Source organism: Setaria viridis, chromosome 8, assembly GCF_005286985.2.
Source record: "Setaria viridis chromosome 8, Setaria_viridis_v4.0, whole genome shotgun sequence".
Classification (NCBI taxonomy): domain Eukaryota; kingdom Viridiplantae; phylum Streptophyta; class Magnoliopsida; order Poales; family Poaceae; genus Setaria; species Setaria viridis.
The window spans coordinates 10,419,219-10,490,544 of record NC_048270.2 but is presented as its reverse complement, the minus strand read 5'-3'; the positions used below and the strand labels follow the sequence as shown (position 1 = coordinate 10,490,544).

General features: G+C 45.8%; 3 protein-coding genes, 2 long non-coding RNA genes and 2 pseudogenes across 5 annotated transcripts; 4 read left to right on the top strand and 3 right to left on the bottom strand.

Annotated features, from left to right (window-relative positions):
* Nucleotides 1-8,692: 8,692 nt before the first annotated feature.
* On the top strand, nucleotides 8,693-9,870 carry LOC117866475 (uncharacterized). Its single transcript, XR_004642898.2, has 2 exons — nucleotides 8,693-8,828; nucleotides 9,204-9,870. It is a non-coding gene; the product is annotated as an uncharacterized lncRNA (long non-coding RNA).
* Nucleotides 9,871-15,440: 5,570 nt separating this feature from the next.
* LOC140220170 (uncharacterized) lies at nucleotides 15,441-16,231 on the bottom strand. Its single transcript, XR_011896287.1, has 2 exons — nucleotides 15,931-16,231; nucleotides 15,441-15,852 (listed from the first exon to the last, which is right to left on the bottom strand). It is a non-coding gene; the product is annotated as an uncharacterized lncRNA (long non-coding RNA).
* Nucleotides 16,232-19,841: 3,610 nt separating this feature from the next.
* LOC117866758 (GDSL esterase/lipase At1g28570) lies at nucleotides 19,842-22,513 on the bottom strand. The gene is made up of 5 exons (XM_034751041.2): nucleotides 22,168-22,513; nucleotides 21,862-22,083; nucleotides 21,634-21,785; nucleotides 21,191-21,464; nucleotides 19,842-21,088 (listed from the first exon to the last, which is right to left on the bottom strand). Exons 1-5 carry the CDS (start codon nucleotides 22,415-22,417, stop codon nucleotides 20,874-20,876), a joined length of 1,113 nt encoding a protein of 370 aa, XP_034606932.1. The 5' UTR covers nucleotides 22,418-22,513; the 3' UTR covers nucleotides 19,842-20,873.
* Nucleotides 22,514-35,968: 13,455 nt separating this feature from the next.
* Nucleotides 35,969-37,300, top strand: LOC117834289 (uncharacterized; annotated as a pseudogene).
* Nucleotides 37,301-48,819: 11,519 nt separating this feature from the next.
* LOC117833536 (large ribosomal subunit protein eL20) lies at nucleotides 48,820-50,346 on the bottom strand. Its single transcript, XM_034713086.2, has 4 exons — nucleotides 50,222-50,346; nucleotides 49,986-50,101; nucleotides 49,834-49,897; nucleotides 48,820-49,382 (listed from the first exon to the last, which is right to left on the bottom strand). The coding sequence occupies exons 1-4, from the start codon at nucleotides 50,234-50,236 to the stop codon at nucleotides 49,041-49,043; spliced, it is 537 nt and encodes a 178-aa protein (XP_034568977.1). The 5' UTR covers nucleotides 50,237-50,346; the 3' UTR covers nucleotides 48,820-49,040.
* Nucleotides 50,347-51,693: 1,347 nt separating this feature from the next.
* LOC140223676 (norbelladine synthase-like) lies at nucleotides 51,694-52,547 on the top strand. Its single transcript, XM_072295767.1, has 2 exons — nucleotides 51,694-51,965; nucleotides 52,049-52,547. Exons 1-2 carry the CDS (start codon nucleotides 51,758-51,760, stop codon nucleotides 52,339-52,341), a joined length of 501 nt encoding a protein of 166 aa, XP_072151868.1. The 5' UTR covers nucleotides 51,694-51,757; the 3' UTR covers nucleotides 52,342-52,547.
* A 931-nt stretch (nucleotides 52,548-53,478) lies between these two features.
* On the top strand, nucleotides 53,479-54,461 carry LOC117866508 (norbelladine synthase-like; annotated as a pseudogene).
* The last annotated feature ends 16,865 nt before the right edge of the window (nucleotides 54,462-71,326 follow it).

The window sequence follows — 71,326 nt, the reverse complement described above, 5'->3', positions numbered from 1 at the left end:
ACATGCCATGATGTTTTGATTGAAGTCTGCGACGTCAATCATTCGGGCGTGGAAGACCATACCAAGCAGCATCCGGAATATCACGAGAAGACAGTGCGCGATAGAGGACAAGGCAAAAAGAATAAACAGCAACTCTACTGTACCCAGGACAATTATTAAGGAGCGGAGAGCCGTCCAAGTGTCCAGGCAACAGAAGAGGAGAATAGTTGAAGGCACCAGAAGCCTTAAGCACGAAGCAACTCCAGAAGTCTCTGCCGCGACTATAAAAGGAGGTACCGGGTGAAGCATTGAAGGCACCGCATAACCACACTACGGCATCAACCAGATCACCACCAGAGAATCACGAAGACACACTCCTGTGGGGATACGAGGTAGGCTACGCTAGCGCAAATCAAAATTTCTACCCTTATTGTTGTTTGTAAGGAATACTGTAAAAACCTTAATCCTAATATCATATCATCATTTAGCATGGATAAGTCCCTTATTGTGATCTCATCCATTATATATTTTGTATTATTTATTTGTATCTCAATATTATAAGCTAACTGGTTATGAAGCTTTTTTATTCCTGACATATCAGTAGATATTTCTACTTTATCTTGATCTATTGTATGTACTATCTCTGGGCATCTTGCAAAATATTTATCATGTATAATATTTTTTGTACAACCAGTATCTACTAATGCTAATATTTTATAAGTGATGGTAGGTGTTAATTTTACTTTTACAGGTATCCTTATTCCTACAATTTCTTTAAATGGTAATCTAACTATGTATTTGCTGCCAAAATTAATTATAGCATCTTTTAATTGTATAGCCTTATCATTATTTTTATCAACTATGGCTTGATCTTTAAACTCAGTGTTGCCACTAACATTTCCTTCAATCTTATTATTATTAAATTCTATTTTACTTAGATCTTCCAACTCAGCTTCTAAGATATTTACTCAATTTTCTAAATTTCTAACTCTACTTGCTAGTATTTTATCTTCTGCTATTATTTCTATTTCTCGTCTCCATTTCTGATTAGCATTCCTTAAACATGAAGCACATGCTTGTTTTAAACATACACTACAAGTAAATCTATTATCTTGACTAGGATAATATATGCAAAAAGCACACTTGATATTATAATCACCTCTTCCTTTTATCCAATCATGCTCACAATCTCCTGGATCCATTAATTCAGTTCTAGCTTCTTTCAAATCACTTGTTTCTTCGTCTTTTATTTCTAGCGCATCCATAGCATTTTCTATATTATGTATTTCCTCTTCACCAAGAGAGTTTATAAAATCATTGTGACTCTGCACATTATTTTCTTCTTCTTCTTCATAGCTTTCTAAAGGATAACTTTCATTAACCTTCGTTTGGGCTTCTTTATCAATAGTGGAATCTTTCATGATATCATTTTGCGGAACTTCTTTTGCTTTATGGCTTTTAAGGTCTACTGACTTCACCTTAGCTTTTTGCTCTTTTATTAATTGAGAGTTGATTTTTTCGTCATAAAGATCTTTATCCTTTTTTAACTTATATAACATCCTAATAAAATAAACTTCTTTCTCTCTAATAGCAGGCCATTCACTCAACATAGAGGTATTATATTCATGAGGTATTTTATTTAACTTTTGTTCATAGTGATGAATCTTGCTAACTAAACTTTCCATTAAAAGCAAGAACACTTACTTAAGGTTGTAACAGCTAATTCAAATATCTTGACTAGATATAGAAAAACCCTCAAAAACACAAATTTTAACAACCTCGGCTCTGATACCAGTCTGGGAAATCACGATCGAGGGCGAGGGAACGAGCGACTCCGAAAAATTTCGGATTTCAAATTTCGAGTTACTATTCACAGCACTATTCAAATTCGGCGAACACTATTCAAATTCGCGGCACTATTTAAATTCAGCTCACTATTCAAATTCGGGAATATGAATAGTGCTCGAGCACTCACCGGTAGTGGATGGAGCACCTATGGGTGGTGGCACTATTCAGCCACTATTCACTCACTATTGCGCACTATTGAGCTACTATTCGAGGCACCACACTACGACATCAACCAGATCACAACCAGAGCATCACCAAGAATCACGAAGACACACTCCACCACCGAAGACCTCCACTCATACTCCACTCATGAAGACATCCACCACCACTCTCAGAGAGAGAAAGAATTAGCCACCATACTTTAGAATCTACCGCTGTATTACTCCACCTCTGTACTACCACTACTAGAATAAAGGGAGGTCGTTGGAGGTCGTCCCTCGGTTTGTAAGGTAATCAAGGTTTGTGCTAAGTGCTTGGGGTTTCCCGAAAGGGAAAGCCGCATGTAAGCTTGTCATGTGGAAATGGATTAAGCTGTCCTGGTAGCATCCCTGCCTTCCTTTAAGCTCGATCGTATGGGGCGATGTCTCTACGCTAGGGACCCTAGAGGAGAAACCTTTGCGTGTGTCGTTCTCATGTTAGCCTGTGTAGCGGCGTTTGAGGAGAACCCTGTGTGCGCAGAGAAGTGTTCCCTTCGGGTGGAACTGCCTGGGGAGACGGTAGAGCCTGAGTCCTGTGTGAGCGTGGCTGGGGACGGTGAGGCTGCAGGCCGGGCTGGCCTGGTTCTGAAGCGAGCCAGCGAGGCATGCGGTGAGTACCGAGTAGGACTGTCACAAGCATAGCAGCACGACTGGCTGAATCTTCGGTCTCGCCAACCTGCAAAGATCCTGAGAATAGGCTTAATTAAGGAATATACCTAATCACGCACCCGCGCGTGCTCGTACCCCTGAATGCGACCCCGAATAGTAGCTCCATAGTGCGCAATAGTGAGTGAATAGTGGCTGAATAGTGCCGCCACCCATAGGTGCTCCATCCACTCCTGGTGAGTGCTCGGGCACTATTCATATTCCCGAATTTGAATAGTGAGCTGAATTTAAATAGTGCCGCGAATTTGAATAGTGTTCGCCGAATTTGAATAGTACTGTGAATAGTAACTCGAAATTTGAAATCCGAAATTTTTCGGAGTCGCTCGTTCCCTCGCCCTTGATCATATTATCCCCTCGTCCAATACAACCAAGGAACCGGATATTGAAGAAGAAGAATAAGAAATACAGCTCGCATAAAAGAATATTTTATCACACAAGGGAATAGGTCTCCAGTGTTGTTAAGGTGTTAACAACAATTCGGCCGGGGCAGAATAATACTACATGCCATGATGTTCTGATTGAAGTTTGCGACGTCAATCATTCGGGCGTGGAAGACCATACCAAGCAGCATCCGGAATATCACGAGAAGACAGTACGCGATAGAGGACAAGGCAAAAAGAATAAACAGCAACTCTGCTGTATCCAGGACAATTATTGAGGAGCGGAGAGCCATCCAAGTGTCCAGGCAACAGAAGAGGAGAATAGTTGAAGGCACCAGAAGCCTTAAGCACGAAGCAACTCCAGAAGCCTCTGCCGCCACTATAAAAGGAGGTACCGGGTGAAGCATTGGAGGCACCACACTACGACATCAACCAGATCACAACCAGAGCATCACCAAGAATCACGAAGACACACTCCACCACCGAAGACCTCCACTCATACTCCACTCATGAAGACATCCACCACCACTCTCTGAGAGAGAAAGAATTAGCCACCATACTTTAGAATCTACCGCTATATTACTCCACCTCTATACTACCACCACTAGAATAAAGGGAGGCCGTTGGAGCTCGTCCCTCGGTTTGTAAGGTAATCAAGGTTTGTGCTAAGTGCTTGGGATTTCCCGAAAGGGAAAGCCGCATGTAAGCTTGTCCCGTGGAAATGGATTAAGCTGTCCTGGTAGCATCCCTGCCTTCCTTTAAGCTCGATCGTATGGGGCGATGTCTCTACGCTAGGGACCCTAGAGGAGAAACCTCTACGTGTGTCGTTCTCGTGTTAGCCCGTGTAGCGGCGTTTGAGGAGAACCCTGTGTGCGCAGAGAAGTGTTCCCTTCTGGTGGAACTGCCTGGGGAGACGGTAGAGCCTGAGTCCTGTGTGAGCGTGGCTGGGGACGGTGAGGGTGCAGACCGGGCTGGCCTGGTTCTGAAGCGAGCTAGCGAGGCATGCGGTGAGTACCGAGTAGGACTGTCACAAGCATAGCAGCACGACCGGCTGAATCTTCAGGTTCACCAACCCGCAAAGATCCTTAGAATAGGCTTAATTAAGGAATATACCTAATCACGCACCCGCACGTGCTCGTATCCCTGAAAGCGACCCCGAATAGTAGTTCAATAGTGCGCAATAGTGAGTGAATAGTGGCTGAATAGTGCCGCCACCCATAGGTGCTCCACCCACTCCCGGTGAGTGCTTGGGCACTATTCATATTCAAATTCGCGGCACTATTTAAATTCAGCTCACTATTCAAATTCGGGAATATGAATAGTGCCCGAGCACTCACCGGGAGTGGATGGAGCACCTATGGGTGGCGGCACTATTCAGCCACTATTCACTCACTATTACGCACTATTGAGCTACTATTCGAGGTCGCATTCAGGGGATACGAGCACGCGCGGGTGCGTTATTAGGTATATGTTGGGATACGAGGTAGGCTACATTAGCGTAAATCAAAATTTCTACCGCGTATAACCAGGAAGAACTGCCGTATAAGGATCACGGGATTACCACTCGACGCACTACTGGTGCGGAAGATGTAGATATGCGTCGATGCAATGAAGACGATCACGTAGTCGTACGTAGTCGATCAACGTAGTCGTACGTAGTCGATCACGTCCAGCAGCTCCTCAGCAACTCGTCCACGTGCAGCAAGATCGCCTCCGGTACCGCGGCTCGTCGTCGGCTCGTCGTGGCTCGTCGGCGGCTCGTCGATGGCTCGTCCAAGTGCTGCAGGCGCACACCTCCAAGGTATCCACACGTGCAGGGAGGAAGCGTCGCAAGCCGGACTGCTAGATCCGCGAGTTGCAACAGGCGAGGGCGTGGGAGGCGCGGCAGGTGTGTTTCGCCAAAAGGTGTAAACCCTAGGGCGCCCCCACCCCTCTATTTATAGAGGTTCCTGATGGGCCTCTGGATCCGAGGCCCATTAGTACTCCTAAACCTAATCCAACTCGGATCAGATCCGAATTGGGCTTCCAGCCCCTTAAGTGTGTGACCCTATGGGTTCGGATACGTATAGACATGGCCCGAGTACTCCTACTCGGCCCAATAGTCGGTAGCGGCCTCTAGCAAGACGTGCCAACTCCTATACGCACACGAAGATCATATCAGACGAACCATCATAACATAATATACATGCTATTCCCTTTGCCTCACGATATTTGGTCTAGCTTCAAGCCGACCGCTCTTTCTCGATCCTGTGATTCGGAATCCCTTTGTAGGTTAACTCTTAACCGTACGTAGCATGGCCATGCATTTTCGGATCCGATCACTCGAGGGGCCCAGAGATATCACTCTCAATCAGAGAGGGGCAAATCCCATCTTGAGTGACCATGTCTCATAGCATGCTTCTTGACAAACCCGAAAGATACCTTTATAACTACCCTATTACGGCGTAGCGTTTGATAGCCCCTAAGTAGGTCGATCCACATCTAGAATACATGCGACAATCTCAGGTCTAAGGACAAAGCGTATATGTTGTTTAAAGAGAGAACTACTTCTCGTGTTGGGTCAGTCCTAACACATGTCTCCACATGTGTCCACATTATTAGTTCAACATCTCCATGTCCATGACTTGTGAAACATAGTCATCAACTAATACATGTGCTAGTCTAATATTCATGTGTGTCCTCACATGAACTCCGACTAGGGAAAACATTAGAATAACCATACTAGTAAAGAGTTTCACATACAATTCACATAATTGCAAATCAATTCAAGTAGCCTTTAATGGATATTCAATGAACACAATATACAAATCATGGATACAAATGGAATATCATCATCTCTATGATTGCCTCTAGGGCATACCTCCAACAGTATATTCCTTAATTAAGTCTATTCTCAGGATCTTTGCGGGTTGCCGATACCGAAGATTCAGCCAGACGTGCTGCTATGCTTGTGACAGTCCTACTCAGTACTCACCGCATGCCTCGCTGGCTCGCTTCAGAACCAGGCCAGCCCGGCCTGCAGCCTCACCGTCCCCAGCCACGCTCACACAGGACTCAGGCTCTACCGTCTCCCCAGGCAGTTCCACCTGAAGGGAACACTTCTCTGCGCACACAGGGTTCTCCTCAAACGCCGCTACACGGGCTAACACGAGAACGACACACGGAGAGGTTTCTCCTCTAGGGTCCCTAGCGTAGAGACATCGCCCCATACGATCGAGCTTAAAGGAAGGTAGGGATGCTACCAGGAAAGCTTAATCCATTTCCACGGGACAAGCTTACATGCGGCTTTCCCTTTCGGGAAACCCCAAGCACTTAGCACAAACCTTGATTACCTTACAAACCGAGGGACGAGCTCCAACGGCCTCCGTTTATTCTAGTGGTGGTAGTACAGAGGTGGAGTAATACAGCGGTAGATTCTAAAGTATCGTGGCTAATTCTTTCTCTCTCAGAGAGTGGTGGTGGATGTCTTCATGAGTGGAGTATGAGTGGAGGTCTTCGGTGGTGGAGTGTGTCTTCGTGATTCTTGGTGATGCTCTGGTTGTGATCTGGTTGATGTCGTAGTGTGGCGTCGTGCTGCGGTGGTGGTCGGTGCAGCGGCGTTTGAGGAGAACCCTGTGTGCGCAGAGAAGTGTTCCCTTCGGGTGGAACTGCCTGGGAAGACAGTAGAGCCTAAGTCCTGTGTGAGCGTGGTTGGGGACGGTGAGGGTGCAGACCGGGCTGGCCTGGTTCTGAAGCGAGCCAGCGAGGCATGCGGTGAGTACCGAGTAGGACTGTCACAAGCATAGCAGCACGACCGGCTGAATCTTCGGTCTCGCCAACCCGCAAAGATCCTGAGAATAGGGTTAATTAAGGAATATACCTAATCACGCACCTGCGCGTGCTCGTATCCCCTGAAAGCGACCCGGAATAGTAGCTCAATAGTGCGCAATAGTGAGTGAATAGTGGCTGAATAGTGCCGCCACCCATAGGTGCTCCACCCACTCCCGGTGAGTGCTCGGGCACTATTCATATTCCCGAATTTGAATAGTGAGCTGAATTTAAATAGTGCCGCGAATTTGAATAGTGTTCGCCGAATTTGAATAGTGCTGTGAATAGTACCTCGAAATTTGAAATCCGAAATTTTTCGGAGTCGCTCGTTCCCTCGCCCTCGATCGAGATTAATTGAGCGGGGAGCCGTCCAAGTGTCCAGGCAACAGAAGAGGAGAATAGTTGAAGGCACCAGAAGCCTTAAGCTCGAAGCAACTCCAGAAGCCTCTGCCGCGACTATAAAAGGAGGTATCGGGTGAAGCATTGGATGAACACACTACGACATCAACCAGATCACAACCAGAGCATCACCAAGAATCACGAAGACACACTCCACTCATACTCCACTCATGAAGACATCCACCACCACTCTCTGAGAGAGAAAGAATTAGCCACCATATTTAGAATCTACCGCTGTATTACTCCACCTCTGTACTACCACCACTAGAATAAAGGGAGGCCGTTGGAGGTCGTCCCTCGGTTTGTAAGGTAATCAAGGTTTGTGCTAAGTGCTTGGGGTTTCCCGAAAGGGAAAGCCGCATGTAAGCTTGTCCCGTGGAAATGGATTAAGCTGTCCTGGTAGCATCCCTGCCTTCCTTTAAGCTCGATCGTATGGGGCGATGTCTCTACACTAGGGACCCTAGAGGAGAAACCTCTGCGTGTGTCGTTCTCGTGTTAGCCCGTGTAGCGGCGTTTGAGGAGAACCCTGTGTGCGTAGAGAAGTGTTCCCTTCGGGTGGAACTGCCTGGGGAGACGGTAGAGCCTGAGTCCTGTGTGAGCGTGGCTGGGGACGGTGAGGGTACAGACCGGGCTGGCCTGGTTCTGAAGCGAGCCAGCGAGGCATGCGGTGAGTACCGAGTAGGACTGTCACAAGCATAGCAGCACGACCGGCTGAATCTTCAGTCTCACCAACCCGCAAAGATCCTGAGAATAGACTTAATTAAGGAATATACCTAATCACGCACCCGCGCGTGCTCGTATCCCCTGAATGCGACCCTGATTAGTAGCTCAATAGTGCGTAATAGTGAGTGAATAGTGGCTGAATAGTGCCGCCACCCATAGGTGCTCCATCCACTCCCGGTGAGTGCTCGGGCACTATTCATATTCCCGAATTTGAATAGTGAGCTGAATTTAAATAGTGCCGCTCAAACAGGACTCAGGCTCTACCGTCTCCCCAGGCAGTTCCACCCGAAGGAAACACTTCTCTGCGCACACAGGGTTCTCTGCAAACGCCGCTACCAGGGCTAACACGAGAACGACACGGGCAGAGGTTTCTCCTCTAGGGTCCCTAGCGTAGAGACATCGCCCCATACGAACGAGCTTAAAGGAAGGCAGGGATGCTGCCAGGACAGCTTAATCCATTTCCACGGGACAAGCTTACATGCGGCTTTCCCTTTCGGGAAACCCCAAGCACTTAGCACAAACCTTGATTACCTTACAAACCGAGGGACGAGCTCCAACAGCCTCCCTTTATTCTAGTAGTGGTAGTACAGAGGTTGAGTAATACAGCGGTAGATTCTAAAGTATGGTGGCTAATTCTTTCTCTCAGAGAGTGGTGGTGGATGTCTTCATGAGTGGAGTATGAGTGGGGGTCTTCGGTGGTGGAGTGTGTCTTCGTGATTCTTGGTGATGCTCTGGTTGTGATCTGGTTGATGTCGTAGTGTGGTGCCGTGCTGCGGTGGTGGTGCAGTCCGGGCTGGCCTGGTTCTGAAGCGAGCCAGCGAGGCATGCGGTGAGTACCGAGTAGGACTGTCACAAGCATAGCAGCACGACCGGCTGAATCTTCGGTCTCGCCAACCCGCAAAGATCCTGAGAATAGGCTTAATCAAGGAATATACCTAATCACGCACCTGCGCGTGCTCGTATCCCCTGAAAGCGACCCGGAATAGTAGCTCAATAGTGCGCAATAGTGAGTGAATAGTGGCTGAATAGTGCCGCCACCCATAGGTGCTCCACCCACTCCCGGTGAGTGCTCGGGCACTATTCATATTCCGAATTTGAATAGTGAGCTGAATTTAAATAGTACCGCGAATTTGAATAGTGTTCACCGAATTTGAATAGTGCTGTGAATAGTAACTCGAAATTTGAATTCCAAAATTTTTCGCAGTCGCTCGTTCCCTCGCCCTCGATCGTATTATCCCCTCGTCCCAGACTGGCATGCCATGATGTTCTGATTGAACTCTGCGACGTCAATCATTTGGGCGTGGAAGACCATACCAAGCAGCATCCGGAATATCACGAGAAGACAGTACGCGATAGAGCACAAGGCAAAAAGAATAAATAGCAACTCTGCTGTATCCAGGACAATTATTGTGGAGCGGAGCGCCATCCAAGTGTCCAGGCAACAGAAGAGGAGAATAGTTGAAGGCACCAGAAGCCTTAAGCACGAAGCAACTCCAGAAGCCTCTGCCGCGACTATAAAAGGAGGTACCGGGTGAAGCATTGGAGGCACCACACTACGGCATCAACCAGATCACCACCAGAGCATCACGAAGACACACTCCACCACCGAAGACCTCCACTCATACTCCACTCATGAAGACATCCACCACCACTCTCTGAGAGAATAGGAATTAGCCACCATACTTTAGAATCACCCACTACCGCTGTATTACTCCACCTCTGTACTACCACCACTAGAATAAAGGGAGGCCGTTGGAGCTCATCCCTCGGTTTGTAAGGTAATCAAGGTTTGTGCTAAGTGCTTGGGGTTTCCCGAAAGGGAAAGCCGCATGTAAGCTTGTCCCGTGGAAATGGATTAAGCTGTCCTGGTAGCATCCCTGCCTTCCTTTAAGCTCGATCGTATGGGGCGATGTCTCTACGCTAGGGACCCTAGAGGAGAAACCTCTGCGTGTGTCGTTCTCTTGTTAGCCCATGTAGCGGCGTTTGAGGAGAACCCTGTGTGCGCAGAGAAGTGTTCCCTTCGGGTGGAACTGCCTGGGGAGACGGTAGAGCCTGAGTCCTGTGTGAGCGTGGCTGGGGACGGTGAGGGTGCACACCGGGCTGGCCTGGTTCTGAAGCGAGCCAGCGAGGCATGCGGTGAGTACCGAGTAGGACTGTCACAAGCATAGAAGCACGACCGGCTGAATCTTTGGTCTCGCCAACCCGCAAAGATCCTGAGAATAGGTCTAATTAAGGGATATACCTAATCACGCACCCGCGCGTGCTCGTATCCCTGAAAGCGACCCCGAATAGTAGCTCAATAGTGCGCAATAGTGAGTGAATAGTGGCTGAATAGTGCCGCCACCCATAGGTGCTCCACTCACTCCCGGTGAGTGCTCGGGCACTATTCATATTCCCGAATTTGAATAGTGAGCTGAATTTAAATAGTGCCGCGAATTTGAATAGTGTTCGCCAAATTTGAATAGTGCTGTGAATAGTAACTTGAAATTTGAATTCCGAAATTTTTCGGAGTCGCTCGTTCCCTCGCCCTTGATCGTATTATCCCCTCGTCCAATACTGGTCGAGGGCGAGGGAACGAGCAACTCCGAAAAATTTCGGAATTCAAATTTCGAGTTACTATTCACAACACTATTCAAATTCGGCGAAGACTATTCAAAATCGCGGCACTATTTGAATTCAGCTCACTATCCAAATTCGAGAATATGAATAGTGCCCGAGCACTCACCGGGAGTGGGTGGAGCACCTATGGGTGGCGGCACTATTCAGCCACTATTCACTCACTATTGCGCACTATTGAGCTACTATTCGGGGTCGCTTTCAGGGATACGAGCACGCGCGGGTGCGTGATTAGGTATATTCCTTAATTAAGCCTATTCTCAGGATCTTTGTGGGTTGGCGAGACCGAAGATTCAGCCGGTCGTGCTGCTATGCTTGTGACAGTCCTACTCGGTACTCACCGCATGCCTCGTTGGCTCGCTTCAGAACCAGGCCAGCCCGGTCTGCACCCTCACCACCACCGCAGCACGGCACCACACTACGACATCAACCAGATCACAACCAGAGCATCACCAAGAATCACGAAGACACACTCCACCACCGAAGACCTCCACTCATACTCCACTCATGAAGACATCCACCACCACTCTCTGAGAGAGAAAGAATTAGCCACCATACTTTAGAATCTACCGCTGTATTACTCCACCTCTGTACTACCACCACTAGAATAAAGGGAGGCCGTTGGAGCTCGTCCCTCGGTTTGTAAGGTAATCAAGGATTGTGCTAAGTGCTTGGGGTTTCCCGAAAGGGAAAGCCGCATGTAAGCTTGTCCCGTGGAAATTGATTAAGCTGTCCTGGTAGCATCCCTGCCTTCCTTTAAGCTCGATCGTATGGGGTGATGTCTCTACGCTAGGGACCCTGGAGGAGAAACCTCTGCGTGTGTCGTTCTCGTGTTAGCCCGTGTAGCGGCGTTTGAGGAGAACCCTGTGTGCGCAGAGAAGTGTTCCCTTCGGGTGGAACTGCCTGGGGAGACGGTAGAGCCTGAGTCCTGTGTGAGCGTGGCTGGGGACGGTGAGGGTGCAGACCGGGCTGGCCTGGTTCTGAAGCGAGCCAGCGAGGCATGCGGTGAGTACCAAGTAGGACTGTCACAAGCATGGCAGCACGACCAGCTGAATCTTCAGTCTCGCCAACCTGCAAAGATCGTGAGAATAGGCTTAATTAAGGAATATACCTAATCACGCACCCGCGCGTGCTCGTATCCCCTGAAAGCGACCCCGAATAGTAGCTCAATAGTGCGCAATAGTGAGTGAATAGTGGCTGAATAGTGCCGCCACCCATAGGTGCTCCACCCACTCCCGGTGAGTGCTCGGGCACTATTCATATTCCCGAATTTGAATAGTGAGCTGAATTTAAATAGTGCCGCGAATTTGAATAGTGTTCGTCGAATTTGAATAGTGCTGTGAATAGTAACTCGAAATTTGAAATCCGAAATTTTTCGGAGTCGCTCGTTCCCTCGCCCTCGATCGAGATTAACTGGTACCAGTATGGGACGAGGGGATAATACGATCAAGGGTGAGGGAACGAGCGACTCCGAAAAATTTCGGAATTCAAATTTCGAGTTACTATTCATAGCACTATTCAAATTCGATGAACACTATTCAAATTCGCGGCACTATTTAAATTCAGCTCACTATTCAAATTCGGGAATATGAATAGTGCCCGAGCACTCACCGGGAGTGGGTGGAGCACCTATGGGTGGCGGCACTATTCAGCCACTATTCACTCACTATTGCGCACTATTGAGCTACTATTCGGGGTCGCTTTCAGGGATACGAGCACGCGCGGGTACGTGATTAGGTATATTCCTTAATTAAGCCTATTCTCAGGATCTTTGCGGGTTGGCGAGACCGAAGATTCAGCCGGTCGTGCTGCTATGCTTGTGACAGTCCTACTCGATACTCACCGCATGCCTCGCTGGCTCGCTTCAGAACCAGGCCAGCCCGGACTGCACCCTCACCGTCCGCAGCCACGCTCACACAGGACTCAGGCTCTACCGTCTCCCCAGGCAGTTCCACCCGAAGGGAACACTTCTCTGCGCACACAGGGTTCTCCTCAAACGCCGCTACTAGGGCTAACACGAGAATGACACACGCAGAGGTTTCTCCTCTAGGGTCCCTAGCGTAGAGACATCGCCCCATAAGAACGAGCTTAAAGGAGGGCAGGGATGCTACCAGGACAGCTTAATCCATTTCCACGGGGACAAGCTTATATGCGGCTTTCCCTTTCGGGAAACCCCAAGCACTTAGCACAAACCTTGATTACCTTACAAACCGAGGGACGAGCTCCAACAGCCTCCCTTTATTCTAGTGGTGGTAGTACAGAGATGGAGTAATACAACGGTAGATTCTAAAATATGGTGGCTAATTCTATCTCTCTCAGAGAGTGGTGGTGGATGTCTTCATGAGTGGAGTGTGGGTGGAGGTCTTCGGTGGTGGAGTGTGTCTTCGTGATTCTTGGTGATGCTCTGGTTGTGGTCTGGTTGATGTCGTAGTGTGTTGCATCCAATGCTTTACCCGGTACCTCCTTTTATAGTCGCGGCAGAGGCTTCTGGAGTTGCTTCGAGCTTAAGGCTTCTGGTGCCTTCAACTATTCTCCTCTTCTGTTGCCTGGACACTTGGACGGCTCCCCGCTCCTCAATAATTGTCCTGGGTACAGTAGAGTTGCTGTTTATTCTTTTTGCCTTGTCCTCTATCGCGCACTGTCTCGTCGTGATATTCTGGATGCTGCTTGGTATGGTCTTCCACGCCCGAATGATTGACATCGCAGACTTCAATCAAAACATCATGGCATGTAGTATTATTCAAGCGGCGCTGTGGCGCGCGAAAGGGCGGAGGAGTGCCGTGGCGGCGCCGTGGCGGCGGAGGGGCGGAGGAGGACCAGGGCGGTGGACGGAGCCGGGCCGGCAGGGCGGCGCTGTGGCGGCGTAGGGGCGGAGGAGTGCCGGGGCGGCACCGTGGCAGCGTAGGGGCGGAGGAGGACTGGGGCGGCGCCTTGGCGGCGGATGGAGCCGGGGCCAGCGGGGTAGCGCTGGAGCGGCAGCGAAGGAGGGCCAGGCGGTCGGGTGCGGATAAGGTCGGGAGGGAGGAACGGATGGATAAGGAGAGAGGAAGGAAAAAGAAAAGAAGGGGAGAAGGAAAGAGAAAGAAAAAAGGAAAGAAAAAAAATGAGGAGAGAAAAAGAAAAAGAGAAGAGAAAAATATAAGGGTATTTTGGACATTTCATACCTTATTTCCAATCTAAAAAGCTAGGAGAAGCCGTTTTGCCAAACGTTTACCTTCAAAATAAGCCAGAGCCAGAAAAAGCTGCTTTTCCAGATAAGCTAGAGCCAAAGTTGTTTTTTCACGAGCCAAAGCCGTGCCAAACGGGCCCTTACAATTATTAATTGGAGGCTCCTTTTGAAGCCTCCAGATGAAGCCACCTAGGATTCCTATGTTGACGCTCTAGAAAAAGAGAGAAATCCTAGAAATTCTCACAAAAAAGTAAAACATCCGACCATCAATTGACAGATTCAAATCATCATAGCCATTGGATCTATTATGTTTTCTAAAAAATTACCCACCTATGCCATTATGAAAATAGCCTAAAGTAACCTCCTAAATCTATATATAAATTACCCACCTCTGCCATTATATAAAATAAACTAAAGTAACCCCCTAATCTTCATCAAAATTACCCACTTATTCCATTATAAACAATATTTAAAATAACTTCCTAATTTGCAACTGAATTGCCTACCACTATTATTTTTAAAAACTTAAAGTAATCCCTTAAATTTGCATCTATATTACCCACATATGCTATTATTAAAAATAACATGAGGTAACCCTATGTTTGAATCAAATAACCTTAATTAAAAATATACAACAATATATGATTCTAAATCGTCTATATCTTACACTATTGGTATACGATATAATAATTAAGGTCTATACGCATGATGGGTGATGTGTGTCACCATTTATAAGGATATAAAGTTATGGGAATATACATTTCTATGCTAAAATTATATTTAGCATTATGTATAGTTCTATTAAATTTATGAGCACTCAAACTTAGGGTTCACTAAACAAATTCAAGCCCATACATGCGGTCCAAAGTGGAAAGTTAAAGAATATAAATGTGAATGAAAATATTATAGAGTAATTACTAACTGAAATCTATCACAATTGGATGAAGATATTAAGTATAATATCTACATAAGTATTGTGTTCGAATATTTAACAAACGAGAGGTAGCTTATGGTAATAGTTTTGTAGTAATGTAGTCTCATTTTTTTCCATTGGAGACTCCGCATTAGTTCCCATGAGACAAGCAAGAAAAAAGAGAGATTCTCATAAAAATTAAAAACATCAAACACCAATCCTGTAAACTCTAATAATCATAGCCATTGATTTATTATATTTTCTAAAAAGTTATCCACCACTGTCATTATGTAAATATTCAAAAAATGAGCTCTAAACCTATATCTAAATTACCGAGCTCAGCTATTATAACACATAATCTAAAGTAACCCCATAATCTTTATCCAATTTACTAATACACATCATTATAAAGCATAACTTAAAATGTCATTCTAAAATTTTATCTATGTTACCCACGTATGTCGTTATTAAAAATAACCTAAAGTAAATACCTAAACCTTAATCTAATTATCTTCATGTGCATCATATAAATGTCAAAAAGTAAACTAATATATAATTCTAAATTACCTATTTATGTCATTGTTAATATAAAAATACAACATTAAAGTATATACACATGATGAGTGCCACCATTAGACCATGTATACATGTATGTGCGGAATCGATGAAAAATATTGATTTGTATGCTAAACATAACGTATATAGAATTGGAGGTGCGATACAAAATGGAAAAAGTATGAATATGAATGAAAAAGTGCATAGAATAATTATTAATTAAAAATCAATCACAACTAGACAAAGATAGATACATATCTATATAAGTATTATGTTGAAGTATTGGAAAAATAAGAGAGCAGTAGGTAAACAATTTTAATTATTAGCTAAGAGTTTAATTTCTAAATAATTTTCAAATCCAATAGCATATAAAAACATTAGCCCGTGCGGGAGCACGGGTTGATGGACTAGTTTAGCTAATTTGGTTTCGATTGCTCTTATCTATAGTCCAAATCAGATGGATTTGAACCTTGTTGTTAGCGGCTTGCCCGCTCGCTTTGCTCACTCAAGAGGCTCTTGAGTTCTTGCATCTCCTTTGATATTGCCAGGTCCTTCCACAACTCCTTCACCTTACGCGTGGCTTTGCGCACAAAGTTGGCCCTGGAACCTCCATGGTGGTGATTGAGCATCAAACGGTCGATGCAATATATCCTCGATATCGTAGGATAGCTCACGCACCTTGTTCCTCCAATCTTTGGACGGTCCATCGATCTGGTCGTCATCCTTGTCTGCGAGCTTCTGCAGCACGGCGTCCATGGCGCTCAGCTCGTCTTTCAGGAAACGAATCTTGCGCTCAACGTCTTTGGCCAGGTGGTAGTTCTCAGCGAGCCTGGCGGTCAGCTTGCCGATGACGGAGCGCATCACGAACGTGGCGGCGCTCGCCATCATTTCAGCCATCTCGACTCGCAAGAAATCCCTATAGTTGGAATGCTACCTTGCTTTCGTGGTGATTTGACATTGAGAGAGGAAGGGCGCTTCAGTTTCCAGGCTAATTATTTCTTGCAGATGATGATTACATTTATGCACTATCAACGACCCGAGAGCATCTTCCGCGAACTTTCGTTCGACTTTCATTAATCCACCAGCCATTTTTTCATTTCCGGCAATCTCAACTCGTCCACAACCACTGCCATTTTTAATAACAAAATATTTATTCCAGTAAACGAAGCAAGACAACGTGACCAGTTGCCAGTGGGCATGGAACAAGAAACAACGTGCGCGTGTTTCCAACTGCCAGGTAGGGCTGTAGCATACTAACTCTTGTATAGTTTAGCATTCTAGTTGAGGCTTTGACTGAGGTTTTTAACAAAATATTCACTCCATTATCTTTCGAGTTTTGCTAGATCTTGTTTCAAAATTGAAATTTATTTTTGATAATTCTATTTGAGTTGCCATTTCAGGTGTAACACGGATGGTGATTTGGTACAGTGAAGAAAAAGGTGCGTGCATATAATGATGTTGACTGCACCTGCTGAGTGTCATGGGATGAAACTATTCTCACATCTCATGGAACTCCTCCTTCTCTCTCCTCATACTGAACTTGCCAAGTCAGCAAAATTGCTGATGTGACATTGAGTTTAATGTCCATGAAACTCCTATGAAACTGAGATTGGCCCAAGTAGTCCTTGTCGAAAAGCATTTAATATCTATTGTGGCGTCGAACTTAATATCCATGCTTAGCTTTGGTAGAAGTTGAGAGGTGGGAAAGTCACCACCTATCACGAGCTGTAGGCATGTTTGCTTAATTCCTACACAGGTAGCTAAGTGAATAAAATTAAGCTGAACCAGTGGAATGATGAATTGAACTTGGGCAAGTGTGGTAGGATCATGTTGAGATTGGAGCTCACTTTACAAGCCTTGCTTGGTTGATTAAGGCCCGGTCGTTATCGCTATGATACCTGAGCATTAGTTCGTACAAACCACATGCATAATATGGTAATGGCAAGCCAAGCAACATAAGTCGTATCATGCCTTGGCTGGATTTGGCGCGGGACATGGGATGAGGTGTGATCGGTTGTGTCCAGTGCATCTATACATTTGTCACCGTTCGTTCATCACCGGGTGAGTATGTAAACAGTTATGGGCATGAATCAACACTTATCCTAGGTCTATGTACACCCTTGCCGGGTTTTGATCAATTGCAGTAGCCACGCTCCCGATTAAAGAGCACCCTCGTGTACTTGAACTTTAATGTATGAAATATTTGGGATCATGTTCACATGATCATGTTTACTTATTGCTTATTTGATGCTTGATTTAGAGATCATAGGATGTCATGTCTTTTGCTTATTATAACTTGATCAAATGTAGTTGCTTTTATGCAAATTCATTGCCAATACCAATTCCTTGCTAGGTAACCACATGCATTCTCCTTGAGAGCACCTCATCCGTGCAGTGTGAAAACCTCATTCGCACCCATGGAAGGACTGACACCCTAAACCGATACGAATATGGATGGTTATTGGTGCCAGCATGGAAGCCGGCACGAATAACGGACTATACATACCGGTGGGATATCAGACCATCACGAATAGTAAAAATAGGAATTTATAAATGCAAATAGCAAAAATAAATTTTACTAGGCCTGGAGGCCACCCCCGAGCTATGCTCACTGGTATTTCGAACTCATGACCTACCCGCTCACGCGTTACTTCCTTGCCATAGCACCTACAACACGTACCTGCGTGAGAAGGAAGTTTTATCCTTTTGACCCTTATTGTTTGATATTTGGATTCATTATTTGGGTATCTAAATGACATCAAAACAAAAAATTATCAATTACAAAGTTGTAGATCTCATTGAAACATATAAATCTCATATAAAATTTATCTCCATCTAAGACCTTTTGTGAAAGTTACAAATTTCTGAATACAATTTAAATTCAAATTACAAGGGCAGGAAACATAGCTGAATTTTAAACATCATTTGACATATGAATGACTTTAAATTGAAAAGCTTTCAACTACAAAGTTGTAGATCAGGTCAAAATCTAAAACTTCATATAAAGTTTGTATTCACGCGAATCCATATCACAAAGTTACGAATTTCCAAATAAAACATGAAATTCAAATTATAAGGGAGAAAGCAAAAGCATGGCTAAGTTGAAATTTTGGGCATCTAAATGACTTCAAATTGAAAAACGTTCAACTATAAAGTTTTAGATCTCATCGACTGTACAATTTTGATATAAAAACTTATCTCCATCCGAGTTTATATGTAAAAGTTACGAATTTTCAAGTCCGTACGTGAGCCAGCGCGAATAATCCTGTGCTGGCTCTAAACAAACAAATAAGGATTATACACATCGGCCCTGTTTAGGGCCGGTGCGCATAATTGTTTTTCATGCCGACTATCGTATTCGTTCCGGCTCTATTTAGAGTTGGCACGAATAGTAGATTATACATGCTGGCTCTATTATACATCAGCATGAATGACTTATTCGTACTGGATCATTTATGGTTGATACGAATAAGCCGATATGAATGAAGGTCTCTCCAATAGTGCCTTGATAAGTTCTGCGGAGTACCTTTCGTTCTCACAGTGCCATCGTTAAGTTGTTGTAGATATTCGGCAGCTTGAGGCCATCTTTGGGTACTACTATCCCGCAGACGTAGGTGCGGGTGAGAAGTGATGGCCATAGCTTTGAGAAGGGTAATATCATCATATAGTGTTCTTATTTTGTGTTGTATCGTACGATGAGTGCGATGATAGAACTGTCCATTGCAACACTACGGGAAACAGGGAAGATGCCGAGTGCCAGGGGCACTCGGCGAAGCTCCAAAAACACTCGGCAAAGCGTTTGCCGAGTGTAACACTCGGCAAACGACACACGGCAAAAATCTTGACGGCAAACACTGATTCGCCGAGTGTTTTGTATCGGGCACTCGGCAAAGACTTTGCCGAGTGCCCAAAAAACACTCGGCGACCAATTATTGAAAAAAAAAGAGACATGCTCCGCCACCTGCTCCGCCGCCGCCGCCACCATCCTCTCCTCTTCTCTTCAGGCCCCGACGCCACCATCCTCTCCTCTTCTCTTCAGGCCCCGGCGCCGGCGGATCCGGTGGAGGGGACGGGCGGGCGGCGGATCCGGGGGCCGGGCGCCGGGCGGGCGGCGGCGGATCCCGGGGGGCGGCGGCGGATCCGGGGGCCGGGGGCCGGGCGCCGGGCGGGCGGCGGCGGATCCGGGGGCCGGGGGTCGGGCGCCGGGCAGGCGGCGGCGGATCCGGGGGTGCCGTGCGGCGGGCGGCGGGCGGCGGCTGATCCGGGGGCCGGGGGCCGGGCGGGCGGCGGGGAGCGCCGAGCGGCATGTCGGGCGGCGGGCGGCGGCGGGGGGCGCCGGGTGGCGCGCCAGGCGGCGGGCGGCGGCGGGGGGCTTCGGGAGGGAGAGAGGAGGGAGAGAGGAGGGAGTACTGACGGGGGCCGGGAGTAGTGAGGGGGCGGGCGCTTAAGTCCTTTGCGGCCGGGCATTAAGTCGCCGAGTGTCCTAGGGGTGACACTCGGTGAAGGGTGCTTTACCGAGTGTCTACCCTAGGACACTCGGCAAAGTTATTTTAAAAAAAATTTAAAAAATATCTAACAATTTCAAAAAATTGTCAAAAATTTACATGAAATAATATATATTCTCTATTCAATGTACAAAAAGTTTTGTACTCCAATCAAAACTCGACCGTCATTTTGACTCCAAATCTTATGCAATCCTTCTCAACGTTACTATTTTTCTTCGGAAATACTTCAGTTTGTAAACATCGTACGTGATGAAATGTGCAAAACATTCTCAATTTTTTCCACAGCCTCCACCTATGATATCATCACATCATGACAAATCTCATGATTTTCAGACTTTGTTTATTTTTTTATAATTTAAAAATATCACTGCCACACGTTCGTGGTCGTGTTTCCTGAACAAGATGTTCAAAATTTCTTGTCATTTCATGGGTCAGGTCTCAAATTGGGCCAAAAAACATGAATATCATTTTTCTACTCATTTTGTTCCATAATTTGAATCACTTGCAGTTCAAATTTGACTTATACCAAAAATTCCCTTGAAATGCAATTAATTAAATAAATATAGCAAATAAATCCAAAAATATACCAAATTTTAACATGGAGTACCACATGTTGTATGTGGGGAGTAGAAAAAATTTCATGGTGAAAAGAGGAAAAAAAATTATTTTTTTGCCGAGTGTCAAAAAAAACACTAGGCAAACCCCCCTGTTTGCCGAGTGTTTTTTTTGACACTCGGCAAACCCCCCTCTTTGCCGAGTGTTTTTTATTTGACACTCGGCAAAGACCCAATTTGCCGAGTGTTTTTTTTTTGCCGAGTGTTTTTGGCTTGGCACTCGGCGAAGAGCTTGTTTGCCGAGTGCTCGAAAAAAAACACTCGGCAAAAAAAATACACTCGGCAATTTTCATGTTTCCCGTAGTGCAAAATGTTATGAACTTGAACCTATTTTATGTAATGTGTACGTATATAGATATGTTACAATGATGTTGAACATGTTGTGCTTGCTCCTGAACGATTTTCAATTGCTTATGACACATTTGAATTATTTAATTGAGTTGATCGAAGTACGATGATTTGGTTAAATTTGTGTAACTTGTAGGTTCCTTGCGAAGCTCAATTAGCATCTACATTTGGAGGACCCAATTAGTCCATCCAGGATGCCACGCGCCACGAATTGGTACGCAGCTTCAGTGAGATGAAGCCCGTCCCAGGATATGTACTTGGACGGGTCAGGGCACAGAATCGACGTGGCGTTGCAAGAGAACAGCGTGCCGGAGTTGTGGGGGCCGCCGTCGCCGCAGCACGCGGTCAGGGCAACGTCCTTCCTGAACCCTGCGAGTTTACATGACCAGAAGCAGTTTAACCGATGTCTGTTCAGTATTTTATACAGAAGTTGACATGATGATATATGAACGAAACCAGGCTCAACTTTACCGTGTTTATCAGGGCTACGGGTGATCTCCAGGATGGTGCCGTAGTAATCGCCGTAGACGACGGTGACGGTCGGATCGCGGAGACGGATGCGCTCCAGCATGAGCCTGACCGCGCGGTTGTGCTCCTCGGCGAAGTCGTTGAGCCATCTGATGCACCCGGAGTAATCGTAGTCGCCGGGGTTGTTGCTCTGGAACATGGTGAGGTACCTCGGCATGCAGCCTATGGGGAAGTTCCCGGGGACGACGATTGTCTTCGCTCCAAGGCCGATCAACACCTGATGTATATAATTGTACATGATGAGCGAGGTTTTTTAGGGTTCATCTGTGAAGGTTTCAAATTAAAATTATATAGCATAGGAAGGTATCAAAATTCAATTTCTAATTTTGATATACTTGAGTTTGTTATGTTGTGAATCATAACAAGGCTCTGGATTCTTAGGTTACCTTGGTGGCGTTCTCGATCTTTTCTATAACTTTTGGGACCAGGGACTTGATCTCGTCCCTGAAGGACCTGTTCTGGAAGAAGGGGTGGTTGTAATCGTTGCCCCCAATCTCCCCCACCAGGAACAGAGAGCTGGACATGATGTCCTTGCGCTCTGCAGAGATTAAACACATGCTTATCGTCAGGCGTAGACATAGATTAAGTGATTAGCTTGTCCAGTCGATTACTACCTTGTTCCGTTGGGCCCAGCATGTTGAGCACGCGCATGAACCATTCCACCTGCACGTCCAGCGAGAAGGGCGGAATGATGGCCAGGTCCAGCCCCATGTCCTTGAAGAACTGCTGGCTCAGAGCTGTCGCGCCGGACACGGCGAAGTTTGCCCCCTGCCTGAAGTCCTCCGCCTTGTTCCCGGCGAGGAACGGTGTCAAGAGCGGCAGCTTCAACGCCTCCGCTGCAAGGCCAATCATATATGTAGCATCATCATCATCTGCCGACTGTTAATTATTGAACAACGAAGTGCTAGTGTTACTGTTACCAATGAAGTCAACAATGAGCCTGCCATCGCAGAAGCGCCCGTTGGGGCGGTGGAAGAAGGTCTCGCCATAGGGGAACGCCATGGCGGGGATGTTAGGGGCCACGATGGCGAGGTTGCCGGCGTCGGTGATGGAGTCACCCAAGCTGAACAGCCTCTTATAGCAGCAGGGAGCTTGCCTGGCCGACGCGGCAGCGTACGGGCACACGACGAGGAGGAAGAAGGGGAGGACAAGCATAAGGGAAGACGCCATCGTCGATGCCAGCTGATCTTCCTAGCTAGATCACCAATGGCTACATACAGGTGGCAAGAATTCTTGGGTGATTAGTTGAGCACTTGAGCGTCTTATATAAGACTACACGCCGCATATAGGAAATCTTCTTGCGTGTGAGAGAGATGATAGACAGAGATATGCTATCGTAAATATTCTTTCTCAACGTCAGTTCAACCGTTTAAGTTCCTTATCACGAATCATATATCTGTTGGCAACTATGATTGATCCAAAACTTCACTAAAATTTTTTTTGTCAACTTTGCGCCGTGCACGCGTCGTTAAACGCACAACGAATTGAAGGAAGGTTTATCAATGAAGGAAGTCACCGATTTTACTTGGATTATTCGAACATTATCATAAAGTGTCGACAATCCAGAGTTGCATTATACGGATAGCATGGCTTGCAACTTAGAAACAACTTTCCAAAATACCATATTTATTTAAGACATGTCGATTTCATCGCTGACCAAGGCAACGTAAATCTTCATTTCTCTTCTCTACTGCAGATATCGTCTAAAATGTTGTGGGATATACGCTGAAAACAGCTTTATGACGGACGAGGAAGCTCGAGACTGATCAACCCTGCAAACCTGATGAGTCGACAGAAGATTTCCTGTGTACATGTTGACACCAGAACAATGTTTCAACTCGGTTAGATCTGCCCACGTTCTTCTTCTGGGATCATACACTCTCAGGGCTCGTTTCCCTGCAACCCGCATTACGATCTTCCCGTCCTCTAAAAGAACAAGTGGATATGGAGGGAAAACACGTTATTCACATGCGCAGGGCTAGCCCGCTAGGTGCGTACCTCAACCCCATCCACATCCGGAGACCGGGGGCCACAATCCAATCATGTTCACCTTGGGAGGCAACGGATGAGCATGCTGAAACATGAGGGGCAGCTTCGCCAATCATGTTTGCGCTCTGAGTTGCCAAGCACCTTAGTGGACACCAAGAGCGCAGCAGCAATATTCGTGTTCTGGCCACTACCAAACTAATCCATGCTTGCCGTAGTGGCCGAGGGCACCCGTGGCAGCATGCTCGAGTAGCTCAGTCACCTGCAACTTAACTCGGGGTGAAGAGGATCACAGTAATGGGGTAGTTCACCAGTGTTAACAGATATGGTTGTATTTGTGTTTGGTTCGGTTGTGATCTAGGGATGCGGCTCAAGTTTACTTAGAGCTTAAGTTTGCTTAGAGATAGATTGAGTCATTTAATTCAAGAATACGAGTCCTAGTTGATCACAACCGTATCGATGTAAATCTCTTTGGTGTTTTCACCACATATAAACGTGTAACCGTGGCGAGCTAAGATAGGCAACCACATTTTCTCCTTTCTTTCAACCAGCACTTAAACGATGCTTTGAACGATTGATCCACAAACTTGGTCTCATTGACATTCCGCTGTTAGACCAGCTCTTCACGTGGTCGAATCACCAAAAACCCCACCTTAACTCGGCTAGCGTCTTCTTCAACATTCCCATGTGTGTTGCGTTCCCAAACTCTTCCCGGACCTTGCTCCCTAAACCCACGTCCGAACCCACACCCATTGTCCTATCGTCCCTCACCACTGCCATTTCTAAACCAAATCTCTTCCAGTTTGAGAATGGCTATCTCAAAAATCGGGATTTCCTGCCAACTAACGGTCCTCCCGGCCTGACAGCACACAGGCACCCATGGTTTGCCAGGTATAGATGGCCAAACGGGCGGCCCGGCCCGACCTGGCCTGAGCATGGTTTGGCCCGGCCCGTTTAGACCTGGTATGGTGCAGCTCGGATAATGACCGTGTCGTGCCGTGCTGGCCGGCGTGCTGAAGAAGCGGCCCAGGCATGGCACGCTGCCTTCTTAGGCGGGCCGTGCCGACACGCTAGCGCCGCGGGCCTTAACGTCCTCGCCGTGCTCATGCCAGCCTGTTTAATTGTAACGGACCACGACTCCACTATCTCCTCCTCTCTTCTCTCCCCCTCTCCTCTCTCTTCCCTTATCTCCTTCTCTCATCTCTCCTCTCTGTCGGGCGGGCTGGCGTGTGGAGGCCGAGCCGTGGGCACTCCGGCGCGACACAACGCGCGGAGACTGAGGCACGGCCGCTAGGCGCAGCACGGAGCTCGAGCCACCTGGTGTTGAAGGCTGGCGCGGAGCTCGAGCCACCCAGCATTGAACGCCAGTGCGCCGAGGCCGACTCGAAGCTCGGGGGCCCGGCGGAGAAGGCCGGCGTGGAGCTCGAGCCACCCACTGTTGAAGGCCGGTGCGCCGAGGCCGGCGTCGAGCTCAGGGCCAGCGGAGAAGGCCAGCACGCCGACGACCTCTTCCTCAACCGGCTGGCGAGCGGCGTGGCCATACGACCTCGCCCGCAACAGTCAGGGGTTGCGGCAGCAGCGAGGTTGCGCAATGTGTGGGACTGGCGACGGGGGAGCTGGCGTGGTAGCCCGTGGGGGGAACTGGTGAGGGCAGCCGATATGTATATGCGGAGCATGGCAGGCCGAGCCGCCCACTTAATTGTAACGGATCAAATGGGCCGGGCTGGGCTGGGCCAGCATGCAAGCTAAGAGAGCAGCCCAAGCACGGCCCGTGGTATGGGTCGGGCCAGTATGGGCACGACGGCCGCCGTGCCGTCCGTGCCTGGACTCGGCTAAAATCCCGTACCGTGGCCAGCCCACGTGCCACGGGCCATATGGCCAACTATGGTGCCAGGGACTCTAGTTGGTTCGCTCAAAACGCGGTAGGGTGCGCCTCAAAGATTTGGGCACTGAGTAAGCGTGCACCCCCTTCCCTTTACCAAAATTGTAAATTTGTTATCTATGTCTTTGATGTGCTCAAGGAATGTCATAACCTCTCTGCAGGCGAACTCCTGCCGCGTCAAGAATGCCGCGACCGCCTGGCGATCTCACTGCGCGAATCCGCCTACTGGAAACTTTGGGGCAAATGCCGTGCCATTCGGGAGGGAGATGCCAACACACAGTTCTTCGACGCACATGTGAGCCAGCACCTTCACCGAAATCAGATCCGGGCCCTGGAGATGGACAGTGTGCTTCTCTCTCTTAGTGCACGGTGCCAAGACAAACAGCCTCACCGCCAACCTGCGAGATCTGCTGGGCGAGGAATGGCCAACGACAACCACCTTCAACGTCGCTGCTCTATACTCCAATTCGGCAACTGTGAATGCTGAACCCCTCGTTGCAGCATTCACCGAGGAGGAGGCGCGCACTTCGGTGCGTTCCATGAACCGCAACAGCTTGCCAGGTCCGGATGGTTTTGGACCGAGCTTTACACAGCCACCTGGGATACAGTGTCACCAGCAGTGATGGAGTTTGCGCATGAATTCCATCAAGGCACAGCGGATCTTGAGCGGCTAAACCACGCATATATCGTCATGTAGCCAAGCAAGTTCAGACCTATCTGCTTGCAAAATTGCTCACTGAAGATAGTGGAGAAGATGCTCACAACAAGGCTGCAGAAAGAGATTCCGAAGCTTATCGACTTGGACCAAACAGGTTTCCTCCAGGGGTGATATATCTCTGAAAATTTCATTTATGCCCTTGAACTGATCCGATGATGCAAACAGAGGGACGCTACCAATCCTGGTACTCAAACTCGACTTCGCAAAGGTTTTTGATTCTATTGACTGGAGCAGAGAGAGATCATGGAGGCACGGGGTTTCCCCAGCAATGGTGTAGCTGGATTTCGCACATCCTTACCACATCGAAGATGGATGTCCTCGTGAATGGCACACCCGGCCCATGGTTCAACTTCAAGCGTGGCCTCCAGCATGGTGATCCTCTATCGTCGTATCTATCTTCCTGCTAGTAGCTCATGTCGTCTAGCAATTGATAAAGTAGACCAGTTGCATCCGGCACCCAGCGGCGGCGGACCTACACTGCCCCGTGCTACAATACGCCGATGACACGCTTATCCTTGTCCGGGCTAATCCACAAGATCTGCAGCTTCTCAAGCAAGTGCTAGACTCCTCGGCTGCAACTGGGCTGCGAACAACTATGACAAAAGCATGATAGTTCCCATGCACACTCCAGCTGCCACATTCACGGTTCTGAAGGGCATTCTTGGCTGCCAGATAGGTGTGTTCCCGCAAACTTATCTGGAGATGCCACTCTCCGGTGACAAGCTCCCGCTCTCCGTCTATGCACCATTGATCAGTAAGGCAGACAAATATATCGGGGAATGGCAGGCTTCACTCCTGAACCTAATGCGCAGGGCGGTTCTTCTCATGGATACGGTGCTGAACAGCCAGCTCGTGTATGCCATGTCAGTTCTCCTACTTCTACAAGGGACACTTTGACGCACTGGATCGGCATCGCAGATCTTTCTATGGTCCGGGGAGGAACATGCCCATGGCTTCCAATGTCGATAGCCTGGGAACAAGTATGCCAGCTGAAGGAACAGGGAGGGCTGCGCGTCAAAAATCTCGCGGTGCAAAACAAGTGCATGCTTCTGAAACTGCTGCATCGTCTTCAGACCCCAGGTGACTCAGCGTGGGTGAACTGCGTTCGGGGGTGGATCAACACGGTCAGTATGTGTGGTGAAATTGCCAGGCCACACTAGCGTGACTTGGAATCTTTGGTACCTCTGCATCGGGCTGTCACGTTATGTGAAGTCTGCAACAGAGAAAGTACTTGTTTCTGGGAGGACCACTGGCTCTCTGTCGGGCGACTGCACGAGGTGTTTCCTCTCCTGCACAGCCATGCAACAAAAAAGGAAGTCTCGGTTTCTCAGATTATTTAGGAGGAGATCGAGCGCCACCTTGTGCCACGGATCACGCAAGGAGGGCATGGTGAACTGGTGACACTGCACCAAATGCTTGATCAGGTTGTGCTCCAGGAAGGGGAGGACCACCACGTGTCTACTCTGGCTGCTAAAGACAACGTTCTGCACGCCAGCCCCGTCTACAAAGCGCTAATGGCGGTGGCTGGTGAACCAGTGTGTGGCTTTCTGACTTTGTTTGGAAGAACCGAGCTCCACCACGGGTGCACTTCTTTGTCTGGCTACTTGTGCAGGAGCAAATCCAATGCCGGGCAAATCTGCTGAAAAAGAACGTGGTGGAAAAAGTGAACTGCGAGCTGTGCAACCATAAGATCGAGGACTGCAACCACACCATATTCGCCTGCTCTGGGTTCAGATACAAGCGATGCTTGTGCCACTGTGCTATATATGGACTGTTTCCCGTCTGACAACAGTGCTGCGCAAGCATTTTGAGAGTTTCCTCCTGCTCATCTGCTGGCCCCTTTGGAAGCATCAGAATGAGGTCATCTTCAACGGAGCTTCTCCCTCTCTCCTCTTGGGTCATTGCGCTATATATGCACTGTTTCCCGTCCGACAACGGTGCCGCACAAGCATTTTGAGAGTTTCCTGCTGCTCATCTCCTGGCATCTTTGGAAGCATCAGAATGAGGTCTTCTTCAATGGAGCTTCTCCCTCTGTCATGCGCTTCTGGACGGCCTGCAAGCAAGACGCCCAGTTGTGGAGCATGACTGCGGATGCATTGTGCCAAGTCCTTTCTTTTATGTAGATCCCTCTAGAGAATGTCCTACTCCCCATTTTTCCTCAAATTGTTGAACTTCAAATGATGTAACATTTTGGCTTACCAAAAAGCCTATCAATGAAAATTAGGTGGGGATGCTCTCCCCCCACTGACCCTCGGAGAAAAACTTATTTATGGAGTTGGGAGTTGGGACCGTGAATTGTGAATGGTAGCAAATGGAAATAGTATACTTTCGTTTCGTAATTTGCATTGTTGTTTCTTGACTGTTTGCACCACTTGGCACTGATTTAGTGTTTTACTTGGCACTTAGCAGGATCTAGGAATAAAAAATCCAGCACCATCTACGAGGGGTTCTTTGTGCCAAGTGAAGCAGTGAATGTGGACATCAGCAGTGGCAGTGGCGTTGTCGCACCATCCCACATGTGCAGTCAATGCAGATGCAGAGTGATGAAGCCACAACTACAAGTACACTTCCAGATGTTGTTGATGACGACCAAGAGGAAGAGGATGACAAAGACTAAGAGTAAGTTCACCTTACTGGTAAGAGGTATAAGAGGTGCAAATGGAACATCTGTAAGTTGTTTACCAAATGAAAAGTGATTGTAGAGGTGAATTGCTGTTTTTTGTTTGTTTTTTTTTATGACACAGGTGGGGGAGGTTCCCTGCTGGTTATATATTATATATTGAAAAAAAAGTAGGGAAAGATTACAAATCCAAATCAAGAAACAAAGAAAGAACAAAAGAAGATCAAAAAGATTACAATGTCTGCTCTAGCTATGAAGACATAATAGGTTTACAGTCCTCTTTTACTCTAAGAATAACCTAAGTAAAAATTGATTTGAAGTGAAACAAGCAGTCTTGTACTGAAGGGGTGATCCCTTTGAATATCCAGTCATTTCTAACCATCCAAATGCCCCAACTTATGATAATGATAATTTCCATAAAAAAACTTGTAGCTGAATTCTGAAGCTATTTAGAATTTCACATGGTTCATCAGACAAGTTAGGGAAGAGGTCTATATGAATCCAACATTCCGGAGCAAAGGGGCATCCAAGCAGCAGATGGAATAATGTTTCCTCTCCTCCATATTGGCATAGTACACAATCATACGAAGGGAGGATCATGTTTCTTCTTTTAAGAACGTTTCTTGTGCCAAGTCTGTCCTTTAGGACTAGCCAGAAAAAAAAACTTTATGCTTATTCTAACAACGCGATTTCTAGAGCTATTGAAAAACTCGGTGTACCTGTCTATGTCCAGAGAGTTGACGATATGCTTTTGATGATGAATAAAAGGGACTGCCCCATATATACGTCCATATATCTGGTTCATTATTTAAAGCTAAATCCTCCAAACTGGCAGCCAGATGGATCAGCTGAAAGAGGAAGATGGAACAAGTGCTGAACATCCACTATTTCCTGAGCTTTCTGAATCGAAATTTCCTACTTTTTGGTGAAGGAGAAGAGTTGGGGATATGTCTGAGCTGGTACTCGATCTTTCCATAAATCATTCCAAAGAGAGCATTTCTATCCATCATTAATTGATACCATTGCAAGCCCCTTATACTTATTCAATAGCTTTAGCACATCTTTCCACCAGAAAGAGCCTTCCCTCACCTGATTTGGTAATTTACCATTAGTGTAGTAGTTCTCCCACATCAGGTGCACCCAAGGAATGTCTGCTCTGTTAAAGAATTTATGCAGGAATTTTAGTATTAAGGCTTCATTTTGGGTTTTGAGATTCAGGTTTCCCAAACTCCCTTCTCTCTTTGGAAGGCAGACCATCCCCAGGCTGCTTTAGATGATGTTCTATTGTTAATGTCGGAACCTCTCCAAAGGCAATGCTTCCTGTACTTGTCAATTTGCTTATATACTGATTTGGGAAGGATGAAAGTACACATATGAAACATGGGCAAAGCAGTGAAAATTGAGTTAGTTAATTAAAGGCGCCCTACTTGAGATAGGAAATTAGATGTGCTGACAAGTCTCTTTTCGCATATAGATACCATTGGGAGGAATTCTTCTACTCTAGGCTTTGTGAGGCCTAGAGGTAGACACAAGTATGTGAATGGTAATTTTCCAACTGCACAACCTGTGCAAAAAGCTGAGAAAGGACTTGCAATCTGTCTTCTGCAATATTGATGGGCACCATCATGAACTTAGTGTAATTAACTTTGAGACCTGTGGATAGGGTAAATGATTGTAGAATTGTTTTGAGGTGCTACGGTTGTGAGGGGCAACCTTCCATTATGATCAATGTGTCATCTGCATACTGTAAAATAGGGAGTCCTGGTTATAAGTGAGGGAAATTGGGAATTGGAGATGTCCCTGATTCTTTGCTGAATACATTATTCAGCAGGGATTGCAATAAATCAGCTGCCAGGACAAAAAGGAGAGGAGAGAGGGGATCTCCTTGCCTAACTCCTCTTCTGCAGTGAAATCTTTTCCCTGGGACTCCATTTAGCAAAATGGAAGAGGTTCCTGAATTAAAAATCTTCTGCATCCAATTCAGCCACACTGTCCCAAATCCTTAATGCTTCATGATGTCCAACATAGCTTAATGTTCAACCCTGTCAAAGGCTTTTCAAAGTCTAGCTTTAAAATAACAATTTCTTTTCTTGATTTGTGACATAAGTGCAGGTACTCAAAAGCCCATGCTAAACAGTCCTGAATTGTCCTTGACTTGATAAAGCCATATTGATTTTTATGAACCATTGCCCTATTCTTTATATATAACTTACAGAGAGAGAAGAACATCAACTATTAAACGTATAAACTATTGCAGTATAAGCTTGTTTTCCGTATTTTGCTGCAGTTTCAGTGAGTTGGAAACATAGCAATTTCACACAAGTATGAACACAGTATTGGTGCTGCTGGTCCAAAAGATACAACAACTAGCTTCATCAATTCATCATTTTGATGCTTTCTTGGATTCCATATTAACGTTAATCATGAACTACTTTGCCAGTTCTTTTCCTTTTGCTGTGTGTTTATCCATTCGGGAATTTCTGTATGTTTTCTTAACTCAAACGACTGCTGGATTTAAGAAATTTTATCCCAGACTAAATTAGAGTGTTTTTCCCCAGGCATGTGAAATTGTGAAGAGAACTACCAGTGCATGTTAACCGATCAAACCAACCAGGCCAGCCCAACCCATTGAATGTTCAACTGTCTAGCAACCGGCATGAAAGCAACATACCCTGGACCCAATACATTTTAAACCGCCCATGAACAAGGCTTTCGAGAATGTTTTTGTAAATGTTGTTAATTATTAGGTTCTCATTTTTTCATTACTTCATAATTACGTTCATAGGATTTGTTTCTAGCAAATCCACTATAACCATGTACCTTACGGAAGCATAAATGCTTAAGAAATTATTTTCCTTGACAAATGATACATATCATTATGACCTATCTATGGTATCTTCTTAACATCTTATTTGCCCTCATGCACTCCCATCAGTGATGACAACTGCACTCCTTAGACCATGACCTGGTAGGAATAATAGAGGGTTACTATTTTTTCATGGTATATGAACACAAGAATATTCTTTTGTAGTACGAAAACTACCAGCAGTTATTATACCTTTTTGCCTGATGAAGCAGAAGAGGAGTAGAAGATAGTTTGCATGCATCTTTAAAACCCAGAACTTTGCTTGCACTATATTTGGTCTTGTCCTCCAGTGTAAGTTTACTGACAATACATAGCATATTCCTTTCTGGCACCATTCTCACTGCCATACAACATTTGCTATTTGTGTGTGGCTTAAAAATGGGTGTTTTATGCAATGGATCACATTCACGCAAGATTCCATTCTTGTGTCTTACAGTACATGGAAAACGTGGTGCCCCACTCACAGGATCATGAAAAATTATAGCACACACTAAAACGAGGGCTACAACTTTCCAAGGAAACATCGCACCACGAATCGAGCTGCTGGTTGGGAACTTGGTGTTGGAACTAAGGGCCCAAATCAAAGGTTATGGAGTTCAGCATGCTGCTCCTATGTGCATATATATAGGAAGGACAGCAAGCAGCAAAGTTTGAAAATTTAATGCTTGAAGTGGCAAAAACATCTTCAATTGGATATAGTGAAAGAAGGATACTCCTATATTCGGGAACGATACGTTAACATTTATTAATATTGGTAATGAAAAGTAATCTATTTTTCGTCCCACAACAATTATGGTGGTTTAATTTCCGTCCATCAATTTCGATACCAGAAATCCTTTAGCCCCTAAAATTTTTTCGACCCGCCATCAATCCAAGAAGGGTCAGATATCATTCGCTAACTCAGCATTTTTTTTGAATATCTGACTATTTCTTCGTATATCGGACACTACATGAGAACATATCATCTATGCCAGATCTAGTACCTCATCTTTGCTGATTCTTAGGCCGGCACAATGAAGCCAACATGGATACTTATCATATCCATACCAGCTGCGCCAGCCAACACACTGGCTATATGAGCTAGCACGAATAATGAAAACAGGAATGCATAAATAAAAATAGCAAAAGATTCCCTGAGCTAACCTTATAGACACAAGTCACAAGTCATGTGTGTTTCACGTGAACGCACGCCTTGAGCATTTGAGCAATGTTCCCGAGCCGCAGTCACTTTGCCCCCACCACGTGCCACTGCCACTTCTGCCCATCGTAGCCGTGACACCTTCGAGTCACCCCGAGCCTTCGAGCCGTAGCCGCACCTCCAGGCCACGCTCCACTAGCCTACAAGCCGTAGCCTCTGTGCCTCCTAGTCATACCCCTAGCCCTTCGGAGAAAGAGAGAAGGGAGAGGGAAGGGATAAGGCGAGGAAGAGAGAGAGAGGTAGAAGGGATGAGAAGGCAGGAGGGAGGGGAGAAGAGAAAATGGAGAGAGAGAGAGAGGAGAGAGTGGGTGCGTGTGGGCACCATTCAAAAAAATTATTTTGGCCCTACCGTCGGCTGGTATTACTTATTTTTTGCGTGTTCCTACCCAACGCAACCAATGGCCTACCCAGCATCATCCAAAGGATGGCATCGTGTACAGGCGGTTTCCACGAGCTCCAGTTGAGAAAAGAAGTTGAGACAGGCGAGTTAATGTTCCCCAAGTTCAAGGTCTCCTTATCCGGTAGCCTCCAGAGCATGCTCATGGGGGGCATGGTGATCAAGGCTGCTTTCGAAGCCGTACAAGCTGACCTATCTGACATGGCGAACTACGATGACTCCAGCGAGCCACTGGTCATCGGGAACATGCTCCATAGGGCGATGCTAGAGGTGAGCGACTAGGGAACGTGCTCCATAGGGTGATGCTAGAGGTGAGCGACTAGAGGAGATGGTGGACTTCGTCACCTATCACTCATTCATGTTCTTGGTGATCAAAGAGGTGTCTGGCATGGTCATCTTCGTCAGCCACGTTCTTGACCTTCCACGGAGAACAAGGGGATGTGTTGGGTGGGCTTGCTTGTTTGTTGGGTTGAGTCATGACCCTAGGTAGCTTCATGTAAAACAATCGGCAAAGTATGACAAATTAGAGGGAAAGATAGGACTTATACAGTGGAGTACTCCACCTGTGCTAGAATATAGCTACATTTAGGGGTTTTTAAGCCAATCACCAAGAGTAACAAGTAAAGAACCTCACTTGATCTACACAAGCCAAAGATATGGGTGGATGCACACTTGCTGCTTTCCAAGCACTAATGATATCCTTAGTCTTGAATTAAGAAACTCTCAAATCACTTATAGTGCTTGACTTGCTCATGACCTCCAAACAACCATATCAGCTTCACTAACTGGCAAGAGAGCTTACATGAACAAACTCATGAAGTATTTATAGGCCAAGGCAAGAAACTAGGCGTTCCCTTCCTGCGCTGCAAAAATCAGCAACACCGACTAATCCGGTGTGCACATTGTTAGTGCACCGAGTAAGTCAGTGACCTGAAGTCCACTTCTACAATGATTTTAAGGACAAACTGAGGCTCAACTACCATGTCTGGTTTTAAGGACAAACTGAATGCTACCTTTATGCATCAACAGGATCAAATTTTCATGCATAAAGTGACATCATCAGTGAAATATCACAATAATATCATTACATAAGCGTTAATATTACAAAATGACCAAAGGGTCTAAAATAAAAGATTACATAGTGAATTAAACTATCGCAGCAAATTAGGCACCATCTTCCATAGGCAGTCAATCGAGGGCACACCAGCCTAGAACTCCAGGTCTTTATGAGGTAGCTCCTTCTTCAAGCTTCTCTCTATCTGAGCAGTAGTGGGGAAGAACAGCAGGGGTTGAAAGGAAAAACGATGAGTACACCTGGAGGCGTGTAGTCCGCAAGTGGAGGGAATTATATGGATAACATGCAGACTTAGAACAAGGAAGGGTTTATTTGGTGGACTGCAAAGCTCATGTTTTAGTTGGTCAAGTTTTAAGGAAGGGTCTATTTGGTGGACTGCAAAGCTCATGTTTTAGTTGGTCAAGTTTTAATTTAAGAACCTAGATATATCTTATGCAAAGGACTTTCTCAACCCATAACAACCTAAGGCTAAGCCATATCGTAACTAGCATCAACTTCTCCAACAACCCACCAAACCACCAAACCATCCATCTAACTATGCAAGGTTCCAGATCGTTGTTATAATATGTTTACACACTGTAGAGGTCGTACACTTTACCCACGAGTCGTGTCATCTTTCGTTGGGGGCCGCTAAACCCCCCGCACATTTCCGAGATGTGTGTGCGACTTTTTACACTACGAAGCCTTTACAAAGGATCCACTAGCAGGTGTTGGCACACTCCTTGCCGAGTATTGGGCCTTGCCCTCATCAGCGCCGTTTTGCCACACCTATCACTAGCTTCTCCTAATTCATTCGCCAAGTCCAGAGCCCTTTAGGTCTCATGGTTGCACTATCTTCCTGGGTGATCACTCCACAGACCGGTCCTTAAAGATCAACTCAGGCAAGACCAAAGAGCCATAAAAAATCTTATATCCATACTTCATTATCCACAAACCATCAATTTCCACACATGCCATCATGAGGTTCCTAGGTTCCATGTTGCTAAAAGATTAACCCAACCCAAATGTTGCATAGTTCCATCAGTCAGTATTATTTAAAAACACATACCATGTTGAGCAAGCTAAGCATAGAACTACCCTTCAAACAAGGTAACATCTAAGGGTTTCAAGGAATGGTCATAAAAGTTCTAGTAAACAGCCTATAGGATTCCATCAAGTTTGACATCTAATGCAGAAAGTATAAATAAAAGTGGTATGGCGTATAAAAGTAAAGGTACAAAATAGCAAGATGTCAAGGACAGTTGCCAGTTTCCCAGTGTTCCACTGCTCAGAAACGTCCCTCAACGCATAGCAATTAACTGAAATAATGCAATAGTACAACTAAAAGCAAAGCACCAAACAATAATAAAGTAGTTTTGGAAAAGCGTGCTATTTGCTAACACTAGCTACTAGCGGGAACACAAGAAACACTAAAAAGGGAGCTACGGTTGAAATGATACAACTAAGGTAAATTTACATTATACAAGAAAGGTAAAGGCTATATGCTTCATATATTATTTAAGAAAATATGTGTAGTGGATATTTCAGAGAAATACCACATGTTGGAAATTAATCAAATTATATTTAAATATAAACAGGAGATAAACCTAGTCATATTTTACTTATAAGTGTTTCGTCTAAATTATGTACTTTAATATTTTATTTTTGAACTAAAAGACATGTGGGAGCATCTAAACGAATTGTTTTACGTGTCGTGATAAACTAAACAATTTATAAATAAAAGAGTAAAATGCATTAGAGGTCCATAAATTTGTAAGGGGTTGCTACTTAGGTCCATCTAACTCCGAAATTGCATTTTTGTCCATTATCTTTTTAAGTCGTTCGCTGCAAGTCCATATCCCTCCACGTGGGCAGCTGGTGATGACGTGGCATGCTGACGGGGCATCTCCTCTCCCATCCCTCTCCTTCTCTCTCTCCGTCTCAGGCATTTTATCAGCACATCTTGAGCGCCGAATGACCGCAGTCCGCGTCGCACGCCCATGGCCGGAACTTCTCTCTACTCCTACTTCCCGGGATCCCCATCGTGGCCGCTCTCCAAGAAGAGCCTCACGTACGCCACCACAGAGACCCGCGCCACGACCATCGATCGGGCGGCGCTGAGCCGCGTGTTCGCTCAGGCGTTCGCCGGTGATAAGCCGCGACGACACTCAACTTCAGATGATCAGGTCAGGCACCAGGAATGTGGACCCAACCTCGGACGACGTCGTGGGCATCCAGAGCCTGCACCTTCCGAATTACCGCAGCCCGAGCTCCATCGTTCGCTCACTCGTGGTCATGCCTGCGGCGGCTGCTGCTGCTAACGGTGGCCTTGCTTTCGATGGGATTTGAATTGAACTTGCTGGGATTGTTTGTGAGGTTGTGATGAGGCTTGGGACGGGAGGAATCGAACGGAAACTGATCCAGGCTTCCCGAATTTTAGCTTGAGGTGGAGATCGGTTTTTGCACGGATGAAGAACAGGACGAGTCGGGATGATTTGGTCTGATCCTGGACATGCTCGATTGCTATTAGTGTAGGGTGGACAAGGACTCCCTCGCCCAGCCCCTGCCGCCTCAGCCCTCGGCGTCGGTGGTGCTTTCCACGCCGTCGTCGCCGTGCGCGTTGTCGCCGTTCATGTCGCCGCTCTTCTTGCGCTCCCTCAGCGCCACCCCCGCGCAGGAGAAAGGATGCAAGGCCAAGTGCATGGCGTCGGACGCCGCCGACCGTGCCATGGGCAGGGGCCACGACGCCAAGGAGGCGGCCTGGGACAAGGTGCGCGACGCCGCGGACAGCACCATTGGGATGGGTCAGGACGCCAAGGAAGCCACCAGGGACAGGGCTTACCAAGCCAAGGACGCGGCCTTCGACGCCGCGGGCCGCGCCATGGACAAGGGCCGCGAGACCAAGGACTGAGCGTCCAACATGGCCGGCGCCCGCGCCCGCGACAGCGCGCAGCAGACGGGGAGCTACGTCTCGAAGATCGCCGAGGCGGCGAAGTAGATGGCGGCCGGCGCCGGCCAGTACGCCAACGCCAAGGAGACCGTGGTCGCCGGCAAGAACAAGACCAGCGCCCCCCTGCAGTAGGTGACGAAGCACACGCCGCATCGATCGATCGTTTAGCATCTCTACTACATGTGCATGGTGGTCAAGGCGCCCACAACGTGCTCGATTAAATGTGTGACTGATGGTGGGAGAAGACGTCCAGTCAGCGTGCTCACGTGGAGTGTTATGGACCTGCAGTGAACGGCTTAAAAAGTTGATGGACTTAAAAATACACTTTCAAAGTTTATGGACCTAACTGACACCCCTTGCAAGTTCAAGTTCATGGACCTCCGGTGCATTTTACTCTAAATAAAATATATTCATGTTGATATTAACCATATTAACATTTGAATATGAAAAGCATGTGTATAAACCTATTTGGATTTTATTTCTTAAATGCATTGAATATTTATTAAGAAAATTAATATTTAACTAAATTTTATAAATACAAGGCATGGTTATCGTCTCTAACTAATGCAAAAAGAACGAGCTAGAACGGAGCTAGAACGCGAAAGCTACAAGCTCCTAAAGGTTTTAGGGTTTAAAACATAATTAACCGTAACTACTGGGGGCTAACAGGCATTAGCACCACATAGTGAACAGTGGATGCTAATAGGTCAAAACTTGGGGTTATATGTATCAAAACACGCGGCTAGGGCTCGTTTGCAAGGTTCTACCTATTTCCAGGGGGTTTTCTAGAAAACTGCTAGGGAAAAGGATGACGGGTGGGTTTTCGGAGTTCTGCAGGGGGTCTTATGCAAAGATGGGTGACTTGGTTAAGCGGATTTGGGCCGCCGGATCTGGAGTGGGCGGCTCGGATTTCATGTGGCGAAAGGGTACGCCGAGATCTAATCTCGGGCGTTTGTTTGGGATCGAGCGGTTCATGGAGCGCCGCTCCAGTTTGGTCGTCGCCAGCGGCCGGAAAAAACAAAGGAGTTGACCGGTCCGGGCACTACAGGGCTCGGTTTCGCACACGGTTTCGACGGGGAGGTAAAGGGGGGCATCGAAGAACTCACCGAGGTGTTCAGGATGGCGATTGTGAGGCGGGGACGACGGGTGACGATGCGGGGCGAACAGGGCTCGCGGGCGCGTGCGCAGGACGGCTTCAGGGGCTCGATCTCGCAGCACCGAGTGCGGGGACGGGGTTCTGGTGATCCTGCACAGGAGTGGGCGGAAGATGAAGAGTGAGAGGGGCCTCCACGGTGACGAATCGTGGTGGCGGGTCTCCTTACCCGCGGGTGGACGACGGCAGCAGCGATTCTGTGGCGGTGAGGGCATAGCAGTGGCTGATGTGTGGCGAGGAGGCAAAGAGCAGGGCAGGGGCTTGGAGGCTGGTTTTACAGGTGGAGGAGGGGGTCGGGGCAACCGGGATTTGAGCGGCGGCTGTGCCGGCCGTGATGAACGGGAGACGCGGCTTGGGCCGGCCATCCGTGGCTCCGGGTGGACCTGGACGGAGTTGCGGGGCAAGGGGGAAGAGACGGAGATGGTGGTAGTGGGTGTGGGGCCAGAGAAGCGGCGGTGATTGCGGAGGGGCGCAGGATTTGAATCCCCGCGGCCGGCGGCGTGCTCGGCGGGTGAGGTAGAGAGGGAGGGGAGAAAGGAAGGAGAGGATGGGTGATTGACGCGTGGGCCCGTGGTGGCGGTGAGACATAGAGGGAGGAAGCGGGGTCGCGGGCCAAGCTGGGCCGACGGCCTTGTTAAGGAGGCGAGGGTGTTTTGGGCCGGGTGGCTTTGAGCCAGATGGGGAAGCTTTTGGCAGATTCAGCCCGTTTGGGTCTGGTTCGGGAGAAGGTTTGGGTCAGATAAGGCCTACTTTGGTTAGCCCTTCGGGCTGAAAAGAAAAAGGGAAAAGGAGAGGGAATGGAAGAAGGTTTGGGCCCAAAGAAGGTTAGAGGGTTTAGGAATTTTCAGAAACTAGGTTTGAACTTATAAACGAAACTATTCAAGTTTTGAAAACTCAAACTCGTTTCTCACACAATAAAACTATGCAATTCAACATGGATGCAACAAACATATTTTACAACCTATGGTTCATTTACTTCATTTAGAAAAAATATATTTATTTCCAAATAATTGTACACACTTTCTAATTAATTCTAATAAATTTTAGAAGTATTTTAAAAACCAAGCAAAATTACAACTAGGCTGTTACATCAACATTGTGGACACCTACCAATCGGTGTGAGCCAGTCGGTGATATTCATTCTTCAAACTGAGAGTGCCAAAAACATGTCACCGGCATCTGGTGATGCACACTAGATAATATTGTGATTTACTTTTTCAACTTAGTAGCGATGCACACTTGAATTCCTCTACCACCAACTAATCCGATGACAACATTATTGACACTGATTTAGTCGGTAACCCTGTCCAGTGCATTCTGATTATGCAAAACTTGTCTAATTTAGGTTGTTTGAGTTTTGTTGCTTCTTCTTGTGCCTTTTTTCACAAGTGTGCTTCACACCCAATTCAAGGACTCATCTAGCTAGGTGAAGCTACTACTCTTCGCGCCCGTCCTATAGTACAGCCAAAGGAAAGAGGAAAACATAAACTACTCCAAGTGTCTCAAGTCCAAACAACATTTGGAAATCGCTTGTCCTTAGCCTTCATGCATATCTTTTGAACCAATACAATATCAATCATATGATGGGGGCTAAGAATACCATAAAAGCCCATCATTTCACTAATTTATTGTGAGCCGCTAGAAAACACGTTAGTCGCAATGATAATGTTATCATTAATCATCGAAATCCAATTAGGAGCCTAGATGCTCTTTCAGATGAGACTGATCCTTCTCTCTAAATGTGGTAGATGTTTTCCTCTATCCAATTAGTACATAATTTCAATAAAATAGAGAAGGGGTATCCTTCGGAATCTTATGAAATTTTTCATTCCACCTGGGCTCTAAGTTTGGTAGCAAAATGGATCCAGCCTTTACTTTTAAATTAAATAAGATATTTAGATGGAAATACAAAGAAATTGCTTAACTACATCAATCACACAAAATTCAATACAAATTTACCCATCATTTATTTCTTGATGTAGGACATGCATACATGGTTGATGCAGCCATGACATCATTTATTAGAGTACTTCATGAGATGACGAAGGAACACTGAAGCTAACACCAAATTTTGTTGTTTATTTAGCTTCTTCAATGCTACCACTTGAGGTGGTCGACATGGTGAGGTCTTCATCATTCTTTAACTCCAATGGATCTGGTTGAGCGTTGATTGCAGGAACAAGGTTGTCTTTAGGGATCTGGAAGGCTTGATCCCTTGGTTTGGTCAAAGGATCCATTGCACCATTTTCTTTTAGTGTGGATGTTGCTGCAAGAAAATGAGATTCCTGAAACAAAAGAAAATGGAAAATTAACATCATGTGTTGAATTAGTCAAATTAATGCCATCGGAGAGGAATTGAGTTTTTGAAAGTTACCATATGAACCTGATGTAGCTGGGGCGCATTACTCGACATGGATGCCTGAGTATGATTTGTCTCAAGCCTCTGGAGAACATCATTGAGGAAGACATATGACTCTTTAGAATTAATGGCCTCATAGATATCTGATTCAAGTATGGTACTAGAGCGGTCATGGGATTTGGCACACATCCAGGCACGGAGTGTAAGTTCTTGGATGAATATCTCTAGGACCTTTGTCAGGCATGATGGTGTTTCGGATGATATCATTAAGCTACCTTGGTTATCTCTTATGATTTTTGCAACATAGCTCATGGGTAAAATGTGATTGTCGAAGTTCATTGTGTTCTCTATGTCCTCCACAGTCTTCCTCCAGAACTCATCAAGTTCTTTTTGTTGTAGTGATGTCAAAGGTGTTGGTGGCAATCCATGCAACTCTTCTGGATGTCCAAATCGTTCTTTTGATCCATTTGACATAACTTCGCACCTATATATTCAAAGTTGTCGATACACATATACTCCATTAGGTGCTATTTAATTTGTATAGTTAATGACATACGGTATCTCCAAAAAATACAATTAAAATGGTGACAATTGAGAAGCTACTTTACAAATAAAGAACAATAACACTCAAATAGAAAGAACAATAACACTCAAACTAATTATCGGCTCTCACCCATCCAAGAAAAGATTTCACCCATCAAAAGAAAGATTTCACCCATCAAAAAAAAAGATTTCACCCATCCAAAAGAAAATTCACTTGTAAAATTAACAAGGTAGATCTATTACCTTACTAAAGCCTCCACCAACTTCTACTTGTAATTGTTGATCAAATAGTCAAGTAATTGATATGAGAGCCACAATGCCCTGGGTGGTTTATATAGGGTAGCAAGTAGCCTTTTTAGCAAGTGGCCAACTGTATGTCACTTCACCAGAGGAAAGCATGAGCTGTCCATATTCGGTGGTCATGTCGTATCCTCAAGCTTTTGATTAAAGGATAAAACCATATGCTCTAAGTTTTAGATATATCCTCCAGCTCATTCTTATCTAGCCCTTTGAAACTGAAAGACACCAGGGGAAAGCATTTAGTATTGTTTGTTTTCGGCGGTAATGTCGTATCCGCAAGCTTTCCATTAGGCGTTGGGTGATCATGTCGTATCCTCAATCTTTCATTTTAGAAAAAGTAGTTAAAACCTAAAAAGTTCCAAAAAATTTGAAGTTCTTAGAGGATCAAGAGCCATGCGAAGATCATGAGTGTTTGCTGAATGCTCATGTGAAATTGAAGGGCACTATGTTTGGAGATAATTTTGTATCCCCAATCTTTTGGTAAGGCACAAAATAAAACCCATGAAGCTCTAAAACTCAAAAAATGGTGTAAGATATATCCTCCAACTCATTCTTAGCCGATCATTATTGCTTACAAGCTTTTCACCATTGAGAGCCTTGTGGACATTATGAGTATTTAATGAATGGTCATTTGAAACTAAAGGGCATCGGAGGAAAGAATGTAATGTTGTCCACGTTCAATGACCATGTCGTATCCTCAAGCTTTCCATTAGGTATCGGGTGATCATATCGTATCCTCGAGCTTTTCATTTAGACAAAAAAAACCTAAAACCTACAAAGTTCCAAAACTTTTAAACTTCTTAGATAGTTAGGCATGTCCTTCACCTTATGCTTATCCGATCATTGTCACTAACAAAGCTTTTAATAGGATTGAGAGCCTTGTGGATATCATGAGTATTGAATAAATGCTCATGTGAAATTGAAGGATACTAGAGGAAAGAAACCCCATGAACCTCAAACACTATAAAGGTTGTTAGATATATCCTCCAGCTCATGCTTTTCTAATCATTGTTTGCTTACGAGCTTTTTACCAGACAAGAAGCTTGTGGACATCATGAGTATGTAACAAAAGGTCATGTGAATCTATACGAAACCATGTAATTATGTCCATGTATGGTGACCATGTCATATCCTCAAGCTTTCGATTCAAGCATCTTTCATTTTAGACTAAACAGTTAAAACCTACAAAGTTCTAGAATTCAAAGTTCTTATATGATTAGGAGTCTTGTGGAGATCATGAGTATTAATAGAATGATCATGTGAAATTTAAGGACACTATGTTCGGTGATAATTTTGTATCCTCGAGCTTTTGGTAAGGCACAAAATAAAATCCATGAAGATCTAGAACTCTAAAGGTTGTAAGATATATCCTCCAGCTCATTCTTAGCTTATCATTATTTCTTACAAGCTTTTCACCAAATCAGAGCCTTGTGGACATTATGAATATTTAATGGATGGTCATTTGAAACTGAGAGTACTAAAGGAAAGAATGTAATGCGTCGTCCATGTTCGGTGACCATGTCGTATCCTCAAGCTTTCCATTAGGCATTGATGACCATATTATATCAAGTATCCTATAGCTTTTTCATTTAGACAAAAGAAAATAAAACCTAGAAAGTTCCAAAATTTTTAAAGTTCTTAGATATATCCTTTGCCTTATGCTTATCTGATCATTGTCACTAACAAAAGATTTTAATAGGATTGAGAGACTTGTGGATATCATGAGTATTGAATGAATCCTCATGTGAAATTGAAGGATACTAAAGGAAAGAAAACCCATGAAGCTCAAAAACTACAAAGATTGTTACATAGAGTATATCCTTCAACTCATGCTTTTTTGATCATTGTTTGCTTACAAGCGTTTTGCATGATGAGAACCTTGTGGACATCACAAGTATGTAATGAAAGGTCATTTGAAACTATAGGAAACCATGTAATTGTGTCCATGTTTGGTGACCATGTTCCTCATGCTTTCAGGTCAATCAGTAGGTGATCATGTCCTATCATCTTGTCATTTTAAAAAAAAAGCCTATAAAGCTCTAAAACTCTATAGGCTTTTAGATATATCCTCCTGATAATGCTTATTTTCAGTCATTGTTATTTACAAGCTTGTGGAGAGAGCCTTGTGTCATGTGGAACTTAAGGATAGGAAATGAAAGAATGTATTATTCATTGGGTTAGGTAATCATGTTGTATTTGCAAGCTTTCAATTAACAAAACTAAAAAAACTCTAAAATTATAGGTATTTTTAAATATATGCTCTAGCTCATACTAATCTAGTCATTGCAACCATATGAGAGCCTTTTGGACATCATGAGTACTTAATGAATGGTCTTGTGTAACCAGAGGACACAAGAGGAAAACATGTAATAATAATGTTTGTGTTCACTATAACTTCATAACCTTAAGCTTTTTATCCAGGAAAAATAAAATGAAACACTACAATATATGCATGCATTTTAGTGTTTGGATTCACTTTCTTTTGTTGCTATGACAAATATTGATGAGGTATAAAGAGTGACAATGTGATTTCTTAGTAGTGTGATGATTACAATAGCTTTTATTCACCCTATTATATGGATCATGCTTGTATTGACATGCCACCCAATTGCACCCATTCAAATATGTACTATCTATAGCACTTAATTACAAACTATTCTACCTCTTCAACTTGGAGCAAATGGAGGTTTGAATTAGCTTGGAATGACACTCAGAGGCATCAACAGGTGGGCAAATGGAGGCTTGAATCGACTTGGGAGGGGCACTCGAAGTCATCAGGATAGGAATGAAATCAACAGGATATGGAATTTAGGAAGGTAAAGGGACGCAATGGGACGGGAAGGGTAATGGTACTTTTTTTTTTACAGAAGTCAGCAAGGAAGCTCCAACCTATTTTTATATAATTTTTTATTCTAGATCTATTTAATTCGCTCCCACAAAGAGTCGAACTCAAACCTATTGTATTCTATTGCTCTAACCACTAGGCTAGAGATCCTTTAACTATGATGGTAAATTTGCTATGGGACATCATAGAAATGTAGCATTTGTCGGTGGATATTGTTCGATATTGGTTTTGCTGACGGACAACATTCCTTTGCGCCTATTTACTCGTAGACACCAAAAGAAATAAAATATTATTTTTCTGCCTATGAAGAGTCAATTTTGCCCTCGCAAAAGTGTGGCCTACCAGTCAGTTCTCGCAATTCGAGGTCAAGATGATCGCCAAGCTCAACACATGACCGAGACATGGCACATGCATCCCCATTGGCGTCGCGGACACACCCCCTTACTCCCGCCTTCGCGCGCGCCGTCAGCATAGCCCAGGCGCTCCATGGCCGTCGGCGCGGTCTCCAGCTCCTCGGCCATGTTTCACGGTGAGGACTGCAGTCGCGCGGCTCGTGCTGTTCGAGGGCACGATGGCGGTGGGACGAGGCCGCGGGAGCCTGCGCTGTAGCAGTCGCAGGCAGAGGCAGGGCCGACATGTGCGGCGCGAACGGAGGCGTGGCGCCGCCCGCCGCCAACGGCAGCCTGCCCAATGGCAGATCTCGCAGGATCTGGTGGGGTCCGCATGGGCAATCGGCCCGCCATACTTGCCATTCGAGGACTGCCGCCGAAGGATCAGCGTCGGATTGCGGAGCATGAGTTTTCGTCGCCATTTTGCTTAGGCAGCGGTTACCAGGCTGCGTGCGTGCGTTTCCTTTTTCATTTTTTCCTACGGGTGGGATTTAGGCTAAGGGTACACCCGTCATTTTGAAATCTACCTCTCAGAAAATAATATTTTAGTAGCTATGGTGCCAATAATAGCAAATAGTCAAAATTCTATGATGTCCACCAGCAAAAGTGCATTTGGGTGGTGTCCACTAGCCAAAATCAACGTTAAAGGATTTCCTCTGGCAAAATTTCCATGACCTTAATGCCTGATCTAAGGATTTATACTCCCAAATTGGGCCAAGGAATAGGCCCCGCCGCCCCGGGCTTCAATGATTGCCCATATTCCCACATTCGTTTTTCTTCTTTTACTAGCACAAATAGGAAATGTGCCCGTGACTAGCAAATTTCGCACCTAATGGCATTTGTGCAGTCAATCAGTTTATGGCCCAAACAGAGAGAACGGAAACACCTGATGTACCGAGAATATTCCTACAATTTCAAATTTGAATCGTCAGCTGACTTCTTGTTTGAAATACCTTGTACACCACTGAAGAGAATGCTTCTAAAGAGTATAGTGTGGCCTCCATCAATAAGAGAAATCATGCGCATAATTATGCTGATAATAACCTTTAGGAGAAGAAATACTTTCAAAAAGCAACAAGTTGACATAATCAGCACGACTAATATAATCAGAGCTGGAGCTGATGAACCAGTGTTTGATCAATCATCTCCAAGAAGACGGGGCCTATTTCTTAGGGCACGTACAACGGTCATTATTAAGCTGTCTATATGTTGCCATGTCATCGTACCTACGTGGAAGCAATTAAATTAGGGGGGAGAAGAGGCTCGTGCTCCGAGAACTTAATCGCGGGGCGAGCCCTGTTGTACCGAGTGTTGCCGGCCGTCGACGAACTCCACCCGATCCCATACGGCGCGCAGAAAATCAGCCATGGAGGCAACCATGCCACAATTTCTTCCCTCCTAGTTTCGATGAAGCGGCGTTGCAGGAGCAGAAGAGTGCAACGGCGGCGGGGAACGAACGGGAGCAGCAGATGATGAATCTCTCTATCGCCATCTCGTCCAGGGCAGGAATTCCATGCCACTGCTCTCCGGGCCGGCGCCGCCTCCCTGGGCCCTGGCCGCTCCAAGACGTCGGCGCATCCTCTCCGTGTGTTCAATCGTGCTGCACTGCTGCTCCACCAGGCCAGCCCCCTCCCCATCGCTGCATTATTCTCATAAAAACAGAATGATCCCACGAATGGGTCCATGGGGAGCGATGGGAATCGATGGAATTTTCACTCCATCATGTAGATCAGGTAGTCAATTGCTTCCTTCCTAATCGCTGGAATTATGTGTGGTAGCTGTTCATGTTCTTTCTCTTCTTTTCCCCTCTTGTCAAATCCTTGATTTATTCAGCAAGTTCTTTCTCTTCTTTTCCCCTCTTGCCAAATCCCTGATTTATTCAGCAAATTGGAGGAATGGTACTGTGGCATATCAGGTAGCTCAGGGACTTAAATCTACCGCTGGCGGTGTTCCTGATGGTGGCATCCTCAAGGTTCAATCCAGCAGGATGGTAGGAGTTCGATCAATCCATTCATCTGTGCGTCTTCAAGCTCTGTTTCTTGAACTGATTGAAGAACACATTTGCTCGGAGTTTTGAGCTTATAGCTTCCGTATTTACTTGGCCATGTTACCTTTGCCCTTGGAGTACGTCAATTGTTTAATTATCAGGAAGAACGACAGATCACAAAACTCCTGTGATTTTCTGACACTCAAAAAATTGTTAGATAGCTTCAATTTCTGGATACATGGTTAGTTTTTTTATCACTGTTGCTTTGTTGGGCTCTGGATGGTGTTGACTAAAGGCTCGGGATGGTAGCTTCAAACTATTTCAAACTACTGGATGGTAGCTGCAAATTATCTATCGTATCTAGTTTAATTGAATTTGCATGATGTGAGCTGATGCTCTTCATTGCAGCTGCATCTTTCTGTTATAGCTAGGTACAACAGAATAGCATACAAAGATCAAATGCATATTTCATCGCCGTGAGATTTGTGCCATTGCATGAATTAAATAGCACAGACAGTCTAACAGACCGTTGAACATGGCCTTAGGCGTGACGACAACCCATTCTGCCTCTTGCTAACGGGCCTAAGAGCATATTCAGCATTTTGTTTTATCTAAGCCTAGTAGAAGTTATAACTATATAACTGACGAGTTACTGCAGATAAAGTACGATTTGGATGGTTTGTTTTACGCAAGTAACAAAACAGACCTCCTGAACTATGGCTATCCTAAACGTGCTTGACCACATTGCATAAAACCCAATTAAGCACAGAACCACTCCCTATTCAATGCCGATAAACTGCAAGCAAACCTGAAAGCCACGCGCTAAACCAACAATACATAATAACCAATGTTTGGTCACCACCATAAACCAAATATACAAAAACTAGCTTCTCAAAACAAAATAAATCCACTCAATAAATGATAGGCAATTATACTACATCAAATCAGTAAAAGATGTTCCAGCGTACCAGGCAACAGTAACTCGAAAGCACATTATGGATCCAAAGAGGGAGGAAAAACAGCATTGTTCATTAAAAGGCCTATCCTTTGCTTGTCAAGGATTCATAGCATTTGCAGATTTTCAAGAAAAAGTACCTCATCCGATAAGCACCACTAAGCAGATCCCAGAACCAAATCAATGGTATGTGTAAAAAACAAAAACAGTGGATAGAATTAATCGAATTGATGTTTGCTAGGATGCCTATACCACTAAACCATGAAGGTCAGTGAGTGTGAGCATCCACAGGCAATGGATATAGGCAACAGGGAAAAAAAGGAAACCAAACAAAGTATTGGTGACCTCGGCAAAGTTGCCTCAAAAATCACAATGATAATTAGGAACAACACTACTAAAAGAAACTAATTCCATTCTTCATACATGAAAAGGCTAAACGATGACACACAATTTGGCTAAAAAATAAAGCAAAATAGGAGCTCACAGTCAAGTCATACCAGAAAATGAGATAAACAAATTGATTGCAAAAAGTCACAAAAAAGGAACAGATTATGTGGGGGCACAAAAGAACATTTGAGAATTCAAAATGTAAACAAAAGCAGCATTAAAATGTTTGCCAGGATGCCTACCACTGAGCCATGAAGGCCAGTGAGCATGAGCATCCAGGCAATGGATATAGGCAACAGGGAAAAAAAGGAAACCAAACTAACTATTGGTGACCTCGGCAAAGTTGCCTCAAAAAATCACAATGGTAATTAGGAACGCTATTAAAAAGAAACTAATTTCAGTCTTCATGCATGAAAAGACTAAACTATGACAGAATTTGGCAAATAAACGAAAATAGGAGCTCACAGTAAAGTCATACAAGAAAATGAGATAAACAAATTGATTGCAACAAGTCACAAAAAAGGAACAGATTATGTGGGAGGCACAAGAACATTTGAGAATTCAAAATGTAAACAAAGGTGGCATTACAAGTTTCAATAGCTGGAAGTCAAGTGTTCTTTTACTAGACAATGTTGGCAAGGATGCTCATCCATGAAACCAGATACTGGATAGGATTAGTTGAAACATCCAGCAGCAACAGTAATTTTGGCAACAGGGAAAAAAAGGAAACCAAATTTATTGTTGGTAACCTCGGCAAAGTTGCCATTCAAGTAACAGACATTTCTATCAACAGTAAAACATCACCACTTACTTAACACACCAAAAACACTACTACTAAGCATAGATAACACACTGAATAAAATGGGAAATCAATCAGATTAACAAATAACAATGACACGTACATTGGAAAACAACTTTCACAACATCATGTTGTGCCTGACTAGACAGACCAAAAGCAAACATTGATACCGTAGATGTTTAGGTAAAAATCAAAGCAGAAGGCATTTGAACTATCCATTATAAGGCAGCATATGACAAAAGGGGAACAGAAAAGAGGATATTCATCAAGCTAATAACGGCCTCCGCAAGGACCTAAAACTAAAATATAGAAACAATAGGTTGCATGTAGATATGATTAACCTGAACTAGCAACCCTCCAAACTGTTGCGCTTACAGATTAGGAAGGGAATCAGGATGAGTTGGATCACATGAACAAGTTGGGCCTTGAAGCCTTGAAGGTAGTCTTCAGCTTCCTGGTTGGTGGTCTGATCTTGCGCGACACAAGAGGGAACTTGATCTTGGCATTGTGGAACTGCTTGGTGTTGTCCCTCTTGCAGAGCTTGAAGTGGACCGTTGCTGTCTTGATGATTTGGATGCAGGGGGCCCTCACACGATGACGGGAGGCCATCTCATTGTACATCTGCTCCACGGCACCATTCAAGGTGGTGTCACGGTACTCCTTGTACATGTTGTGGTAACCTGTCCTGCTCTGGTAACGCAGCCAGATGCCGTAGTTCTTGATTGTGGTAGGATTACGCTCAAATATCTGAAAAATATCAACAATGTTTAGAAGTATACTTTACAAAGAAAACAAATTCTACATCAAGTGTTAAGGGCTAACAAGTGCTACACTGGATGAACATGTAACATTCAAATTTTTTACAATTTTGGGCAGCTGAAGACTTTTAGGATTGCAAGCACATCCTCATCCAGCTCTATTACAGCTGTAACATCTTGCATCTAGTGAAAGTACCACCAAGAAGACCCACTCAACAACAACCAAATACTTGAATCAGCTTGTCATTAACTATAATATTAAGCTACAGTATCAGACTACTGCACATCTCATTGCAAAGTCTGATCAACAGGGTCCGTACAAATAGCAGGTAAGGTAATACACCAAGCATTTATCACATATTTGCAATATTAAAAGCATTCGATCCACACGGATTCAGAAAGCATGGCAGCATTATCGGTAAGAGGTGAACGGGCTGTACCTCGTTGATGGCGAGAACCTGGCCATTGCTCTTCTTCACCTTCTTGAGCTTCCTCAGGAAATACCTGCGCGCACACAAGACATTGTCACACCAAAGCAACAATCAGAGAGACATGGCATCACCACGAGAGCGCAACTGCACAATGCACTGACCAGAACTTGGATTTGGCGCGGACCTCGTTGGTGGCCCAGAGCTTCATGCGGTAGATCTTGGGGTGTTCATCGCCGGGGGCCGGCAGCGCGCGACCCACCACCTGGTACTGATGGAACTGCGCGCTCCAAACAAATCACACAAACGCGACCGAGGTCAGCACCCACGCTGGGAAGAGCATGTACGCTCTAGATCGAAAGGAGCGCGGAGAAGACGGCGGCAGGGAAGAGAAGCTTACCCTGTGGGCGACCATTTCGGCGAGCTCGCAAGGGCAGAGGCGGCGGCGGCGAGGAGACCTAAACCTAAGAGGGGGGAGATGGCGGCCGACAAGGGAGGACGAGGCGGAGGATATTTATCGATGACGAAACCCTAATGGGCCAGGCCATTTTTTGGGCTTCATTTATTCGTTCCATTCAGTCAGTGTCGGTCGTGCATGGGCCGATGTAATTTCGGGCCGTTCGCGCGCTTCGATAGGCTTATGTATGTTTGTCACAAATGAAAGGATTTCAGCTCAATAAGGTACTTCATCCATCCTAGGAAATTATCTAACGGTTCCAAAAAATTACAAAATTTCACATGAAACAATATAGGTTCTCTACTACCTATACAAAAAGTTTTGTAGTCAAAACAAAACTCGACAGTCACTCTAACTCCAATTCTTATTGAATCCTTCTCAATGCTACTATTCTTCTTCTGAGATGCTTCGGTTTGTAAACATTGTACGTGACGAAATGTACGAAACCTTCTCAATTTTTTTCCACAGCCTCCACGTATGATATCATCACATCATGACAAATCTCATGATTTTTAGACTTCGCTTGCTTTTTTTACAATTTAAAATCATTCGGCCACATGTTCGTGGTCGTGTTTCCTAAACAAAATGTTCGAAATTTCTTTTCATTTCGTAGGTCATGTCTCAAATTTGGATAAATAACATGAATATCATTTTTCTACTCATTTTATTCTATAATTTGAATCACTTGCAGTTCAAATTTGACTTATACCAAAATTTTCCTTGAAATACAATTAATTAAATAAATATAGCAAATAAATCCAAAAATATACCAAATTTTAACATGGAGTACCACATGTTGTATGTGGGGAGTAGAAAAATTTTCAAGGTGAAAAGAAGAAAAAACTTATTTTTTTGCTGAGTGTCAAAAAAAACACTCGGCAAACCCCCCTCTTTGCCGAGTGTCTTTTTTGACACTTGGCAAAACCCCCTCTTTGCCGAGTGTTTTTTTTACACTTGGCAAAGAGGAGGGTTTACCGAGTGTTTTTTATTTGCCGAGTATTTTTTCGTTGCCGAGTGTTTTTAGGTTGGCACTCGGCAAAGAGCTTGTTCGCCGAGTGCTCGAAAAAAAACAATCGGCTAAGAAAAAACACTCATCAATTTTTAGCTTTCCCGTAGTGTTATATATATATATATATATATATATATATATATATATATATATATATATATATATATATATATATATGACACTGAATAGACAGCTAGGAGCTAGCCCAATTTTTTTTAATTCAGTATGTAAAGGTCAAAGACTAGTCCAATACGGAATAAGATAGCTTGGGACTGAAAGTGAAATGGAATCTTATGGTTGGCTATATGAATAATACCTTATCAACTCAGCCATAAAATCTTGGGATGACACTGACACTGACACTAACATCTCAAGCACTATAGGCCATAAAATCTCTTCAACCTCCTGCCTGCAACTTCCCCAGAAGAAGAGTTTTATGTACAGAGAACTCACATTGGGGATACATTAGCATGGCTACAGAGCTCAACAAAGCAATGAAAGGGAGCCTTTGCCACGACTTGGTGACTGGGCTCGATGCTGCCGACGTGTGGGAGGTCTATGGAGGCCTCCTTGTTGGGAATTTGATCCCCAAATTGCTTCCTGAAGTGTTCTCCAAGGTTGAGCTTGTAGAGGGAGATGGTGGAGTTGGAACAGTCTTGCTTGTCACCTTTCCTCCAGGTTAGAACCTGAACAAATAAGCTTCCGTGAGGTAATGTGATCTCAGCTCCAACTAATTTTGTTTTTTGTGAATCATTTTTTAGGAACTCCAGGATCAGAAACTATGGAAGAAAAGTTCATCAAGGTCGATAATGAAAACTACATCAAGGAAGCACTAGTAACTAAAGGAGGTTTTCTAGACCATGGATTTCAGAAATACTTGGTACGAATTAAGATTATAGGAAAAGGAGAGAAAACATCTATAATAAGATCAACAATTGAATATGAAGTTGATCACGAGCATGCAAGCAACCCGCCTGTTCCCAGTACCAGTGGTTTAGCTGCTATTGCTGAGGCCATCACAAAATACATCAAGGAGCAGAAGGCCCTTGAGTAAGCTCCCAAGTACTAAACTACGAAAAGAAAAGAACCATGTCATGTATAGGTTTGATTGTGAAGATAGCATATATCAAAGAATAAATGGCATATGGTAGTGAGCAAGTTGAAATTGTGAGTGCAACTCATGCAATGTAAAATAAATGTAAGTTATGTGACACAAAATCAATTATTGGAGAAATTTGGACTTCGTGTCAGTGCTGTCAACATTTTCTCCAAAGAACGGTGTTCATTACCTCACTGCTATTTCACTAGTTTAGGCCACATGACCCAAACCTCATGAATAAATCCCATCGGTTTAACTTTGGAGCAGATTAGTTCAGAATAGGATAAGATACATCTCCAAGCTAGTGAAAGCGGAATGGCATCTTAGGATTCGAGTATATCATGTAAATGATAGCTTTTGAACTGAGAATTTCTGATTGGCACTCTTGTTGCATTCTTAAAGTAACACTGACACCTCAATTTTAACTGTAAATTCTCATTTTGCTACTGCCTGCAAAACTTCCAAGAAGGTTAGTATAGCACAGAGGGCTTGCGTGGTGAGTTCCTTAGCATGACCAGATGCCACAAATGCAATGTAAGGGTGATTTATCCATGAGTATAAGAAGTAGTTAATTGCAAAGAAACTTTGTAGTTACAGAGGGGCTTTTCTGGCCTAAATATTTGCTACAGGATCTCCTGCCAAAAAGAAGGCTAGAAGCAATGAATTCAAAAGAGGATAAGATATGGCTTCGACTGAAAGTGAAATGTCATCTTGTCGTTTACTGTATATGAATAGTATACATATTAATTAAATTTAGAATTCTCCGCTGACACTCCTCGTAGTCTTGGTGACACCGACAAGCTCTTTTACAGTACACAATACTAGGCTATACTAGTGTTAAAAAGTAGTGTAAAAATATCCGACGGTGAAAATTAATTGTATACTACTGAAACCTTCACATGTGGTATGGGTAGTATACATGAGTAGTTTTGGTAGTATAAAGGTATCATGGTAAAAGAACACAAATGGCATCACTATAATTTTATTTTTGACACTAGCATAAATTTTAAAAGACCATTCCATTTGAAATATCACTTTTTATAATGTAATAATTACTCAATTATCTATAATAATAAATAGTTAGATCTAATATATATACTACATACTACTAAGTAGTAGAGCTCGACAATGACACCTCAAGATCTTGGCCATAAAATCTCATGTTGCTCCTGCCTGCAACTTCCACAGAAGGAAAGTCTGCACAGATAACTCACATTAGGGATACCTTAGCATAGCTACAGATCACCAAAGCAATGAAAGGGAGCCTTTGCCATGAGTACGAGACTGAACTTCCAGCTGCCGATGTGTGGGAGGTCTATGGAGGCCTTCTTGCCGGGCAGCTTGTTCCCCAACTAGTTCCTGTAGTGTATTCGAAGGTTGAACTAGTAGAGGGAGATGGTGGCGTTGGAACAGTCTTGCTTGTCTCCTTTCCTCCGGGTTAGAACCGTACCTGAATACATGAGCTTCCATGAGGTATGATATGATCTCAGCTCCAACTAATTCCTTTTGGTGATTCATTTCGCTAGGAACTCTCGGGTCTCGTACTTTCAAAGAAAAGTTCATCAAGATAGATAATGAAAACTACGTCAAGGAGGCACTAATAATCGAAGGAGGCTTTAATTTCTAGATCGTGGTTTTCAGAAATATTTGATACGAATCGAGATTATTGGAAAGGAAGAGAAGACATCCATAGCAAGATCAACCGTTTGAGTATGAAGTTGATCATGGGCATAAAAACAACCCCCCTGTTGCCAGTACCAGTGGTTTAGCTGCTATTGCTGAGGCCATCACAAAGTATATCAAGCAGAAGAAATCTCAAGCTCTGGGACAACTTTCAGAAGAACAAAGCATCCAACTGAATTGAACGCAAAACAAGTTGGAGCAAAGCCCCTTCTACTTCTTATTCACTATGTTACTATCTATGTCGCGAATGTTGCTTCAACTTATTGCCCTGCATACTGCCATACTTGCACAGGCATGCATCTACATAAATATAAACAAATGGTGAGAAGGTACCTTGTTTGCTTTAGGCGTGAAATTTTCACAATAATAGTAACACATTTTTTCTTGTCTTTTTTTGACATACTGTTGCTTAAGCTACAGCCGCTCTACTCTTCCACAATCATGGGCCATGATTGGAATTCACCCAGACAACAATAGGATTAGCTCTACATTTCACAACCATCTAAAACAACCATTGCAGCGCCCAAAATTACAGTGAAATTCATTCAACTCCATCACGAGAGTTCACAGGGAATTAAGGAAAGAGCGAGAGGGTGACAATTTACCTGGAGCAAGCCCCATACAGTTCCCGAAATAGCTCAAGTGCGTGGCATGGCTGCCGGCCGGATCCATGGAGCTGAGGTGGTGCGGGGACAAGGGGTTAGTCGAACAGGGGTGACAAGAGAGGCGTGAGAGTATGGGAGGAGAGCTAGATGCGGTAAACAAAGCTTATGGGCGTGATTGGATGGCTGGGCCTCCTCAACCTTCCCCGCATCCGTGAGCCAGGCCGCCCGATGCCAGGCCGCCCCTGGCCGGTTGCATGCAACGCAACATGATTGGTTGCATGCACGTATGGATACAGGTTGCTCCGAGTTGCTGTTTAGTCCAAGTTGCTCTGCTGCAAAGCTAGCACTCCAGCAGCTTTTCTCCTCTGCATGCTTTCCCAAGAGGCTCATTCTTGCACCGCAAGAGCCAGGCTCGCTGGAAACAGCCGATTCTCACGTTTCCTGGAGCTGGCTGCGGGAGCATCTTTGCACGCCGAGAGCCTGGCTCAGTGGCCGGAGCAGGCAACCAAACTAGCACTCCCTGCATCTCACGTGCCTCGTTCACCTCCATGCACGGAACCAATCAGGCCATATATAACTCACCGGAGACGAGCAGTGACCCGTCGACGGACGTCCGTGGCTGGAATTGATACGACCAGCACTGTAACATACATATGCGGGGGTTGGGGGATGGGGTTTTGTCTCGAGCTCGCCGATCTAAATCCGTGGTAACGAAAAGCGTCAACTCACAGGATGTAAGAACAGTCAGTTTTGGGAGCCGGCAGTCGACTGAGCAATGACAATAGAGGGAGAGTCAGCGCTGCAGGTGGAACGGCGGTATAGATGATTAGATGGGCCAAGCACAATGAGCGGCCCGAAGCACAGCTCTAACAAGCATAGTACTAATATGATCCAACCTTATGTGACTATTATCTATATAGATGGTAGTAAGCCAGATTGTTTCGCGGGGGTAAACGTCTGCTGGACAAAACTGAGCCTAATGGCCAGGCCGAATTAGGCCAGCTCTTGAGTACAATTTAAAAAAAAGGCAAATTCTATTTGGGATGAAAGTTGTAGATCCAATGAAGTTGAAGATGAACATGTTCAGTCAAATTTGAAAGACTCTGTCGCATATAGTGGAAGTGCACGTGTGGCACGCACTTGATATAAAAAGGGAGTACATACAAGTGTTAATCAGTATGCATGTAAAAAAATATTAAAGTAAACCTAATTGTAAAAACATCAATATTTCTCATAATCCTTCATGCAGAAACCTACTTGACATTAACATGAAGCTATCATTTAGAGTTAAAAAGGTGATACAAAATACACATTCTATTAATTCAAGAGTAGTGCCACTTAATGCAAGGACTAATTGAGCAGGACAAACAAAAGTTAGTGAAAGAACTGCGGGGGTGGCTTCGGCTTCTAGAGGCGGGAGCTCTGCTGCAGCTTCGTCTTCTGGCGCGGGGTACAACTCGTAGACACCGTCGGCGAGATGCAACTCTACACGAAATGCAAATGCAAGGGTTAGCACTTTAGACGGTTATTTCAACAACAACACTTGCAAGTTTTTAGCCCAGAAGGTTGTAGCAAAGCTACGGATAAAGTGAGGAAGTTCACTTGAGTTGGAGAAGAACAAGGTAAAAGGGTCGGATGGAAAGGAGCTTGTGATCTGACCCTTAGACTAGAGGAATAGATGTGCTGGGGGTCCTCAAACTTAACGCAGAGAAGTCCCCAAATCTTTACACATATACCCTCGGGTCTAGGAAAAAGGATACAGCCGAGCCCTCGGGCGAGGCGGAGAAAGGGTCGGCGAAACAGACAGGGTCGGGCGAGACGGAGAAAAGGGGTCGATCGGATGGATAGGGTCAGACGAGGCGGACAAAGGGTCGGACGAACGGAAGGGGTCGGACGAGGCGGACAAGGGGTCGGACGAACGGAAGGGGTCGGACGAGGCGGAAAAAGGGGTCGGCAGCTTACCTTTGGTTCACAGGTGAAGCTTGGGGTCGGGAAGGAGCAGACTTGGGCGGAGGATGGAAACTCGAAGATTTGGGTAGGCGATGCCCGGCATTGCTCCGGCGATGGTGGCGCTTCTTGTGGAAACAAGCAAGCTCCTGCGCAGCGTGGAGGAGTAAGCGGCGGGGTGGATTGGAAGGGCGGGCGTGGAGTAGAGAGGAGAGTTCCTAAGGGACTTAAGCTGTAGCGCTTTGAGCACGAAACAGAGAGCAAGGCGGAAGGGCAGCGATGGCGAAGGGGACTCCGGCGGAGCTCTGGCATTCCCTTTAATAGCTGCGTGGAAGAGAGAGAAGGTTGGGGTGGCGTGAAGACCGGAAAGAAGCGATCAAGTGCTCTGCTGGGGCGGAGATTGAGCAGCGGTGCGGCGGAGCAGGACTTCGGGGATAACACCGGCGGTCATTGGGCACTAGAGACGGGGCGGCGCAGGCGCGGTTTTGCCGGTGGTTGAGATTTGGCGGAGGCGGGCATCGTCGTGCGGTGGATCTGATGGAAGTGACCAGGGGAACGACGCTAGAAGCGAGGGCGCTCAGGTGAGAAGACAGGCGGGCTGCAATCGCGCGGGCGAGCGCGAAGCAACAGACTATCGGGGCGCTGCTCTGACAAGGCAGGAAAAGGACTGTCGCGGCCGGGGTCTGGATTGGCGACGGAGGAATCGTCGCGTAGCGCAGTCCGGGCGGTGCGACTGTGGAGGGGCGGCGGAAAAGACGGGAGGCATCGGGCTCCGTAGCCGGGGGTCCAGCGGGGTGATGATGGGCGCGGGAGGCGAGGTGCTGCAGAAAGGGTTGCAGAGGGCTTCCGCTGCGATTGGGGATGGGAGCGCGGATATCCATCCGGTCGCGCCCAGCGACGAGGCGGAGCGACAGGTGTCGGAGAAGTTGAGCCACGCGGCGGAGAAGCTCTGAGGCGGGCAGGCTACTCGAGTGCGTCTGCCGCGGGAGATCTGGGAGAAAGATTTTGTGGGTCCACTGGTCAGTCTCGGTTGGTCCACTGCTCAGATTGAAGGGAGGCGTTGTGGGAAGACTTAGAAGGATCCGGCGGGTGAGTTGGGGTCGGCTGGGTCGGGACTGGGGGAAAACGGAGAGGGGTTGGATCTCAGGGGTCGGAACCGGGGTTGGAGGTTGAGTACTTAAACTCGGGAAAGCTGAGATGGGGATTAGGGACTCGGATTAAGATTTAACTCATGAGATTTGGGGTCGGTCGTCACAGCCTACCCCCCTTAAAAAGAATCTCGTCCCAAGATTTGGATGTAGAAGTAACCGGTGGGGGTGTGCGGTCCTTACCTCCTTGGTTGGAAAGGAAACCTGGGAAAAGCTTGTTCAAGTACTCTTCTGTCTCCCATGTTGCTTCATCCTCCGTGTGGTTTTTCCAGAGGATCTTGTACATTTTCACCACTTGGCGTCGGGTGCGCCTCTCCTTCTGGTCAAGAACTCTGGCCGGGTACTCAGCATAGGTTAGATCGGGCTCAATCTGAAGCTGCTCCTGCTCTAAGATCTCGGCTGGGACTTGGACACATTTCTTCAGTTGAGATACATGGAAAACATCATGTATGGCCGAGAGCTATTCTGGAAGTTGGATCTGATAGGCAACTGGTCCACAAATTTCCACAATCTCATATGGGCCAATGTAACGGGGAGCCAATTTCCCTTTTACTCCAAACCTTTGCACTCCTTTTGTCGGGGAGACCCGAAGATACACATGATCACCAATGTCAAACTGCAGGGGTCTTCTTCTCATGTCGGAGTAACTCTTCTGTTTAGATTGGGCAGCCTTGAGATTGGCTTGAATTACCTTCACTTGCTCTTCGGCTTCTACCACTAAGTCAGGACCATAGGTTTGTCTTTCTCCAGCTTGGGACCAATTCAATGGTGTCTGGCATCTTCGACCATACAATGCTTCAAACGGTGCCATCTTCAAACTGGCTTGGTAGCTATTGTTATAGGAAAACTTTGCCAAGGGTAGGCACTTGTCCCAATTCTTGTCGTAATGGATGACACAAGCTCTCAATATGTCCTCAAGGATCTGATTGACTCTCTCGGTTTGACCATCGGTTTGAGGATGATAGGTTGAGCTTCGGATGAGCTTGGTGCCCATGGATGCTTGTAGCTGTTCCCAAAAGCGTGCTACAAACTGAACTCCTCGATCAGAGGTGATCGTCCTAGGCACACCGTGTAGAGAAACTATGCGGTCAAGGTAAATCTCCGCATACTTCTTGGTCGTGTAGGTGGTGTGGACAGGAAGGAAGTGGGCGGTCTTGGTCAGACGGTCCACTATAACCCAAATGGAATCATGTCGCTGCGATGAAAGTGACAGTCCAACAATGAAATCTATGCTGATATCTTCCCATTTCCAAGAGGGAATAGGTAGGGGCTGCAGGGTACCTGCTACCTTTAGATGACTGGCCTTGACGCGTTGGCAGGTGTCACACTCTGAAACATACCGGGCAATTTCTGGTTTCATTCCACTCCACCAGAAGGTTTGACGGAGATCATGGTACATCTTATTGCTGCCAGAATGGATTGAGAACTTGGAGAGATGAGCTTCATCTAGGATCTGGTTTCTAAGGTTGGGGTCGGACACAAAAAGCACTCGGATTTGACCGAACACAAGCTGGAAGAAAACTAGAAGTCCTTAGAACCGAAGAAGAGCCTTTCCGAGCAAGGTTGCTTTTGGGGAGGGTGACTTTACAGATTTTAGCTTATGTCGCATGCACGGCCTACCTCGTTCTCAACCAAAACAACTGCCAAAATGGTCTTACGCAGTCAGTGCCGATGGCAAGGCAACAATTACATCTCTCCCTATAGTAGCTAGTTGGTTCTAGTAACGTCTCCTAAGCGAACGCGGTTAGTGTACCTGCAGAAAAACACAACCACATGAACCTTTCGTGCCAGCACCCACGAAAGCGTCCCCAAACATTACCGTTCACTATAGGAACGGCACCCATGCGTTCAAGGCTGCATGGACAGCATAACAACCGTGGAAATAGGTCCCCTTTGAATAGAACCGTATAACCCTTCGCATACTCATGATGCGGAATCAGCGCACGTATAATAGACGTGGCGAACAACCGTGATGATAGGCTCGTTGGAATCGAGCCATACCACTCTTCGTATGAATAAACATACGGAACCTGCGCACGTATGATAAACGTGGGTGAAACAACCATGATGACAGGGTCCTTTGAATAGAACTCCCTATCAACCCTCGCATACTCGTGATGCGGACTCGGCACACGTATGATACACGTGGCAAAGTGCTGGAAGGTTAGCAAGATAACCAATAAGTATTAGCCACCTAAAAACAACCCAAAATCCCCTAGGGCCTCTCGTACTAAAGTCATCCTTAACGATCGTACGAGATTTTTCAAAAGGTTTCTTTGCAACTTTTAATTAAAAGAAGTGATTAGGGCCTATTGTGTTCTCTGTCTTGCTAAATAAGCTCTGGTACCAGCTGTGGCGGATCCACCTCGGATTAGCCAAATCGAGGCACGGTTAAGTCGCCTTAACACGTGACGCCGGCCTTAATCAGGCTAACTCGAGATGCCGTCGGATTTCATCCGATTTAACCACTTGAACAGGACCGAGTTAGCAAACTCACACGAAGGTGAGCGGTTTCAGAGAATACAACAAGTCCACTGATTTAACCCACTTAACCATTTAGTTCGGCCATAAAACAAACATCAGAGTTGTTGACGCAAAATCCTGGTGGTGGTGGACCCTGCATCAGCACACGAGAACCTAGGAGATCTGCTTAACTCCAGTGCAGAATCCAAATCGGCACGCATGGTGTGCGCGGGCGTGCTAGTCAGTTTGACCATTCAACTGACAAGGTGGAGATAATTCTCTCGAAGTTCGATGGAGTCGGCCGATCGGGCCGATTTAATATAATTTACAATAACCATCAGCCATACGGCCGATAGGAAACACGATGCTATTGAGTTGTTGCTCCACCATAACTAGATCCACAAGCCGATGAGATCTAAACTAACATCACCACCAATATTTTTAGGTGAAACCACAACGATGCGCCCGGTAGTTGCAGTCTAGAAATATTTAACAGGACATTAATCTGAACCCCGCCAGCTGATGAATCCAATCACAATGGAACTTACTCTCAACAGCACTCGAAGGGGTAACCAAGATTAAGATGCAATAGGCTATTAAAAATAGATCTATCGTCTATTCCGACAGAATTAATAACAATTAATATGTCGTAAACGGCAAGACGATAGAACAAATAAATATCAGCCGATGCAAGCTTAATCAAGGCGGGATAACTGGTGAATACCGTAGATCGAGACAGAAGCGATGCGCCGTAAGTCAAAGATCCAAGATATTCGATAACTGGTAGATGAAAATAGACGAAACCACAGCGATGCGCCCAGTGGTTAAAGCCTAGAACACCTGGTGACGGAACTTTGCAGCTCGCCGGAGATCGAGGTCGATGCAGCCCAGCTTGCTAGAAGGAACTCGTCGAGAAGCTACATTACTCCTACTCCTAATGCAATGGCGTGAAGCCGGAAAGGTAAATAAAAGATAAATGTGTTGTATATTGATCGTGTGATGATTCTTTACAATGGCCACGTCCCTTTATATTTATAGGGCGGACGTTACATAATTGGCATCTAACCACGCACAAGGCAAGTCACGTACACAATCTTTTCTAATAAAAAACTCTATCTCTAACTAACCCAACTCTATCTCTAAAATATTTTATTCTATGAAACAACCTCCCATACATGCACAGATCGGCATGCATAATTATTCTGGAAGCCTCCCACGCATGGCATGCAAAGTGCATCAGAATCCATGTTGTATATTCTAATCATTTTTATCCATACGTGCTGGCCTTTCCTTTATATCATCTTTGCCTCTCCTTGCCCATCAATCCAATGAAGCCGATTTGGACTCCGTGCCCATGTGCATGCATGCTTGCTTCTTATTGTTGTACGTGACTCCGATTATCTCGTACTCTGAATTTATAGGATTGGTCAAAATCCGGTGTTAACACAGGCCCCCCAGTTTCGGAGTATGAATGCTTCATGTTCCGAAACTAATTATAGAAGTCTGATACTTGTCTTCAGAGCTAATGACGTCTGATTGCAATATCCAAAGCCACGTCGACTCCTCTTCAAATATAAAGAACACCATCGGCATTGCCGGCAGTAGAAACAACAAATTAGTCTGTTGACACCAAAACTTGGTGCAGTAACCAGCAAGCTTTTGTTGTCAACACAGGCCCCCCAGTTTCGAAGTATGAATATTTCATGCTTCGAAATTAATATCCAATATATTTAATAAGCAGCCGATACTATCTTGCTTGAACCAATCAGCCGATGCAATTTTGCTTGAACCAATCGGGATCAGCCGATGTAATTTTGCTTGAACCAATCGGCCGGAAGAGCTTTCATATCAGTAGCTGGAATTTAGCTTCATCGGCTGAAATATGGCAAGCAAGTAGTATTATCGGCTGAAAAAAGTAGCACCATCGGCTGAAAATATGGCAAGTAGCAATCGGCTGAATTCCTTCCATCCGTTGGCTGTTTTTTTTTTTGCCGGTTGGTTGGAGTCTCCATCGGCTAGCTGCTTCCCCTTATTTTTTTCTTCTTTTATTTATTCCTTTGCCCATCGGCTGAACTCCTATCGGCTGCTCTCCTTTTCCTCTTTTATTTACTTCTCTTCAATATCCCATCGGCCATTATACCTGCCGATACTTGTTTTCTTTGGAATTTTTTTTCCATCGGCTCTTTCCATCGGCCAGCTGATCCATGCTTTCCTTTGAACTGGCCGGTAACAAAAAAAACTACATTAGCTATTTATATGGCCAGCCAACGTTAGCAATTCCATCGGCTGAAAAATATTACATCGGCTGAAAAATATTACATCTCTCCCATCAGCTGTGGGAGAATATTAAATAGGCAGCCAATGCTTGAGCAGCCGATTCAACTCCCCTTTTTTTATCCAAATCGGCAGATGCACTTTTTTTCAATTAGCCGATACCTTTTTTATACATATATCCCAATCGGCTGATGTATTTAATTAGCCGATGCTTCCCTTATCTCAATCGACCGATGCATCTTTTGAACCAGTCAGCCGATGTATATATATATATATATATATATATTTTAATCAGCCGATACAACTTTTGATCGGCTGATCCAATTTTCAATCGGCCGATTTTTTTATCAATAAGGAGACGGATGAATGGCCGATGCCCCTCTCTTTTTTTTTGTTTTTTTTTGACACACGAATGACCGATGCCTCACTTTTTTCTTTCTTTCTTTCTTTTTTCAATCGGCTGAACCAATTTTCCATCGGCCGATGCCACGCTCTCTCTTTTTTTTCTTCAATCGGCAATACCAATTTTCCATCGGCCGATGCCACGCTTGTTTTTTTTCTTTCAATTCCAACTGGCTGACGCTAATCGGCCGATGCCTCTCTCTGTTTTTTTTCTTTTAATTCCAACAGGCTGACGCTAATCGGCCGATGTCTTTCTCTACGATCGGCCGTTGTTTTTTTTTCTTAATCAGCTGATACAACTCCAATCGGCCGATCCCATTTTCCAATCAGCCGATGCAATTTCCAATCGGTCGATCCCTTTTAATTCTTCCAATCAGCCGATACAACTGCCGATGCATTTTTCTATTTCTCTCTTGCCCACCCGCTGGAGCTTTTCCAATCGGCTAAAAAAAATATTGCATCAGCTGAAAAATACTTCTATCGGCTGAAAAAAAAAAGTTCCATTGGCTAAAAAATAATTCCATCCGCCACTATGCTTGCCGATTATATTCCATCGGCCGATTCTTTGTTTCCTTTGGCTGATAAAAAAAACAAAACTCCATCAGCTACTATGTGCCCAGCCGATTTGATTGCAAATAATATATTATGTTTTGAAATTCTTCTCCTTGCGCGATCATGACCTTTTGAACTCTTCCAGTGTACTGTACTAATGACGCCCAAAATCAATGTAACGTCACTCTCTATGTTGTCTGGCACCATGCTCAGAGTTGGCTGATAGAGAGAGGAACAGATCGGCCGGAGATTGGATTCGATTGGCTCTCGGTTGCCTCAGCCGATGGCGCGTAGAGGCATGGAGCCAAGGGAGCAATCGGCAGCGCTAGCTGATGAGCGAACAACGCCTAGGTCAATTCTGATCAGCCGTACAGATGCGAAATAGGGAACCATGCTAAATCGATCGGATGCCTCAACCTAGGATATATACGTATATTGACATGGCCCTTCAACCACGTAGATAAGTAGAGCCCTAGAATCATACACATGCTTATCTTGGAAAATAAACTTGAGTATCAATCGCCATTAAAATGTCAATCCGGTCCCACCGAGCGTGCCAAAATGTGTTGACGCAAAATCCTGGTGGTGGTGGACCCTGCATCAGCACATGAGGACCTGGGAGATCTGCTGAACTCCAGTGCAGAATCCAAATCGGCGCGCATGGTGTGCGCGGGCGTGCCAGTCAGTTTGACCATTCAACTGACAAGGTGGAGATAATTCTCTCGAAGTTCGATGGAGTCGGCCGATCGGGCCGATTTAATATAATTTACAATAACCATCAGCCATACGGCCGATAGGAAACACGATGCTATTGAGTTGTTGCTCCACCATAACTAGAGCCACAAGCCGATGAGATCTAAACTAACACCACCACCAATATTTTTAGGTGAAACCACAACGATGCGCCCGGTAGTTGCAGTCTAGAAATATTTAACAGGACGTTAATCTGAACCCCGCCAGCTGATGAATCCAATCACAATGGAACTTACTCCCAACAGCACTCGAAGGGGTAACCAAGATTAAGATGCAACAGGCTATTAAAAATAGATCTATCGTCTATTCCGACAGAATTAATAACAATTAATATGTCGTAAACGGCAAGACGATAGAACAGATAAATATCAGCCGATGCAAGCTTAATCAAGGCGGGATAACTGGTGAATACCGTAGATCGAGACAGAAGCGATGCGCCGTAAGTCAAAGATCCAAGATATTCAATAACTGGTAGATGAAAATAGACGAAACCATAGCGATGCGCCCAGTGGTTAAAGCCTAGAACACCTGGTGACGGAACTTTGCAGCTCGCCGGAGATCGAGGTCGATGCAGCCCAGCTTGCTAGAAGGAACTCGTCGAGAAGCTACATTACTCCTACTCCTAATGCAATGGCGTGAAGCCGGAAAGGTAAATAAAAGATAAATGTGTTGTATATTGATCGTGTGATGATTCTTTACAATGGCCACGCCCCTTTATATTTATAGGGCGGACGTTACATAATTGGCATCTAACCACGCACAAGGCAAGTCACGTACACAATCTTTTCTAATAAAAAACTCTATCTCTAACTAACCCAACTCTATCTCTAAAATATTTTATTCTATGAAACAACCTCCCATACATGCACAGATCGGCATGCATAATTATTCTGGAAGCCTCCCACGCATGGCATGCAAAGTGCACCAGAATCCATGTTGTATATTCTAATCATTTTTATCCATACGTGCTGGCCTTTCCTTTATATCATCCTTGCCTCTCCTTGCCGATCAATCCAATGAAGCCGATTTGGACTCCGTGCCCATGTGCATGCATGCTTGCTTCTTATTGTTGTACGTGACTTCGATTATCTCGTACTCTGAATTTATAGGATTGGTCAAAATCCGGTGTCAACACAGGCCCCCCAGTTTCGGAGTATGAATGCTTCATGTTCCGAAACTAATTATAGAAGTCTGATACTTGTCTTCAGAGCTAATGACGTCTGATTGCAATATCCAAAGCCACGTCGACTCCTCTTCAAATATAAAGAACACCATCGGCATTGCCGGCAGTAGAAACAACAAATTAGCTTGCTGGTTACTGCACCAAGTTTTGGTGTCAACAAGAGTTTTACAAGGTTCAAAAGAAAATAACAGAAGGCAAAAATGAGCGGAAGCTACTTCGCCGGGGTTGGACATCCTTGGTGAGGCCAGCCAAGACATCAGTGATCCCTCTCCTCGCCGTCCGAGGAAGGATCCCACTCGACCGTCCAACCCGGAGGGAGTTGGGGTGGCCAAGTGCCAACAGAAGAAGGCTTGGGAGCAGCAACTTCACCTAAAAAGAAAAGCCACAACAAGGCTGAGCTACTAAGCTCAACAAGACTTAACCGATAGGAGTAAAGCTACTCCACCTTTCTAGACATGCAAGACTCTTTGGCTGAGGGGTTTATTTGCCAAGAAGCACTAAGTAGATCCTTATTTTCAAGTTTTAGCTCAGATTCTAGATTCATTAACCGGTCTAAGTGAGCACTTACTCTAAGCAAACATAGAACCAACCAAAGGTGTATATATCATCATCAAGACCATGTCATCATCATATTTCTTTCTTACTCAGGGTAGCATAGCGATCAAGCAGTCTCAAACTGTGAGAGGCAGACGAATCGATTCGAGTTCTTTAACCATGCATGGTGAACCTAACCTCACGACATCCGCGCACCACCGAGGGTCGCTTCCTGTGTCGGCCTTCCCCATCAATCCCCTAACCCGTGTCGGGCCCATTTCCTTTGGTGCAATGTTCCACAGACCCAGCCTCTGCCGTTCTGTGACCACACTTGCCACCACGTGTGGCAGCAGGGGAAACTCCGTTCCAAGGACAATGGGGCGACCACTCACGTCTAGGTTCAATCCGGTACACGGCTTCCTCATCCTATAATAAGTATGAGGTTAGTACTTTCAAACACTTGATCACAAACAGCACCACTGTCGGGCCTTAACAAGTTCCATAGGCAGACGGGGCGATCAGCCGACCACCAAAGAGTTAACCAGAACCCTGCCCCGTCCATCGTCCTTATAGTTGTAACAGAAGAGAAACAACCAACTCCTACAAACTCGTGAGTGACAGGAAATCACTCGGCTTTTACCGCTTCCTATTTAAGCAAAGCATCTACTCGGTCCAATAGCTAGTGTTCAGATCAAGGGATCTAAGTTATGCATCTAGGGTTACAAGCAACTCCTATACGTAAATGCACAAACATGGAGAAGAAGGCATGCGCAAGTTTGGGAAATATAGGGGTTTCATGCATCTGGGGCTTGCCTTCAAGCGAGGAGGAAGGGAAGGGGTCTTCTGCGGGGGTGGCTTCGGCTTCTAGAGGCGGGAGCTCTGCTGCAGCTTCGTCTTCTGGCGCCGAGTACAACTCGTAGACACCGTCGGCGAGATGCAACTCTACACGAAATGCAAATGCAAGGGTTAGCACTTTAGACGGTTATTTCAACAACAACACTTGCAAGTTTTTAGCCCAGAAGGTTGTAGCAAAGCTACAGATAAAGTGAGGAAGTTCACTTGAGTTGGAGAAGAACAAGGTAAAAGGGTCGGATGGAAAGGAGCTTATGATCTGACCCTTAGATTAGAGGAATAGATGTGCTGGGGGTCCTCAAACTTAACGCAGAGAAGTCCCCAAATCTTTACACATATACCCTCGGGTCTAGGAAAAAGGATACAGCCGAGCCCTCGGGCGAGGCGGAGAAAGGGTCGGCGAAACAGACAGGGTCGGGCGAGACGGAGAAAAGGGGTCGGTCGGATGGATAGGGTCAGATGAGGCAGACAAAGGGTCGGACGAACAGAAGGGGTCGGACGAGGCGGACAAGGGGTCGGACGAACGGAAGGGGTCGGACGAGGCGAAAAAAGGGGTCGGCAGCTTACCTTTAGTTCACAGGTGAAGCTTGGGGTCAGGAAGGAGCAGACTTGGGCGGAGGATGGAAACACGAAGAGTTGGGTAGGCGATGCCCGGCGGTGCTCCGGCGGTGGTGGTGCTTCTTGTGGAAACAAGCAAGCTCCTGCGCAGCGCGGAGGAGTAAGTGGCGGGGTGGATTGGAAGGGCGGGCGTGGAGTGGAGAGGAGAGTTCCTCAAGGACTTAAGCTGTAGCGCTTTGAGCACGAAACAGAGAGCAAGGCGGAAGGGCAACGATGGCGAAGGGGACTCCGGCGGAGCTCTAGCATTCCCTTTTATAGCTGCGCGGAAGAGAGAGAAGGTTGTGGTGGCGCGAAGACCAGAAAGAAGCGATCGAGTGCTCTGCCGGGGCGGAGATTGAGCAGCGGTGCGGCGGAGCAGGACTTTGGGGATAACATCGGCGGTCATTGGGCACCAGAGACAGGGTGGTGCAGGCGCGGTTTTGCCGGTGGTTGAGATTTGGCGGAGGCGGGCGTCGTCGTGCGGTGGATCTGATGGAAGTGACCGGGGGAACGGTGCTAGAAGCGAGGGCGCACAGGTGAGAAGACAGGCGGGCTGTGGTCGTGCGGGCGAGCGCGAAGCAACAGACTGTCGGGGCGCTGCTCTGACAAGGCGGAAAAAGGACTCTCACGGCCGGGGTCTGGATTGGCGACGGAGGAATCATCGCATAGCGCAGTCCGGGCGGCGCGACTGTGGAGGGGTGGCGGAAAAGGCGGGAGGCATCGGGCTCCGCAGCCGGGGGTCGGGCGGGGTGATGATGGGCACGGGAGGCGAGGTGCTGCAGAAAGGGTTGTAGAGGGCTTTTGCTGCGATTGGGGAAGGGGGCGCGGATATCCATCCGGTCGCGGCCGGCGACGAGGCGGAGCGACGGGTGTCGGAGAAGTTGAGCCACGCGGCGGAGAAGCTCTAAGGCGGGCAGGCTACTCGAGTGCGTCTGCCGCGGGAGATCTGGGAGATAGATTTTGTGGGTCCACCGGTCAGTCTCGGTTGGTCCTCTGCTCAGACTGAGAGGAGGCATTGTGGGAAGACTTAGAAGGATCCGGTGGGTGAGTTGGGGTCGGCGGGGTCGGGACTGGGGGAAAACGGAGAGGGGTCGGATCTCAGGGGTCGAAACCGGGGCTGGAGGTTGAGTACTTAAACTCGGGAAAACTGAGATGGGGATTAGGGACTCAGATTAAGATTTAACTCATGAGATTTGGGGTCGGTCGTCACACTGAGAGCCTAAGCGTAACAGGCTAACTACTCGGGAAGAGTTTGACAAACAAGAGCTTGACTCGCAATCATGCAGTCTCTTTCTTGTCGCAGCAGCAACTCCTCTCACTTTTGTCTTCTCTTAAGGTCACTACTCTTCTCGAGCAGAACACGCCTTAACTCGTGAAAGCCTCAGGCGCATCTGTCACGCCTAAGACCATACGCGTATACGAGAATGATCTCACACACGCAGTGGCAACGGCTACCCAGAGACTGAGAGCCTAAGCGTCACAGGCTAACTACTCGAGAAGAGTATGACCGGAATAAGAGCATGACACAACTTTCATACTGATCACTGAATAAATTTCAGCAGTTTCAAAATCCTACAAATATGCTACATAATGTACGCATTTTTTCTTTCAGGTCAAGCTTTGGCGACGACGCTCGTCGCGACGCCCACTAAGCATGCCTCCAACGGCACAGGCTAGTTCCTGAACTCGGGGGCTAAGCACCAATCAGTACTCCTAATATCTCCAGTGGCTCAGCTAGCTCCTAGGCTCGGGGGCTGGACGCCACAAAACCACTCGACGTGGCTCCAACGACTTACCTGGCGCATAAGCTCGGGGGCCGGACGCCGCAAGACTACTCGAATGATGTCCTGAGTGAAGATTCAAGACCCTCGGGTTGATTATTCAATCAATCCAAGGCTCAGGGGCTGATAAGCTACACTCAACAATCGATTTTTTCAAGTCGAAAGAGGAAGATTCAAGATTTTGACCCTCAGCCTGATTCTACGATTCAACCTAAGGCTCGGGGGTACTCCATATGGAGTGCGACTTTCGCCGCCCTCCATACATGAAGACTACAATATCATGTTGATCAAGACTTTGAGCACACCATAGCCTCATGGCAGCTTTGAGAAGCATTGTAAGATTCAGCCTGACAAAGTACTCGAAGAGCACCAAGACTACTCGACGAATATCTCAAGACTACTCAAAGACTGCTGCATTCGACTATGAAGCGCTCGGGGGCTTGTCGGGGATACATCCCCAGTACCCGCAAGGAAGGAAGAAGTCAGACTCCTACTAGGATTCCCCTGTAATCCGACTAGGACTAGTCCCGTGTACTCCTACTAGGACTCCTCCTTGTAATCCAACTAGTACTCTGCCCCCTGGAGTATGTAAAGGAGGGCAGGGGTACCTAGCTCGGCAGGTAATACCTCAACACCCAAGCCCAGGACATACAACAACAACTCTAGATCATCAATCCCCAAGATCAATACAAACCAACACACAGGACGTAGGGTATTACGCGATCTAGCAGCCCGAACCTGTCTAAATCGTGTTCCCTGCGTCACCATTGATTCCTTGATTCTCGATGACCCTTACCGCATAAAACACCACCTAGGGTACCCCCTAGGCGGGTTGCCGATCTAAAACACCGACAGGCGCCTCCACATGTGGCTCTTCAACAGCCACAACACCGGCAACTGCGTCTCTGGCAATCGTTACTACTTCATCGGAAATAGCCTCATTATCGCCAAAAGTCAAGTCAGTGGCCTTTTCAACACACATACTAATATCGTCAGTATTCTGCAAGTAAAGCAACTAAGTCAACAAGAAACTCAAAAATACTCGAATGCAATGCACAACTATGCACCTTGATACCCTGCGACCCCTCAGGGGTCAAACTCGATGAAGTTGCAGCATGCTGAGTAGCGGCTTTCTTCCGCACTACTCGATGTTTCTTGGCTGGAGGAGCAGAAGGCGCATCCTCAGTATCAACCAAAGCTGCCTCCCTACCCTCGAAAGGCATGGGCAAGAAACCAAGTAGCACTCGGGACTACAAACAAGACAACATTGTTACTCAGAAAGTACTACTACATCTTCGACTACTCAAAATAAGCAAAGAGAAGATACCTCTATTGGTCCATACCAACCGTTGAACTGACGAAGGACTCCTGGGAGTATTGGCACTCCTTGATAGTTCCTGAATACCTTACACAACAACATCTCCACATCATCATAGGATATGTCTTCATGGGACATGCGTGACGGGTCATCAAAGCCCGTATACTCAAAGCCTGGGTGAGCATGCTGCTGCAGAGGTTGAACCCTACGCTTAAGAAAATTGGCGACTACATTGATCCCAGTCAACCCCAAAGATCTCAACTCAGAAATCTGCGCCAACAAATTGGTGATCTCAGGGGTATCCTCAGGCTCAGTCACCCAATTGTCCGCATGTTTGGGAGCATGGCTAGTGACTAGTGGTAGGACAGGATCATGATTGTCAATACAAAACCACCTCTTCTTCCAATCACCATGGGAATCTGGCAAATCATACTCGAAATATGCACTCGAGTTCCTCAACTAAAACTCAGCCCCTCCAAAGACTTCAGTCCTAGTCGCGCTGGGTTGCGGTTTACAATGAAACAACTTTCTAAATAGATCCAGACTAGGCAGAACACCTAAGTACACCTCACAGAAGTGGACAAAGATAGACATGTGCAGCACATCATTTGACTTCAAGTGGACTAACTGAAGATTATAGTACCCGAGAATACATCTGAAGAAGTCAGAAGTAGGCACTGTCAGTCCTCTCTCAACAAAATGAGCAAGCATCACCATCTCTTTGGGGTGCTATTCGAATTGCCACGCATTCCTATATGCAAGCCTCCACTCAAGCTCAACCCTTGGTTGAAAAAGCTTTGCATCAACCAAAGCCTGGACTGTCGGCGCCTTCATCATGGAATGCTTCT

What these genes read in the sequence shown, in the direction of transcription:
- LOC117833536 (XM_034713086.2), bottom strand. An exon ending in CGCGCCAAATCCAAGTTCTG is followed by an intron (nt 49,898 to 49,985) that starts GTCAGTGCATTG and finishes GTGTGCGCGCAG; the next exon opens with GTATTTCCTGAGGAAGCTCA. An exon ending in AGGTTCTCGCCATCAACGAG is followed by an intron (nt 49,383 to 49,833) that starts GTACAGCCCGTT and finishes GATATTTTTCAG; the next exon opens with ATATTTGAGCGTAATCCTAC.
- LOC140223676 (XM_072295767.1), top strand. Translation starts at nt 51,758, where the DNA reads ATGGCTACAGAGCTCAACAAAGCAATGAAAGGGAGCCTTTGCCACGAC. An exon ending in GCTTGTCACCTTTCCTCCAG is followed by an intron (nt 51,966 to 52,048) that starts GTTAGAACCTGA and finishes ATCATTTTTTAG; the next exon opens with GAACTCCAGGATCAGAAACT.
- LOC117866758 (XM_034751041.2), bottom strand. Translation starts at nt 22,417, where the DNA reads ATGGCGTCTTCCCTTATGCTTGTCCTCCCCTTCTTCCTCCTCGTCGTG. An exon ending in GCTCATTGTTGACTTCATTG is followed by an intron (nt 22,084 to 22,167) that starts GTAACAGTAACA and finishes TTGGCCTTGCAG; the next exon opens with CGGAGGCGTTGAAGCTGCCG. An exon ending in AGATCGAGAACGCCACCAAG is followed by an intron (nt 21,465 to 21,633) that starts GTAACCTAAGAA and finishes TATATACATCAG; the next exon opens with GTGTTGATCGGCCTTGGAGC.